This window comes from Cinclus cinclus, chromosome 29, assembly GCF_963662255.1.
Source record: "Cinclus cinclus chromosome 29, bCinCin1.1, whole genome shotgun sequence".
Taxonomy (NCBI): domain Eukaryota; kingdom Metazoa; phylum Chordata; class Aves; order Passeriformes; family Cinclidae; genus Cinclus; species Cinclus cinclus.
Window position 1 is genome coordinate 3,831,943 of NC_085074.1, and position 66,693 is coordinate 3,898,635.

Consider the following 66,693-nt stretch of genomic DNA (forward strand, 5'->3'; position numbering starts at 1 on the left):
GGGTGGATCTGGGCAATGCACTGGGATGTGAACTGGACACTGGGAGAGAAGGAAAGCTGCGACCCCGCTCCTGCAGGAGACACGAGTGGGAAGGAGCAGCAAGGCCGGGGAATTCCAGGGGAAAAATCATTCCCTGGTGACACCCAGAGCTTCCTCTGGGACAGGTTCAGCATGACCAGGGTGGCTCCGGAGACACCTGGGGGCACCGCTGGCTCAGGTTTTGGGAGGCAAACAGGAGAAAGAGCCCGGCTGGAGCATCCCCCGGCCCGGGGTGGTCCCTGCCCCGCTCCAGCTGCCGCAGGACTAATGAGCACATGCAAATCAGCGCCGAGACGGAGAAAAGCCGATTTGCATCTCCTTTCAACGCCCCGCTGGCACAGCACGCGTGTCTGGCTGTTCGTAGGGCAGAGCCAGCCCCAAACCCAGCCCCAGCCCCAGCCCCAACCCCAGCCCCAACCCCAACCCCAGCCCCAACCCCAACCCGAAACCCAGCCCCAACCCCAACCCCAACCCCAGCCCCAGCCCCAACCCCAGCCCCAAACCCTCCTGCGCGGCGCTGGCAAGGACGGAGGATTGAGCGGGGCCACCTCTTGCTCGCAAGGCCGGGTTTGGTGTAAAAAACGCCGCTTTTGATGTGCAAATGGACCCCGGCTGCTCTGCCCACCAGCCTGGTGCTGGCCCTGCCTCGCATCTGCCACCGGCCCCAAAGGCCCGGGGCAGGGAGGGACCCGGCCGGCGCTGTCCCCTCCCCAGACGGGGACAGCTGGCGTGTGCCCGCGGCAGGGACCGGCTGCCAGCCCTTGGCGAGGAGCTGAGCCCCCGGGCGATGCTCGTTACTCATTACGGGATCAACAAAATCTGAATTTAAAAAAGCAGCCGGCCTGGAAAGAGCCGGCGGCGGCAGCTGGGAGAGCAGCACGGCCCTTGGAGCCGGTACCTGCTGTCCCCAAGCGGGACAGAGCCGTGCCAGGAGCTGTCACTGCACCTCCAGGGGACAGACGGACAGCCCCACAGCCTTCGTGCATCCCGCAGCACCGAGCAGCTCGGGAGGAAAATCCTGCGCTGAGAGGGGAACCAAAGCTGGGTTTGGTCAGTCCGGGGTTTGCCCTTTCTGCCTTTGCTCCTTCCTGGGTTTGCTCATTCTGGGTTTTGCTCCTTCCTGGGTTTGGTTTGGTCATTCCTGTGTTTGCTCATTCCTGGTTTTGCCATTCTAAGGTTTTCCGTTTCTGCCTTTGGCCATTCCTGGTTTTGCTCCTTCCTGGGTTTGCTTTGGTCATTCCTGGATTTGCCCATTCTTGGGTTTAGTTTGACATTCCTGGGTTTGTTTGGTTCAATCCCGTGTTTGCTCATTCCCACATTTGGTTTGGTCATTCCTGGTTTTGCCATTCCCGTTTTCCAGAGCCCTGTGCCAGGCTCAGGCTGTCCCCAGCTGGGACAGGCTCTGTCCTAACCCTGGACCCTGCCCAGGGGAGGGGAAGGGCCTGGGGTCACTGACTGACACCCCCCCCCCCCCAGTTCTGATCATATCCAAAATCCCAACCAAACTCATTTTCCAGGAGTTTTAGGTTTCCAGCTGCCCCTGGACAGGGAGGGAGGTGAGCAAAGAGAGATCACATTCCCTGCACATTCCTGCAAAGCCTTTCCTCATGACTGCTCGGGCTGAGGCTGAAGGTCAGACCCTCCTCCTCCTCAGCCACCACAATGTTGGGGTGGCTCCAGTGACCCTTAATCCACACTCAAGTTGCTCCATTCCCATTCCCAGGATCCCTGGGGACAGGAACACCCCAAGTGATTTTTCACCCCCAGAAGCACCAAAGCCCCCCATTCATTCAACACCTTCCATATTTAATTTATTTAGAGATTCTCTACATTATTTTCATGCCTCCCATCCTGACCTCAGCAAAGAGAGACTGGACACAGCTTTGGGTGGAATGCACTGGAATAAAGTTGCTGTTGCAGCCACAGAGAACACGGAACAAACCAGAGAACTGCACAGAGAGACTCGGGGAAAGCTGGAATTAGCACATTCCAGTCATGTTAGCACCTTCCCAGACGGGGCTGAAGGCGTGCAGGGAGGTGCAACATGCTCTGGTGAGCCAGAGCAGAGCTCAGACTACAGGAAAGCCTGGAAAAAGCATGGAATTGTGCCAGCAGCAGCAGGCCCGGAGCCTCGGCTGAACCCGTTGGAAAAGGAACAACACAGAATTGCCCAGCCAAGATTGCAGAGTTTGGGAATGCTGAGCTCAGGGCTGAGGCAAATCTGTGCCTGGAGTGCAAACCACAACAGCTCCAACCATGGCACGGGCCCAGCACACCTCGAGCAGCTTTGAAATATCCTTTCTCACATTAAAAGCTCCTTTTTTATTAACTCCTGTTGCCTGGTGTAGTACAGGTCATGGTTTAAAAGCCGAGCTCAGCTGGGCCAGGTTTTTAGGTTGGTTTTCACCTCTCAGGATCCCCTTCAGCAGCAGCACAGAGCCTTGAATCACCAAGAGCTGTGGTGACACTTCTGAGCTGCTGGCTCCATTTGGCATCTCCACAATTCAACCAAAGAAAGGTGAGAGAGGAAACCTACTCTGCAAGCCTCAGTTTAAAACCTGTAATTCAATATTTAAGCTTGATCCTGTTACTTTCAGGTAGCACCTCACTGGCCTTTGTCTTCTGAAAGGACAAGGACTTTTCCACCTTTGCTGGGAGAGAAGTCCTCAGTGTCACCTCCCCCTGAATTCAGTTCACACAAATATTTCAAAATGTGCAGCTCTGCTTAAAAACCTGCATTTTTCAATGAGGAATGTTGTCCTGCAAGTCACATCTCCTCTCTCATGTTTCCTAACCCGTGGCTTGAAAGTGAAGATTTGCAATTTCTAGTCATACTCGGCCTCGAAAACCCCACAAAAGGCTCCTTTCAAAACCCAAACCTCGTGGTGGCTATTGCACATTTTTAAAGCTGGCCTAAACATCCTCCTGGAGATCCAGGCTTATGGGAGAAGGGATATTTTCCAAACTGTGGGAACACTGCCACAAGTGTCACCTGCTGCTGGTTGGAGCTGGGAGGGCGACAGGGAAACACCAACACATGGAAAAGGAAACCAAACCAGCATCTCACAGAGCAGGACACAGGGAGCTGGGCTAGTGCTTGGCATCCCGAGGGTAGAACTCGGCCAGCGTGCTCTGGGGGATCCTCTTGAGCATCTCCTTGGGGAAGATCCTGAGGAGCTGCCAGCCGATGTCCAAGGTCTCGTACACGGTGCGGTTCTCGTAGGGCCCTGCACGGACAGCCCGGGGGGAACGTGGGGCAGGGATTGCCACAGGCAGCTCTGGGATGAGCCCTGCCCTGCTGGGAACTGTTGGGATCCTTACCCTGAGCAATGAAGTTCTTCTCAAACTTCTGCAGGAACTCCAGGTACAGGAGATCGTCCGAGGTCAGCGCTTCCTCGCCCACCACGGCCTTCATGGCCTGCACGTCCTTGCCGATGGCGTAGCAGGCGTACTGCCAGGGGAACAGGGCTTGCACCAGCTCAGGGACCTTGGAAAGGCTGGCAGAGCCCTCACACCTCATCTCATCCCAGCCCTGCCACGGCAGGGACGCCTCCTGCTGTCCCAGGTTATCCCAACCCAGCCTTGGGCACTGCCAGGGATCCAGGGGCAGCACCGAATTCTCTGGGAATTCCAGCCCAGCCTCCCTTCCAAATCCCATCCATCCCTGCCCTCTGGCAGTGGGAAGCCATTCCCTGTGTCCTGTCCCTCCACCCCTTGTCCCGAGTCCCTCTCCAGGCTCTGAGCTCTCCCTGGACCCCTCTCCTCTCCAGATGAACAGCCCCATCTTGGCTGTTCCCTCCTCTCTAATCACACACAGTTCCTTCTCAAACTCAAAACCTCTCCCTGAACACTCAGTCAAGGCCCTAAAGCAGCCTCAGGAATGTTCTAGATCCCAACTGATGCTGGTCTTTCCAGTGTGTTGGAAAGCAGCTCCTGTTCCCAGAGGGATTTTCACCTACCAGCTGGTTGGACACATCTGCGTGGTCCTTCCTGGTCATCCCCTCACCAATGGCCGACTTCATCAGCCGGGACAGGGAGGGCAGGACATTGATGGGGGGGTAGATCTGGGGGGAAAACACCCAGGAGTTAACAGGAATCCTTAAAAAATCAGAATAACCCTCAGCACCCTGTGAGCAGCGAGGCACACACCTGCCTGTTGTGCAGCTGCCTGTCCACGTAGATCTGTCCCTCAGTGATGTATCCAGTCAAGTCAGGGATGGGATGAGTAATATCTGTGAAAAAAAAAAATGTTTTGAATATTTTCAGCCCTTTTATATCCATTTCAGCACTGAGCTGCAGCTTTTTGTTGCCAGGTGACTTCAGCAATTGTGACTTCAGCAATTATTCCCACCACAAATCCCAAGAGCTCTCGCATCGGGGCTGTGAGCACCGAGCTTGAGGCCCCAAAGGGCAAAGCATTTTTATCAGAAGGCACCCAAAAGCTGAAATACTCAGGGAACCTGAAGACCCCCAGAACTCTGTGCTGCTGTGTGCCCCAAGGGCAGTGTTTTGGAGACCCCCAGGCTGTGACTCACCATCGTTGGGCATGGTGAGGATGGGGATCTGGGTGATGGAGCCGTTCCTGCCCTCCACGCGCCCGGCGCGCTCGTAGATGGTGGCCAGGTCTGTGTACATGTAGCCAGGGAAGCCACGGCGCCCGGGCACCTCCTCCCGAGCTGCTGACACCTGGCACAGCCACAAAAACAGCGCCAAGGGGTCACATCCTGCTCAGGGAGCTGCTCTTTGCCCTGGGCACTTCCAGCAACTCTTCCTGCCAAGTGCAGCCACGCAAACCCCCTGAGGGGTGGTCGGCACAGCCACGTGTGACAAGACAAGGCAGATCCAGAATGAGGTATCAAACTGCTGACTCATGGAATTATGGGGTGGTTTGGGTCGGAAGGAAGTTTAAATATCATCTAGTGCCACCCCTGCCATGGCAGGGACACCTCCCACTGTCCCAGGCTGCTCCAAGCTGGCCTTGGACACTTCCAGGGGTAGAATTGTCACCAGTGAAATAAATCCCAGCCAACCCCAAGGATCAACTAAAACCCTCACTGGCTGTTCCCACCCACTCCAATGAAGATTAATTCCAACAGCTTGAGCAGCAGCTTCGCTCCTCGCTTCACACCAGCCCTTTCTGCCAACACCCAGCCTGTCAATGAACACATTAATTAACACCTTAATGACCACACACCTCTCTGAGAGCCTCGGCGTAGGAGCTCATGTCTGTCAGGATGACCAGCACGTGTTTCTCACACTGGTACGCCAGGAACTCGGCCGTGGTCAGGGCCAGGCGGGGAGTGATGATGCGCTCGATGCTGCAACACAGCCCTGAGTCACACGGGGCTGGCCAGGGGACACCTGGGGCTGGCCAGGAGACACCCGGGAGCCACACGGGGCTGGCCAGGAGACACCCGGGAGCCACACGGGGCTGGCCAGGGGACACCCGGGAGCCACACGGGGCTGGCCAGGGGACACCCGGGAGCCACACGGGGCTGGCCAGGGGACACCTGGGGCTGGCCAGGGGACACCCGGGAGCCACACGGGGCTGGCCAGGGGACACCTGGGGCTGGCCAGGAGACACCCGGGAGCCACACGGGGCTGGCCAGGGGACACCCGGGAGCCACACGGGGCTGGCCAGGGGACACCCGGGAGCCACACGGGGCTGGCCAGGGGACACCTGGGGCTGGCCAGGGGACACCCGGGAGCCACACGGGGCTGGCCAGGGGACACCTGGGGCTGGCCAGGAGACACCCGGGAGCCACACGGGGCTGGCCAGGGGACACCCGGGAGCCACACGGGGCTGGCCAGGGGACACCCGGGAGCCACACGGGGCTGGCCAGGGGACACCCGGGAGCCACACGGGGCTGGCCAGGGGACATCTGCAGCACCCCTGCACCTGGAGCAGCACCAGCATTTCAGCTGCAGCACCAGCATTTCACCTGGAGCAACATTTCACCTAGAGCTACACCAGCACCATGGCACCTGGAACTCTACCACCACCATGGTACCTGGATTCCAGCCACCGTGGCACCCGTAGCTCCAGCACTGTTTTATCTGGAGTTCTACCAGCACCATGGCACCTGGACCCCAGCATTACACCTGCAGCGTTGCTGTCACAAACCCCAGCACAAGAGGCACCTGCAGGACAGCAGCGAGGCTCCATCCCCCACAGCTGGTTTGTCCCTCACCCCAGCAGGCAGTGGCCACTCACGTGGGGTCATTGGCCAGGTTCAGGAACAGGCACACGTTGTCCATGGAGCCGTTCTCCTCAAAGTCGGACTTGAAGAACCGAGCAGTTTCCATGTTCACCTAAAGCACAGGTCTGGGGTTAACCTGGCACATTTCACATCCAATTAAGGGCTGATGAGCTCATTAATAACCCACAGTGAAGATCTCCATACATCAGGTTCCTCTACACTCCCAGAATGAGAAAATTCTGGAATTCCACCAGGCTAGAGATCAGGTCTGAGATACTTTATCCTGATCAGCCACGCCTTGTTAGAATCATGGATGATGCTAACATGGGATCGTGGAATAGTTTGGGGGTGGGAAGGGACCCCAAAAACCCCTCCAGTGTCATGGGCAGGGACACCTCCCACTATCCCAGGGTGCTCCAAGCTTGGACACTTCCAGAGATGAGGCAGCCACAGCTTCTCTGAGCAACCTGCTCCAGAGGCAGATTCCAGCACTTCCACCCTTTGGGATTTTCACTCATTTTTTAATTCTGCACACACACAAAACCTGCTCACACTTCAGCCACTCTCAGAATGTCCCTGATTCCTCCAGCCCCACTCCCCCCAGCACTGTGGGCTCACCCCCATGGCAGCAAAGACGATGGCGAAGTTCTCCTCGCTGTAATCCATCACATCTTTGGATTTCTTCACCAAGCCAGCCTGGCGACAGATCTGAGCTGCAATCTAGGCAAGAAATACCCCAGGGTTTGCATCTGATGCTGTTCTACGGCCCAGAATTAAATTCAGTTTTGACTCGCAGCAGGTTTAGAGCAGCTCTGAGGCCTCACCTCATTGTGGGGCAGCCCAGCAGCTGAGAAAATGGGGATTTTCTGCCCCCTGGCAATACTGTTCATGCCATCTATGGCTGAAATCCCAGTCTGGATCATTTCCTCTGGATAGATCCGACACTGGGGGTTGATTGGCTGGCCTGTGGGATTTTTGGAGAGAACACAGTGTTACTCCCTGGATATGCTGGGAGGTGTCTCAAACACTCCCTGACAAATGGGCACAAACCCCCGTGTGACACCAACAAATCTGCAGCTGCACCTGGTCACACCTGAGCCTTTCAGACCCCAAGACTGGTGTTAAATGTTCATGTCAGTGCTAGGAATGATTTAAAACCCTGCCAGGTTATCAGCATTTCACCTTTAGGTGGTGTAGGATTAAATCTCCAAATAATAAAAAGCAGCTTCCAAACACTGCACAAAATTTTCTGCTCATCTCCCTGCACTTGGGCAAATTCACTGGAATTTGATGCAACATACAAATTCAAAAACGAGACGAAACTCCTCCCAAGTCAGATCTTGTGTTCTAAACCAAACATATAAATTCAGAAAGCTGAAACGCACCAGGTTTGACTTTCCTCCCCCTCAGAAAAGGATTAGGAACAAACCCATGATGTCCAGGAAATCCTCAGCCAAGACAATGGGGCCTCTGTCTATGGGTTTTCCTGATCCATTGAACACTCTGCCTACAGAAAACAACAATAAAAAAGAGGATTATTGTGAAAAGGAGTTGATTAGGGATAAATCTGTTCACTCCTCACACCCACGTGTAAATCCTCACCGAGCATGTCCTCCGAGACCGGGGTTCTCAGGATGTCCCCAGTGAACTCACAGGAGGTTTTCTTGGCATCAATCCCTGAAGTGCCTTCAAATACCTGCAAATACAGCAGAAAAACCAAAAATAAATCACAGGACACAAGTTCTGTGCTTCACAAAAGAACTCCTGAACGCTGCTTCAGCTGCAGCCTCAGGGCACAAAGCAGGAGCTGCTCTGGAAAGGGCTTCAAGGGCTGGTAAAAACACCAGAAACCCTGCTTAAAAAATAAAAAAATATCATGAATTGGACCAGCTGCAACCACCAAACCTGGTGCAATTCCTTTGATCTCAAGTGCTTCCCCCCTGCCAAGTTCTTCAGATAAAAATCATGTGAAGAAGAAACAGCTTTTGAGGAGAAATACCAGCACCCACTTGGCACAGGGCTGAGCTGGAATCCAAGGCTGCAAATTCCAGAGGATTCCTTTAATCCAGCAGCAAAGGAATCCAGTGGGGAGGAAATAAATCCAGAGGGGGTGGAAATAAAAATGTCACTGTGCACTGCCAGAAATCTACAATTATTGATGCCACTTAGAATTAGCAGGTGATTGGCTGTTTTCATTTAACAAGAACCCATCTCCAGACAGGTTTGATTTGATTCAGGGCTCATCCTGATTAAAAAATGATGGATAAAGAGCCTCCTGCTCCTACCTGAACCACAGCTTTGGAGCCACTGACTTCCAGCACCTGCCCACTCCTCCTGGTGCCATCAGGCAGGGTCAGGTGCACGATCTCGGCGTACCTGGGGAACTGAGGGGGGGAAAGGGGAGGAGGGAAGGAATTAAAATCCACCCAGCAAACCAAAATCACCAGCTCCAATGACTTGGTTTTTAACAATAAATCAGTTATCAGAACCAAAGTCCTTCCCAGATTATTGAATTTCCCAGGTTGAAGCCATTTTTAAGGGAATAAACAATATTTGCGTGGTTGGAGCTGCCAGAATCAGTTCTAAAATCTCCGAGTTCCAAATAGTGGCAGAAAGCCCCAGTGCAGAAGAAAAACCTGCAGCAGTTTTGCCTTTAAGAGCAGCCTGAAAAGAAGCCAGGAGTGTCCACAGCTTCCTTTTCCAGAGCACTGGTGTGGAAACAGAAAGGTTGGGAACGAAAGCAAAGAGGTTCATTTCAGCTTTAATTGACCTTAATGGAATTTAATCGACCTCCCAGGTGTTTGGGAAAACTCAAACTCTGTTTCCTTTCCTTCCCCAGCAACTCTCCACCTTGAAGGGAGGAATTTCCATGTTCCCATTTATCCCAGCAGTCAGAAAGGTATCAAAATGGCTCTGGGGGAATTCCCCAGCAGTGTGGATTTTACCTTTCCCAGCTTTTGCTGTCAACTCTCCCTCCAAAAGCTTCATGAGCAGCTGAGAATTTACCTTGACCTGGTCCAGGATAACCAGGGGCCCGTTCACACCTGACACGGTTTTGTAAGCTGGGAAAAAAAAAAAAACCCACAAGGCACGAGTCAGGAATATCCCACATCCCATTTTCCCACTTGATTTCTGTTTATTAGGAACTCCACAAGAAGGGTTAGGGACAGATCTGGGGGTCCCGCATTTTTCCTGCTCCCTGGGGGTGACAATGACACAATCCCTGTGTTTTCCTCTCCACGACAGGAATTCATGGAGCATTTTTCCTGCTCCCTGGAGGTGACTCTGATGTGATCCCTGTGTTTTCTTCTCCACTACAGGAATTCCCTGCCCAGGCTGGAAGGGGCTTGGAATGCCCTGGCACAGCAGAAAATATCCCCATGGCAGGGGTGGCACTGGATGGGCTCCAAGTCCCTTCCAACCCAAACCATCCCATGATTCTGTGATTCCAAGGGAGGATTTTGCTGTCAGCTCAGGGAAAAAGCATCACCTGACCCCCAGATGGAGGAAATCCTGAGTCAGATCTCCCTCAGGGTCACGAGGAGCAGCTGGGGCTGTTCCTCACTGGAACAGGAGGGGAAATGGGACAGTGGGGTGATCCAGAGCCCAACCAGGACCCCAAATTCCTGCAGCAGCACCATGGAATCACCAGGCCTGGCAGCTCCCCAGGTGCTGTCTCCACTGTCAACAGCTCAGTGTTTACCCTGCAATAAAACAGCTGAAACTGTTGCAATACCAGAGCTTTACAGGCAATAATCAAACTGCTCCGGGTCAGGGAGCTGGGCTTAAACTCCATTTCCCAGTTTTATTCCCAAAATCCTTCTCAACACCCTGAGACAGAGCTCTGTCCCTTAATGACTTCTGATCAGCTGCAGCATCTGGGCTGCTCCTGTGTCCTGAGCAGGGAGAGTCCCCCAGGATTATCCAGAGGAGGAATCAGCTCAGAGCCCCGGGGTTTTGGCTCAGCTCAGAGCCTGAGGGTTTGCAGCCCACGAGATCTGGAAAAGCTGACCCCGAATGAGCCATTTCACCCCATGACTGTCTTATGAGCGCTCCTTCCTCATCACCCTCTCCACCAGTTCCATGAGGAACCAAAAGCAGCCCGGAACATTTTCCATCCCCAGCTTGTTGCCAGTTAAGGAAAAGCCAGAACCTACATGGAAAAACTTGGAGTCACCTTGGCTCCAGCCCTGACAGAAGCCTCTGCTCCGGAGTAAAGCTTTGGAATTGCAAAGATGGATTTGGCTTCTCCAAAGGATCCATGACCCAGAAGCTGCTGGGCAGCATCCTGCTGGTCCTGGTGCTATTCAGGTAAAGCCACTTTATGTAATTGGTGGCAGAAAAAAAACACCTTCACACACTCTGATTTCTCCCCACTGCGCTCCCATACAGGAATTTTACCGAAGCCCTGCATTTCCCCTTTTTCAGCCGATTTCTCAATTCAGCGTTCAAGAACAGACTCCATCCCACCGCCACCATTTCCCGTTCCCGGTACAACCCCCGGCTTTGCGGGAAGGACGCGGGACAGCCGTGTCACCAGCGGGCTGGGCCGCCCAAATCCCGCTACCACGGTTAATTACGGTGGTTATTTACAGCCTGCTCTGAGGGGATGAGCGAGCCCGCGGCCTGCTCGGGCCAAGGCCTACAGCGGATCCCCCTTCCCGCAGCCCCCCCGGTTCCCCCCGCACTCACTGAGGCGCGGCTGGGACAGGAAGTCACGGGTCAGAGCCGCCGCCTGCTCGCGGGGCCCGCCGGGCCCGGCGCCGTTCACGGCCCCGCGCAGCGCCCGCACCGCCGCCATGTTGGACCGGCTGTGAGGGGGCGGCCGCGCGTGCGCGGGTATAGCGCGGGGAGGGGCACGCCCGCTGACGCACGGGCCACGTCCACGCACGAACGGGACACGCCCAGTGACGTAAGGGCACGTTCGGTGACGCAAAGGGCCACGCCCACCGGCGTGAGGGGCGGGGACGGAGCTGTCCCAGGTCCTGAAAGGGAAAAAAAGGAAAAGGAAAAGGAAAAGGAAAAGGAAAAGGAAAAGGAAAAGGAAAAGGAAAAGGAAAAGGAAAAGGAAAAGGAAAAAGAGCTACGGAAATAGAAAGAAAAGGAAAAGGAGAAATAAATAAGGGGAAAAGGAAAAGGGGAAAAGGGGAAAAGGGAAAGGAAAATGAAAAAGAAAATGGAAGAGGAAGTGGAAGAGCGAGAGGAAGGAAAGGGGTTAATGGCTAAGAATAAAAAATTGAAAAGTCAAAAGGGGAAAGGGATGAAGAAAAAGGGCAAAAGAAAAGAGGGAGAGGGAAATAAGGAAAAGGAAATGAGACAAAAAGAGAAAAATATTAAAATAATAAGAGATGGAAATATAGAGAAAAAGAAGCATAAAAAACAAAAGGAAGGAAAAGGGAAAGAAAGCGAGAAAGACGGAGCGGTGAGATAGAAGGGATTGGGGGGTTTAAATCAATCCCCTCCCTTCTGCTGGCTCAGAACTGGAAATATTTGGGGAAAACATCTGCAGAGAGATCACGGTGATTCTGGACCAATGATAAAACATCTGCAGAGAGATCGGGGTGATTCTGGGATGATGATAAAACATCTGCAGAGAGAGCTGGGTGATTCTGGGATGATGATAAAACATCTGCAGAGAGATCGGGGTGATTCTGGGATGATGATAAAACATCTGCAGAGAGATCGGGGTGATTCTGGGATGATGATAAAACATCTGCAGAGAGAGCTGGGTGATTCTGGGATGATGATAAAACATCTGCAGAGAGATCGGGGTGATTCTGGGATGATGATAAAACATCTGCAGAGAGATCGGGGTGATTCTGGGATGATGATAAAACATCTGCAGAGAGAGCTGGGTGATTCTGAGGTCATTGGGGGAGCAACGAAGCAGAGCGAAACCAAACCTCCCAAGGAGGGAGCAAACAGCACAGATAATTCCACTGAAAAGATTGAATTAAGAAAAAGACAGGGGGAAAGGGGCAAAAGGGGGAGGTTGGGAGCCGCGGAAGGAGACTTGGGATCTTTTCCCGGCTCCCTCAGCAGATGGTGCTGCTGCCCCGCTCATGCCCCGTCTCGGCTCCAGACCTCGGGAAAGCAATTTCCAGCCGCGGCCGTTCAATTCTCCGCTCCTAAAATCCATTTAAAGGCTTCAACTCCCGCTATGATGCTCGCCCAGGGAATTCCCGGGCATAGAATCTCATCTGCCGTTTTTGGCGATGGTTTTGGGGCCAGGCAGGAGGCAGAGAAATGGCCCCAGGGGCAGATTTATGTGCCAGCGGAGGAAAGGTGAATATGTTTCGGATTTATTCTCTCTCCCTGCACTAAATCTCCGTGTCCTGGATGAAGGATGGCGATGGTTTGGTGTTGAAAAAGGAAATCACGGAGCCAAGTGTCAGAAGTTTAGGAAAGCAGAAACGATGGAAGGAAAGGGAGCCCCCATTGCAAAACCTCACCAGACGTGGGGGGATTTTCCATCCGGCTGTACCTGGGGGGAACCAGCCTGGCTGGGCCAGGGAGTATCCCCTTGTCCCTGCAGGTAGGAGAACAGCACCGGGAAAAGCCATGGAGAGCATCCCATGGGCAGGAGGCAGCGCTGAGGTGAGGAGGGACCACAGCCTGTTGGTCCCAACATCCCCCAGAGCTCCAGGATCCCAGGCCAGGTGCCCTGATCCAGGCAGGAATAATCCTGGTGCTCGGGGAAGGATCAGCCCTGCTGGAAGCTGGGAGTGAGGATAAACATTCCTGCCCCCCTGGCAGCCCTCGGCCCAGCCCTGCTGACGCACGGAGAGCTCCAGGACACCCGTGTGAGGTTCCTGCAGGGACCAGGGACACTCCTTTCTTCTCCTGATAACCGGGAATCGTAAATCCCGGGGGAGCAGAGCTCGGCGAGGCAGCGGCAGCGGCTCCACGCTCCCATGGGTGCCAGGGTAAGAACATTCCCCATGGCAGAGAAAGGGGACAGGGTTTGTGCTGGACAAACGTTTTTATTGCTTCTGCTTTCTCTACTGTAAATTTATTTATATTTATATTTATATTTCTTTGCGTTAACTCTGGTGTTTGGTGCTAACTTGAGAATCCAGCCCTGTTCTCCACCTGGTGTGGCACCTTCCCCGTGATGAAGAAGTATCTGGAGTGTTTGCTTTCTGTAACTAAAACCTGGCAACTCCCATCGCCTGGGATTTCAGGAAAAGCCAGGGTTTTTGGGAACAGGCAGAGTTCGGACTCAGCTCCATCCATTTTATCGCTCAGTCCCCAAGAGCCAAGGGGTTCAGTGGTCCATTGGCTGGTTTAATGCACATTTCAGAGGGATTTTTTGGGAGTGATGTTTCCTTGGAAGCCTCGATCTCAATCTGAATCCCATCCATGAAGCTTTGGAGAGCCGTGCCTGGCCCTGACATTCCAAACAGGAAAGGCACGGGAGGTAAATGAGTTTCCTTTGAGGCTCAATTGAATCTCTGAAGAGCAAACAGGGAATAAAAGATGTCGAGATAAACCTCGGATAAGATGAGGCTCAATCTCTGAGGAGATTTAAACGATGCCTTGAAGCAGGTACAGGATGTCTTGGGAGGGTGGGAATGCTTGGAGAATGCTCCAGCTGGGAATTTCAAAGCAGGATAGTTGAAAACAGTGTTGTGTAGTGGAGCTGGTGGTCCCAGCTCCTGGGGAAAGCTCAAAGATCTTTGGAAAAGCACTCAGCTCTTGGGGACAGCACCTAGATTTTGAGAAGAGCACCCAGACCCTGTGGAACAGCACTCAGCTCCTGGGAATGGTACCCAGACCCTGGGAATGGCACCCAGACCCTGGGAATGGCACCCAGATCCTGGGAATGGCACCCAGATCCTGGGGACACATTGAGTCATCCCAGGCATTGTTTTCCCAAGGGAGAAGCCATGACCTGTGGGAGGTTTAACCTGGAATGTTCTCTGGACAGGTTTTTGGAAGCCCTGAGCCCGGGAGCCTGCAGGACACTGTCTGAGCTCTGGACCCCTCCCCGTGTCCCTGGCCATGTCCCCAGCCAGGTCCCAACCCTGGCTGGCCGCGGGCAGGGCCTCACCCAGGCTGGTTCTGGCCGTGGTGTTCGTGGCTCTGCTGCTGGACAACATCCTGCTCACTGTTGTGGGTACGGGCTGGGCTCTGGGGCACAGCGGGGGCTCGGGGGGACACTGTGGGGTCCTGTGGGGGCACAGAGTGGGGCTCTTTGGGGCTGAATCACGGGTGCAGTTTGGGGTTTTTGGGGCTGTCTCATGGGTGCAGTTTGGGGTTTTTGGGGCTGTCTCATGGGTGCAGTGTGGGGTTTTTTGGGGCTGTCTCATGGGTGCAGTGTGGGTTTTTTTGGGGCTGTCTCATGGGTACAGTGTGGGGTTTTTTGGGGCTGTCACTCTGGGGTTCTTTGGGGACACAGCATGGGGCTGCTCAGGGCTGCCCTGGCTGCTCTGCTCCATCGGTGCCTGGGCGATGCCACCCGGTCCCTGCTCAGGTGACCTTCCAGGACCCCCTACTTGGCCAGCCCCGCTCAGTTCAGCTCCGTACAGCGCCAGGAACTGCAGGAAAATCCTTCCCTAATCCCTTCCCCGGCTTTTTTCCAGTACCCATCGTCCCCACCTTCCTCTACACGACCGAGTACGAAGGTGCCAAGAGCTCCGTGAGCCCAACCCTGCCCAAACCAACTCCCGCAGCCCCCAGAGCTCCTCCTTTCTCCTCCGTGCTCTCTGATTTTGACACCACCACTGTGCCCGTTCGGGGCTTCACCAGCGCTGGGAATGGGACGGGGAGCAGCCCCCCAGGACACCCCACCAGGGGCTGCCTGCAGGGTGGGGAGTTCCTGGCCCAGGAGAACACCCGAGTGGGGCTGCTCTTCGCATCCAAGGCTCTGGTCCAGCTGCTGGTCAACCCCTGGGTGGGTCTGCTGACCAACAGGTAGGTCAGACCCGGGGGTTGCTGCGATTCCATGAGATTCCTCGGCTCCTGCTTGGCGGCTGGAATCACCAGGGGTTGAGGAATCACATGGAATTGCAGGGATTGCCAGGAGGGAAACAGCAAGAGGTGATATCTGTCCGTCCAAATGGCAGGAATGTTACCTTTCCTAACAGCCTGCACATGGCTTGTGAGTTTATGTCTCAGCATAAAGCTCACTAAAGCTCTCCTCAGATGCTGGCAGATGCTGTTTAATACCAGCAACCACGGGATAAACAAACACGGCCTCAGCCCGCTGGGGGTGGATAAAATGTTCTTTTCAGGTTTTCCTTCTCTCCTGCAGACACTGAGCTGTGCTGGGGTGGGGACGTGGGCCGGGAAGCAGAGCTGTGTCCCTGGTGGGGTTTGCAGAGTTATTGGGGGTCCCTCTGAGCAGCACTTGTGTGCACATCACCCCCTCAGGAGCTGCTTCCCAGCCCACAGACGTCTCCCAGGGGGGAACGAGGAGCCCTCCTGAGCTGGGGCCTCCTTTTTTTTCCCATTCCAGGATCGGATACCACATCCCCATGTTCCTGGGTTTCATCATCATGTTCCTGTCCACAGTCAGTGAGTATTGCCCTCCCCACCCTGCACAGCAGAGAACCATCTGAGAAAGGACAGAGCAGAGTCCCTGGGCTCAGGAGAGGGTGACAAGGACGAACTCTGTGCCCTCTCACCCCTTCCAGTGCCAGCTGGGGCCAGCCTTGCCCTGTGCTGAGGTTTCAGCTCTCCCCTCCCTGTGCAGTGTTTGCTTTCTCAGGCACCTACACCCTGCTGTTCATCGCCAGAGCCCTCCAAGGCATCGGCTCCTCCTTCTCCTCGGTGGCAGGTGAAGGTTTTGGCTGCACCTCGGTGCCTGCATCAGCTCCCCTCGGCTGGGTTCTCCTCCTCACTGCACCCAGCCCAGACAAGGAGCAGCTGAACCCCCTTAAAACCCCAAATTCCAGAGAGGAGCCCCCCACGGATGCAGCCAGGCTGAGGTGGGCTCTGTCTGTGCCCCCAGGGCTGGGGCTGCTGGCCAGCGTGTACCCGGACGACTCAGAGAGGGGCAGTGCCATGGGGATCGCCCTGGGGGGCCTGGCCTTGGGCGTGCTGAGTAAGGAGCCCTGTGCCCAACAGGGCATGGCAGGGCAGGGCATCTCCTGTCCCTGCAATCCCAGTGCTCTCCTTCCTCCTCCTGACCCCCCGCCCGCACTGCTGGGTGCTCCTCTTCCTCCTCCTGATCCCTCCATGGGCTGGGTGCTCCTCTTCCTCCTCCTGATCCCTCCATGGGCTGGGTGCTCCTCTTCCTCCTCCTGATCCCTCCATGGGCTGGGTTCTCCTCTTCCTCTTCCTGATTCCTCCCTGGCACTGCTGGGTTCTCCTCTTCCTCCTCCTGATCCCTCCATGGGCTGGGTTCTCCTCTTCCTCCTCCTGATTCCTCCCTGGCACTGCTGGGTGCTCCTCTTCCTCCTCCTGATCCCTCCATGGGCTGGGTTCTCCTCTTCCTCCTCCTGATTCCTCCCTGGCACTGCTGGGTGCTCCTCTTCCTCCCTCTGCCCCCTCCACGGGCTGGGTTCTCCTCTTCCTCCTCCTGACCCCTCCCTGGCACTGTCTGTGGGACTGACAGCTCCCCAGACACCCAGCAGGGACTCAGAGCAGCTCCAGGCTCTGGGGATGCTGGCACAGCCAGGGTGTGACCCAGCCCTTCCCTTGCAGTCGGGGCCCCCTTTGGGAGCATCATGTACGAATTTGTGGGGAAAGCGTCGCCCTTCCTGGTCCTGGCCTTCCTTGCCCTCTTGGATGGAGGTGAGAAACCAAAGGGTTGAACCCTGCAAATACAGAAAATCATTGAAATGTGGATGTTTCGGGGAGAGCCTCCGGGCAGGAAGATGCGGATCACCACAGCTGGGTGATACCACCAGCACTGGGTATTCCATCAGGACTAAATCAGATTTTTGCCATCTCTGGACGTCTGACACAGCAACAGAGCTGGAATTAATCCCTCATTACTTAATAACCCCCCTGATTGCTTCAATGGCTTGAACAGCACATTCAGTAAAGCTCTTTGAACTGTGAATTCTCTGGCAAGACACCCTTGTCTGCAGCCTCTTGGTGCCGTGAAGGGATCAGTCTCTGCCAGCAGAATTGGTGTCTCGTTCTTGCTCCCAGACAGAGGCCACGGGAGCTTTCTGAGTGCCACAACAAAGTTCCAGCCAGCAGGAGCTGCATTTGCAATGGGAAGCATGGAGCTAATTAAATTACAGCTCCAATTACCGTCCTCGTCTGGCTGTAAAGCAAGAGATCCGTAATGAAGCGTGCCAGAGCCGCTGCAAAACGAACCGCGGGCCCTGTGCCTATCAAACTTCCTGCTTTCATCCTTTCCTTTTCCTCATCCCATTCCTGTCACGCTCCCAGCTGACAGCCCCACGGGAGCACTCGCACTTTTGGCGGCTTCAGGGGTTGACAAAGCCCTTCCAAACCTCTCCAGGAAGTTTTTGGTTCTCCAGCCAGGTCCCCAAACAGCTCCTGCATGTTGGGGCTGTGCTGCTGGGATGGGTCGGGCTGAGGGGAAGGACAGAAAGGGGAGGGTGGGAGGAGTGGTGCCTGCAGGAAGGAGCCACCAGCGGTGTTCTGTCCCCAGCTCTGCAGCTGTGCATCCTGCAACCCTCCCGGATCTCCCCCGAGGTGAGCAGGGCGCTGGGCGAGCCAGGTGGGCACTGCCCGGGGCTGGGGGCTGTGCCAGGGGCCAGCTGAGGGCACGCACAGCCCCCAGCCCACGTCACCCCCTTGGCAGAGCACCAAAGCCACCCCGCTGTCCACCCTGCTGCGAGACCCCTACATCCTGGTGGCTGCAGGTAAAGGTGAACCCTTACATTTTGTTAAAGATTCCCTCGCGCCTGCTTGAAACAGCAGCAAAAAGGGCTAAACCTGAGCTTTTCTCCCTTTTCTCCCTTTTCCAGGGGCTCTCTGCTTTTCCAACATGGGTGTGGCCATGCTGGAGCCCACGCTGCCCATCTGGATGCTGCAGACCATGTGCCCCCCGCAGTGGCAGCTCGGTAGGTCCCGTGCTCTGCTGTTCTTCAGAGAGTTTGGAATTCCAGAAAAAACCCTCCCAGACCCAACCTGTGGCTGATCCCAACTCCGTGCCCATCCCAGAGCACTCAGTGCCACGTCCAGGCACTTCTCAGACATTTCCAGGGATCAAAATCTGGGCTCTGCCTGGGCACTGCGGGAGGGATTGAATCATCCTTTATATCCCTCTGAAAATAAAAGAGAAGGAAACAGGATCCCAGGCTGGGCATGGCTCCAATTCCAGCTGGAAATGTGGTGGCAGCTCTGCTCTGTTATTGAAAAAATTGTGTGGAATTTGCTCCCCCAGAAGAGCAATAACAGGGCAGGGAGGCAGCGGGGTGCCCTGGGAACCCATCTTGTGCAGGGCTGGAACTGGGGAGGCCAGATGGGCTCTGCAGAGGCAGCTCCCAGTGAGATGAGGCCGTTCCCAGCACCCCAGGCAGGGCAGGATGGGCTGTGCTGATTGCCAGCTGCCCAGAAAATGGGATGTGGGGAGATAACAGCTCCTGTGTTCGCTGCAAAAATAACCAGGAATGGTGATAAAACCCAACTGGCACAGGAATGACCCAGGGGGTGCCCCGGGCTGCACTTAAATCCCAAATTGGATTGCAGGCTTCGAGCAGGGGGCTGGAATTGCTCCTGATCGAGTTATGCTCAGTAACAGCCAGGCACTAAAAGCTTCCCTGGAGCAAGGAGGGGAGAGGGGAAAGTGGCACGCAGGGATCCTGGACGGCCAAAAGCACTCAGGGCTGCCCTGTCACTGCTGGAGGAGCTCTGAGGTGATTTTTGAGAAAAAAATCCCAAATGTATTCCCTAAGACGTTCAGGTCCCTGAGATTTGAGAGCAGTTTGGATTCAGAGTTCGACACCAACCCACCCCTCTCAAGAGCTGTTCTTTATTTCGTCTCTTTCTCCCATAATTCTGCGGGAAATAACCCAGAAGAGCCTGGGCTAAACCTGCAGGATTAACCCTGTTCTGTAGCTGTTAGAGGAGAGGAAATTAAACCCAAATCAGTGTGTTCCAATAAGGAAGCTGTCCCAGGGAAATGGAGCTGATCACTTTTATTTATTGGCAGCAGGAGAGGATATGAAAAATAAACAACTGGTAAAGCAGCAGGGAGAGCAAATATTTAATTGTGAGCTACACAGTGATCTCCGAGCTTTTAACTTAAGTAGCTTTATTCCTCTTTATTTAGCAGGGGAAAAGGTGGGAAGGAGGAAGAGGGGGAAACTGTGAGAGGAGATGCTCACGTGCCTGGCCTGTCTCATGATATTCTCCAAATGATGTAGTCGGGAGGGATGAAAATTTGTGCAAATCTGTATTTTATTGGGCACAAGACACTTTTTAATCGTTTCTGTCTCCCAGGGATGGCATTCCTGCCTGCCAGCATCTCCTACCTCATTGGCACCAACCTCTTTGGGATTCTGGCTAACAGGATGGGCAGGTAAGTGGGATGTTAAAGATTTTGGCTCAGCCCAGCCCAAATTTCAGCATGTTCTGCTCGAGGCTGAGAACTCCTGCGCTCTGCTCACGTTGCAGGTGGCTGTGCTCCATGATTGGGATGGCTGTGGTGGGAATCAGCCTCCTCTGTGTGAGTAGAACAGGGGAATCTGAGGTGTCCCAGCAGGAGGATCTGCAGGAATTTTCACGGTCCTGGCACGGCAAATGTTCAGGGATTGCACCTCTGGATGGGTTTTGCAGATCTAGAAAAGGTCTCCATATCTTCAGGCTGAGAGATTTGGGATTGTTCAGCCTGGAAAAGGCTGTGGGGTGACCAAATTCTGGCTGTCCAGGAGACTGTAGGGAAGATGGGGAGAGAGGATTTACAAAGGATGGAGGAACAGGAGTAGGAGAAATGGCTTCAAAGTGACAGAGGGCAGTGTTAGATGGGTTATTGAGAAGAAATTCCTCCCTGTGAGGGTGGCGAGGGGCTGGACTGGAATTCCCAGAGGAGCTGTGACTACCCCTGGATTGCTGGAGTGTCCAAGGCCAGGCTGGAGCAACCTGGGACAGTGGGAGGTGTCCCAGCCCATGGCATGGGGTGGGAATGAAAGGGCTTTAAGATCCCTTTTATCCAACCCATTCCACAATTCCTTGCCCCGTGTCCCACCTTCCCACCTCTCCCCTGGCCTCACACTCCTCCCTCTCCTCCCCCAGGTCCCTCTGGCCACCAACATTTACGGGCTGATAGTCCCCAACGCCGGCCTGGGCTTTGCCATAGGTAAGCTGGGGGTGCTGCGGCCGCTCCCGGGCAGCTCCCCGGGGACAGCGGGCACTGAGGAGCCCCCGATGCCCCGGGCAGGAATGGTGGACTCCTCCATGATGCCCATCATGGGCTACCTGGTGGACCTGCGCCACACCTCAGCCTACGGCGCCGCGTACGCCATCGCCGACGTGGCCTTCTGCATGGGCTTCGCCGTGGGTAGGAGAGTTTTACTGGAGGTGTAGCCCCTCAGGGTGTATCTCCCTGGTGTTTTATCCCTTTTTGGATGTGTGAATTCGCAGGTCCATCCACGGGAGGGGCGGTTGTGCGAGCCCTGGGTTTCCCCTGGCTGATGGTCGTTGTTGGGGTGCTGAACGTGGCGTACGCCCCGCTCTGCTGGCTCCTGCGCAGCCCCCCGGCCGCCGAGGAGAAGATGGTCAGTCAGGGATGCTTTCCCGCAGTTTCACACCCCGGGGATTTGAGGGAATTAAGAATAAATTTGGCAGGGGTTGCGTCTTCCCTGTTGGGCTCTATGCCGCCTTCAAAGGTGGAAAAATCAACGGTGGAAGTGGGGAAGTTTAGAGGGTTCTTCCCTGCACCCACAGCTTGTGTTCCCTGGGGAAAAGTCTGCTCTGGCTTTTTCCCCAGTGTGGTAATGCTCCTGCCAAGTGTTCAAATGAATGATTATTGTTACTAAAGCACATTTCTGTTCTGCTTCGCCCAGGCCATCCTGAGCCAGGAGTGCCCCATGCAACCCAAAAGCTACACCCCAAAAGAATCCCAGCGGGAATTCCCCCTCACGGAGGGGAGTGATGGGGAGCCCGAAAATGTGGAATAGCCAGGGCAAGGAATGCGTGTCCTGCTTTGGAATTAGAATTATGGTTCCAGAACGTGGATGTGCGAGGAGACACGGCCAACTCAGCCTGCCCCGGACTCGTCGGAGGCTGAATTTCTTTACCAACCACCAGGATTTGGAAGCTCCATCCATTTATTTGGTGGGACTTGAGCATGGAATCAGCAGGCAGCTGGCAGTAAAGATGTCACTGCAATGTCACCGCTCCTCTGAGGACGCTAAAAAATGTTCATTTGTGTCTTGGTGTAGTCTGATGCATTGTGCTATGTCTGTGCTACTGAGAGCTGCTCGCGTGTCCTTCCCAGCATATATTAAATTAATTTATTCGTTTGAAGAACTCTAAACAAACTGAGGTGGGAATACGGTTTACACTCAGCCAACAAAGCCAGTTAGATCACTGTATTTAACGTGGGTATGTCAGGTGCTGCAGCCGGGGGGGCGTCAATGAGGGAATGGTTTAGGAGAATTTCTGAATTCTCTCTCACGGCTTCAGACCGCACCATCAACCTTCTACAACCACATCGCTCGGCCGCCCTCACCGTCTGTTTGCGTAACGTTTTCCTTGATCTCCCCCCTGAGGGGGCGCGGCACCGCCGCCATGACAGCGCGGCCCGCCCTCCTTCCCGCCCCCCTTCCCGCCCTCAGGGCCGCCGCTCTCGCGAGACTTCGCGCGCCCCGTCCCTTCCGGTAATGGCGGCGCCCTAGACCGCGCGGCCGGGCCCGCCAGCACCGTCGGTCCCCGCTGTCACCGCCGCCACTGCCGTCTCTGTCACCTCTGTCACCTCTGTCACCGCCACCATGCATTCGGACGATGTGAGCCTCACCGTTCTTTGGGACCCGCGTCAAACGGCCCCACGTGGGCGGGGGTCCCCTGTTCCCAACGCGGCTGTGGCCCGAGGGGGGCAGCAGGGCCGGGGGGTGTCAGTGGGGACCCGGCAGCGGTAGATGTGCTGTGCCACACGCTTCTTGGGGCACCGCGCTCTCCCTGCCGCGGGAACACCGAGAAAACCCCGATGTTCGTGGGGTGTCCCCCCCGTCAGAGCCACACCGGAGTTCGGGGGGACAAGGGGAGCCGGGTGAGGGGTGTCACGGAGTGTCACCCGCTGATTGTCCCCGCAGGTTGTCTGGAGCATGCTGGGGAACAGGCAGTTCTGCTCCTACAAGATGACGTGAGTTTTAGGGGACGGGGTGGGCTTTAGGGGGGATCCAGCAGGGAAAGGAACGGGAAGGACATGCACGGGTACCCCCAAACCCCACGGTGTCACCTCTGTGCCACCACGGCCACATGTGACAGTCACGGAGCATGGGGTGAGCAGTGGGGTTTTCCTGCCCTTCCCTCATTAATTCCCTGTCCCCTCTTTTTCCAGCACCAAAACGCAGAACTTCTGCAGGAACGAGTACAACCTGACAGGGCTGTGCAACCGCTCCTCCTGCCCGCTAGCCAACAGCCAGTACGCCACTGTCCGTGAGGAGAAAGGTGACAGCAGGGACAGCGGGGAATCCGTTCCTGGGAAGGGTGGTCAGGCCTTGGACAGAGCTGCCCGGGGGGGGGTTTGGAGTCCCTGTCCCTGGAGGTGTCATGGGAGTGCCTGGATGTGGCACTCAGTGCTTTGGGCTGGGGACAAGGTGGGGGTCCAAGGTTGGGTTTGGTTTTGAAGTCTTTTGAAGTCTTTTCCCAGCCTGGATGGTTCTGGGATGCAGCTGTGGGCAGGGAGGGGTGGATGGCACTGCCTGAGGGAGGGATGCCACAGCTCTGGGGAGGGGCTCAGGGGGTTTGTTCCTGTTGCCAGGTCGCTGTTATCTCTACATGAAGACGATCGAGCGGGCGGCGTTTCCCCGGCGCCTCTGGGAGCGGGTGAGCTCGGGGACACTCAGGGACAGCAGCTCCGTGTCCCCACCCAGGGGAGGGAAGCTGAGCCAGGGGAGGCTCAGCTTGGACAGCAGGAAGAATTTCTCCACAAAAAGGGTTGGAAGTGCCCAGGGAGGTTTGGAATGCCCATCGCTGGAGGTGGCACTGAGTGCTCTGGGAACAAGGGGATTCACCTTGGGGTGCTTTTCCTTGATGATTCCGTGACTCTGGGAACGATGCAGCCCCTCCCAAATGTCCCTTTTTGTGTCCTGCTCTGCCACCCAACCCTTCCCCTGCCCCACAGGTGCTGCTGAGCAAGAACTACGAGAAGGCTCTGGAGGAGATTGATGAGAACCTCATCTACTGGCCCCGCTTCATCCGGCACAAGTGCAAGCAGAGGTTCACCAAGATCACGCAGTACCTGATCCGCATCCGCAAGCTGACCCTCAAGAGACAGTAAGGGACACGGGGAGTGACCGTGGAAGTGACCACTGGTGGCTTCTGGAGCCACTGCCCCTCTGTCACTGCTGGGACACGGAGCCGGTGCCCGTTTTCCTGAGGGTTTTAGATGGATCTGTCATGGATGAGCTGCAGGAATCCAGTGTATCAATGCACTGAGGGAATGTCCTGAGCTGGAAGGGACCCACAGGGATCACTGATCCCAAATCCTAGCTTTGCACAGACAAACCCCAACAGCCCCACCAGTGCACCCCTGGGAGCTGTGTCCATCTTGGGGCTCTGGCAGCCTCGGGGCCATGCCCATTCCCTGGGCAGTGCCCAGCTCCTTCTGGGGGAGCAATCTTCCTCTAAAATCCAACCTGAGCCTGACCTGGGCCAGCTCCAGCCGTTCCCTGTCCTGTCCCTGTCCCAGAGAGCTGAGATCAGAGCTGTCCCTCGGGAGGAGCTGCTCCTCCTGTGGCCCCTCCAGACCCTTCCCCATCCTTTGGATGCTCTCTGACAGCTTCAGATCTTTCTTCTCCTGAGGCACCCAAACCTAATACCTTCCTAATATCTTGCTACATACACTTTTCTACAGCTTAGAGAGTTATTCTAGCCAAGCATTAATACACAGACCATTGTTCTATTTCTCATTGCTTTCTACATCTCACATAACTTTTCTGCTGACGTGCCTTATGCTTTCTGCTTAGCTCTAATTGCACATTGCTGTCTCCGAGGCCTGCTCCTTTGCAGCTTTCCCAAACCCCTCTGATTTTAAGGATTCCCACAGTGGGGAATGCTCCAGCTGCTGGCTCTGGCTGTCAGAGGCTGTGAGATTCCCAGTGCCCTTTCCCTGCAGGAGGAAGCTCGTCCCGCTGCGCAGGAAGATCGAGAGGCGCGAGAACAGGCGAGAGGTAAGGACTGCTCTGTGTCCCCTGCTGCCACTGCTGCTGGCCCTGGGCCTCACACAGCTGCTCTGTGTTCCCTAGGAGAAAGCCCTGATCGCTGCCCAGCTGGACAATGCCATCGAGAAGGAGCTGCTGGAAAGGCTGAAGCAGGACACGGTGAGCGAGGGTCACACAGAGCTCCCTGTGCTGCCCCTGGGGGGCAATGCTGGGTGCCTGGCTCCTTAAAACACAGAGAGCCCTAAAACACAGGGAACCCTAAAACACGAGGGCTCCCCAAAACACAGCCCTAAAACACAAGGGCTCCCCTCCTGCTCCCTGCAGGACTGTGGGGTCTGGGCTGGGCTGATCCACACCTCAATCTGATGCTGCCCCGTGCAGGCTTTCAGTGCTCCCCCAGGCCCAAGTCCATCCTCCTCCTGTGGCTTATGGAAAATCCCCATTTTCCTTTCAGTATGGAGACATTTACAACTTCCCCATCCACGCCTTTGACAAGGCTCTCCAGCAGCAAGAGGCAGAAAGCGAGAGCGAGTCGGATGCAGAGAGGGAAGAAGATGATGATGATGATGAGGTAAAGCTTCCAGCCCTGCCCTGGTGCTGAGCTGGGCTGTCCCTTCCTGCTGGCTCAGAAAAACCTTGTGGTGGCCGTGGTGGCTCTTGCATGGCACTGCTGTGCTCAGTCCCTGCCTCTGTTCCTTGCAGGACGTGGATAAGAGGGAGTTTGTGGAAGCAGAGGACAGCGAGCTCAGTGACTTTGAGGTGGGTGAAGCACCAGGTACAAACTGAGGCTGAGCTGCCTGGGCACCTCCACCCTGGGGTATCTCTGGGGATGGGTAAGAGGCAGCAAAATCAGAGCTGTGGGAGATAATTGTACAGTGGGGTCCCAGCCCAGCTCCTCTGGAGCCAGGGATTGTGGAATGGGATCATACATGAGGGGATTTTGGGGAGAGAGGAAGTTGAGTTATACAGCCTGCTCTGACATCACTCTGCTCACCCGATTCTTCCTCAGGATATGGATAAGTTGGAGACAAGCAGTGAAGAGGAACAGGAAGAGGAGGAAGAAGTAGAGAAGAAAACCTCCAAATGGAAAGGGAAAATGCCACTGAAGGGCCCAGCCAGGAGAAAACGTCCCTACATTGAGATAGAGTACGAGGAGGAAACAGAGCCAAGCACCAAGACAAAAGCAGCCTGAGCCCTGCCTGATCCCGTTTTGTACTGACTGACAGAACTCCAGATGTGTCACCAGAGTGTGAGTGCAGCATCTGCCACCCACCTGCCACCCCTGCTCAGGACCCCCAGGAACTCCTGCTTTTATACTCCACACGTTTTCTGCGAGAGCAGAGGGGTTTCTGTCCTGAGCCCAGTTGCAGTGAGTTTGCACAACTCTAAGGAACTTCCCCCATCTCCTCTGCAACCACAAAAAGCTCAGCCCAGACTCTGCTCCAGGAGGAGCCTGGGGGGTTCTGCTGCTTCCTGTAAGGCTGGAGAAACCTCACATGGCCCTGAGGGCACTTGGGTGTGTCTGGGGGAGGTTGTAGGGCTCACAGGTGGGACAAGAACGACAGAACTCTTCAATAAATACAGCAATTTTATTGTGCAAAGGGGGCTGAGCAGTGTCAGGCACCTCAGGTGCTCTCCTGCACTTTCCTGAGGCACTCCTGCACCCGGTTCTCCTCACAGCTGCTCTGCACCCCCTGCAGCAGCACCTGCAGGGAGAAAAGCAGCATTCCCAGTCCCCAGTCCCACTCCAGCTGTGCACAGCTGCACTCAGCAACCCTCCCTCTGCCCTCAAACAGTGCCATGCACCAGGGATCCCTGCACTGTCCCTTCCTGGAGCTGTATCTGGCATCTGCAGGCTGAGATGCCATCATCTGATGGAGCATAATTTTGGAATTTACTAGGAAAAACAAAGAAACCAAATCGGAGCAAATGCTCATAAGCTCTGCCCGGTTTTGGCCTGGTAAGAACACAAATCCAAAAGGCTGCAGTTTAGTGTGAACAAATGATGAAAAGCCAGTTTTGTCGAGGAGTCCCAGCTGCAGCACAGAAAGTCCAACAATATAATAATAATATACAGCAGTGTTAATAATAATAATAGTAGTGGAGCAGTGTTTGCAGCCAGGCCACAGCGTGTCACACACACACACACATTGATTTCCCCATCAATGAGTCACTTATCAATTCAATTATTGACACTGGGGAGGGGGGAAATCCAAAATCCTGCTGGGCTCAGAGGGAAGAGGCCACCACGGAGCCCGGGCTCACCTTCACCTGGCCTTGGGAGCAGTGATCCAGCAGGATGAGGCACTGGGTGGCCCTGTGGAGCAGGACAGCTCTGACGGGCTCGGGTGTTGGGCCCTGCTCTGTGTGAACGTCCCAGAGCAGCCTCAGCAGGGCCTTGAGGAGCACAGGGAGCCTGCAGGGCATCCTGCAAGGGAAACACCTCATCCCAAACCCCTCCTGAGCCATCACCTCGTGTACAATCCCATTGCACAGCCTGGGGCTGGTGAGGGGCAGGATTGGTGCCAGGACAGCCCTGGACAAGCAAGAAGCTCAGGATGGGGTTGGGAATTGGGAATGCTGGCACTGGGCAGCACAGTGCACAGCACAGAGTTTATTTAGCCCATATTGATTTAATTTGTGCTTTTGGAACAAGAACAAGTGGGATCAAAATGAGGACCCAGCTTAATTTTGGAGCCAGGTTTTTCAATTGTTCCTGGGACAGATTTTCCCTTAGGATTTCAGGGCCTTTTCCTCAAGAAAAAGTAACTTTGGGTCTTAAAGTGGAAATATTCCAGATAGGAATGAAACAATAATGTCAGGACAGCTTTCCTGTGTGTAATCCCCCAGAGAGGTACCTGGGCCAGGCGTGCTCTATGGTGCACTGCAGAGTCTCCAGGATTGCCAGTCTGGCCTCTTCCTTGGGGCCATCAGAGACCTCCAGGTAGCCCAGGATGACTCGCTCCAGCCTCTTCAGGTGCCTCACGATGAGGATACCAAGTCTGGAGGCACAAACACACCCTGAGGAGGGAGGGATAGATACTCCTGGATCCCAAAAACACACCCTGAGGAAGGAGCATATCCTTGGATACCAGGCCCAGGGCCTGACCCTGTGCTCTCACCCTCTCAGGAAGGTGGGCATGGTACCTGGCACAGCTCTCAGCCTCTCAGGAAAGTGGGCACGGCCCCAGGTGCCCCTGTCCCCTGTGTCTCACCTGGTGACAAAGGCAGGCAGGGTCCCTGCGTAGACCCTGCGCAGTGCCAGCCTGTGCTCGGCCTCCATGTGGGTCAGCACCAGCTGCAGCACCTGGTCCCAGGGGGACGTGGCCCTGCCCTGGCCCTGGTGCCGCTGGCATCGCTCCAGGATGGGCAGCAGGTCCAGCAGGCACAGCAGCACCGCCTGGTTTGGGGACAGATGGGGAATGTGAGCTCGTGTTCTCACCAAAAAAAACAACAAATCCCAACCCTGCGGTCACCCACAGCTGAGCTGAGCGCCCCAAAGCTGTTCCCTGCCCACCTGGGATGGGGCAGCAGCCAAGAGCTCTTCCCTCTGGGGAATTTTCCTGGAATCTACCGAGTTCCTTTGTCTCACAGGCTGCCGACAGCCTGGCCAGACTTAAGGCTCAGCCTTAAACTGAGGGGCTGCCACTAGCCCAAGGCACCTTACAGCCAAGTGCAGCCATCTCACCTGGATGAGAGGGGCCTCCCGTGAGTAGAGGTGGTTGTAGAGGGCGTGGAACACCACCTGGGCCCTGTTGAACTGGCACAGATCTGCTCCTGGCTGCAACAACGGAGAGAAGGGGGTTAATCCTGGGGACTGCAAAAACCTAAGGAAAGGTCAGCCTTCCCAAAGCCTGGAACCTGCTGTAAATGCAGGTCCAGGAAGAGAAGCTGGAACCCGACCCACACGAGGGAAAGGCTGGATCTGTGTCAGGGCAGGCTCAGGATGGATTTTAGGGAAAGGTTCTTCTCCCACAGAGTGCTGGGCACTGCCCAGGGAATGGGCAGGGCCCCCAGGCTGGCAGAGCTCCAGGAAACGCTCTTACGGATGAAATTTTGGGGGGGGGGGGTCTGTGCAGAGCCGGGGGTGACACTCCGATCCCGGCGCGTCCCTTCCAGCTCAGGACATTGTGCGCTTGTCCCCCCCTTCACACCACACCCGCACAGGGCCCCTCCCTCACCACGTTGAGCACGATGTGGTGCAGGCAGCGCACGCCCAGCACTTTGTTCTCCTCCTGGAAATCATCGGAGAGGAGCAGCGCGGGCGGCAGGACCTGCTCCAGGTGCGGGCACAGCCAGGGCCGGCTGACGTGGAGCAGAGCCCAGGAGAACACGTCTTTGGAGGCAGGGTTACGCTTCCAGGTGTCTCTGGAGAGACAGACACGGCTCAGGAACAGACAGCGCTCAGCTCCCGTGCACTTGGGGCTCTCGGCTGGCAGCAAACTCTGACAATCACCCCCCAACGCCTTTCACTGCTGGGCATTTGTGATAATCATTCCCCAAGACATTCCACTGCTGGGTATTTGTGAAGCTCCTGTTTTCATATTTATCATCTCTGGAGCCTCAGCTCTGTTTCCCAGTATTTCCTACAGAGACTCTACAAAAATCCCACCCTTGCCTTCCCACTCACTTGGTTAACTCCCGCTTCAGGAGCCCCATCACCGCTCCAAATCTTCCTTCCTCATCCCCCTCCTTTCCCCGCAGGAATTCCTCCACGGACCCGCAGCCCGCAGCCTGGACCAGCCGCTCCAGCAGCTCCCGAGCCACCACCCGGCTCCTCGCCGTGGTCCAGGGCCTCTGGTCCTTGTGTGTGACAGCGAAGACGAACGCGTGTCCCAGCAGCCGGCGCAGGCCGGGTCCCACCGCGGCCACCCCCGGCCGCTGCTGCTCCCCGGCAGCTTCCAGCTTCTGCAGGAGCAGCAGGAACACGGCACCGACACGCTCCGCTCGCTCCGCCACGGCGGCCAGCGCCGCGTCCTGCCCGGGGAGCTCGGCCCCGTCCTGCTCCCGGCGCGGAGGAGCAGCCAAATCGCCCAAGGCCGCGGCCAGCTCGCCCACCGCCGCGGGGCCGGCAGAGCCCAGCAGCCAGCGCGGATCCGAGGCCCGCAGCAGCGCGCTCAGCTCCCGGAGAGCTCCGGGCTCGGCCAGCGCCCGCCGGGCCTGCAGCAGCGCCTGCTCGGCCGAGGGGGCGGCGGGCGGCGGCTGCTCGGGACCCCGCTCCGGGCTCGGGCTGCCGGCAGCCATGGCCTGACACAGCCCGGAGGGGCCTGGAAACCTTACAGAGACATCGGGGGTGGGAGCAGCGCCCTGCGGGGAGCACCCCGGGATCCCCCCAGAGACCGCCGGGATCCCCTCAGAGAACCCCGGGACCCCTCAGAGAACCCCGGGATCCCCTCAGAAAACCCCGGGACCCCTCAGAGACCGCCGGGATCCCGTCAGAAAACCTCGGGACCCCTCAGAGACCGCCGGGATCCCGTCAGAAAACCCCGGGACCCCTCAGAGACCGCCGGGATCCCCTCAGAAAACCCCGAGCAACCCCGGTCCCGTCACCACGGCGCCGCCACCACCCGCTCCACGCGCGCCAACTGTCGCAAAACATCCCCGCTTGCCGTAAAGCCGACAGCGAAGGGGCGTGGTTTTATGTGCATAAATTAGCATTTCTAATTAGCGAGCACAGAGCGGGGAAGAGCGGCAGAGTGGGGCGGAGAAAGGAGAGTAGGAGGATCGAAAGAAGAGTTCAGAGTTTGTAGAGAAGGGACAGGGAGAGCTGCGTGAGGACAGCGCTGTCGCCATGACTGGCAGAGCAGTGGCACGGCAGTAGGAGCGGGTGCGGCCACCCTGGCCGCGATCCTTCCGGTTCATGGAGATGATGAATGGGAGCGGCACGCGCCTGCGTGACATGTGCGCCCTGCGTTACGGCACGGCACAGCCCCATCTGACCGCCGGCAGGGTCCTGGCGTCGCTTCGACGTCACTTCCTGTTCCGTTCGCGCAAAAATAGTTTTCCGCTGTGGAGGAGTTAGGCCCGCTGGCGCTGCTGACGTCATTGCTTGAACGACGTGGTGCCGGATAGTAGGGCGTATGACGTCACTGCCGCGCCATTTCCGTTCTTAAAAAATAATGTACCGCTTGATGTTATGGGGTGTATGACATCACTGCTGACATCACTCCTTTTCCTATGACGCGCCCCATGGTCGGGTCTGTGATGTCACTGCCACGTCATCTCCTTCCCGTGTGATAATCAGGGGAAATGAGCAAATTAGCGGGGGGGGGGGGGAGGTGAGCAGCTCTTGGGCTCTCTGTGATGTCACTGCTGATGTCACTGCTGATGTCACGTTCTCTCGGAAGTGGGGAATGGACAAATCCGGGGGGAGGGACCACCCTGATGTGGGCCCAGCTTTGGAGGGTCAGTGGTGTCACCTCTGACGTCATCTTCTCGTGCGGGTGTGAAAATTTGGGGAGATCGGGGAGATCGGGGGGTGCGGTGATGTGGGGACAGCTCTTGGGGGACTGAGCGCTGGGGGAGTCAGTGATGTCACTGCTGTTGTCATCTTCCCTCGGACGTGTCAAAAGTGAGGAGAAAAAGGGAGATCAGGGGCTTCTACCCCAACCTGGGCGGGGGTCCCGGCCCTGGCGAGGGGCAGCAGTTCGGTGCTATTTTGTCACCACATTAAGGGGTCACGGCCAGCAGTGTCCCCTCCTCGGGCACTTGGGGGGCTCAGCACCCCCTGGGCTTCCCTGGGGTCCCCTGATCTGTCCCTGCAGCGCCCACAGCTCGGACGGGTTAAAAGTCACCCATTTAATTTTATTTTATTTTTTTTTACACAAAACCGTACAACCCCTGTGCCCCACGGGGATCCCGAGGGGTTCAGGTACAAAAATAACTCTGTGCAAACAAGGGGAGGGGGGGGGGGGGTCAGGGGGAGAGGACCCCCCACCCGCACCCTGGCGCTTCCCACAGGGAATTCCACGTCTTGTCTCCATGGGGAGCACAAAACCACATTTCCCAAACCAAACCACGGAGTAAAAATCCCACCAGGGAAAACCCAGGATCCTTCCCGAGGGACCCTGGGCAGGCGGGGTGGGCGACGCCGGGCGGTCCCGCGGTGGATCCCGATGGATCCCGATGGATCCCGATGGATCCCGCAGGACGCGGAGCTCACACCAGCTCGTCCAGGAGGGTCCCGATGCCGGCGCGGGGCTGGCCCGACCCCGCCATGGGTTTATTGCACATGGGGCACACGCAGCGAACCTCCAGCCACTTGAGCAGGCACCTGCGGGCAGGAATGATGCGGGAATGGCGATTCCCGCAGGGAATTCCCGGCTCCCGCCCCGCTCTGCCAGCCCCTCTCACTTTCTGTGGAAGGTGTGCTGGCACGGCAGCACCCCCAGCTCCTCCTTCAGCCCGAAATCCTCCAGGCAGACGGCGCAGGTCTGCTGTGGGAGGTGAGATGGAGGCTGAGGGCGGGTGTGAACCAGCCAAGAAATGCCGGGAAATCCCGGGAAATTCCAGCCGGGAGCTCAGCCCAGGTCCCCAAACACCCGCGGGGAGCGGGATTCCCTCCCGATCCGGGCCCCACATCCATCCCCAGCCTGTCCCTGAGCACCGAGGGTTATCCCAGCCCCATCCCCAACCTGTCCCGAGGGTTATCCCGGGTTAAACCCAGCCCCATCCCCAACCTGTCCCGAGGGTTATCCCGGGTTAATCCCAGCCCCATCCCCAACCTGTCCCGAGGGTTATCCCGGGTTAATCCCAGCTCCATCCCCAGCCAGAGCTGGTCCCGCTCACCCCATTCACGTTCAGCCTGCGGCCATCGCCTTTCAAAACAACCTGAGAGAGAGAAGGAGGGCGAGCATTTCCCACCAGGATTGGCCCAGGAGGAGCTGAAGGGAGCCGGGCAGGGCTGGGGTGAGCCCGGCGGGTTCTGGGGAGGCTCCGGACCGAGCAGGATCAGTCCCTGCTGTGTCCCCGCTGTGTCCCCGCTGTGTCCCCGCTCATCCCAAACCACCCCCGGCTTTACCTCCTTGTAGCCGAAGCGTTCGCTCTGCGCCTGGTGCCGCAGCTTGCTGGGAGAGGAGGAAGACAAAAATCAGCCAAAAATACTCGGGGGGCTCCTGGAACCGAGGGGAACGCGCTCCTCCCACCCGGGTTTTGGGATCGGTGGCTGCGGAGTTCTGTTTGTGTAGGAGTGGTTGGGAACGGGCAGAGGGAGCATCCAGAGGTGTCGGTGGAGATTTGCCCTCGGCAATCAGTCAGTGCAGGAGGAGCTGGATTTTCCAGCGCTCGGCAGCTGCCGGCCCTGCCGTGACCTTGGCCGGGGAAAAGCGCCTGGCACAGAACCACGAGGGTGGCGAGGAGGGCACATCCTCTCCCCAAAAAACGCGCTCCCAAAAATAGCTGAGGGATGCAGGGCAGAGCCGGCCCCGCAGGAGCAGCGGCTGCAGCCTCGGCTTTGGGGTTAAAAAGAGCAGGGGGAGCAAGGAAAGGCTCATCCTCCCTTCCCTGCCCCGCACAGCACGGCCCCCGCACGTTCCCTGGAAATCAGGAGCCCCTTCCTGCGCTTCCTGCCCCGCTCCCGGATTTTTGTCCTGGTTTTCTGGGACAAAACAGGATCTGGGAATGCCCAGGGACCCCGAAGCCCCACCTGATGAAGTAGCAGCAGAAGATGAGGCTGAGCACGAAGATGAAGATGCCAGTGCCGAAAATGACCATGTGGATGTTGAGGGGCAGGTCCTGGAAGGTGATGGGCGGCATCGTGCAGGGTTTACTGGGATAAATCAGCCCTGGGCTGCAGTAACACCCTTAGGGGGAAGAGAAATTCAGAGTTTAGGTGGAAAAATGTGAGAGCGGAGAGAGCCTGGGCTGGCCCCGTCCGCTGTGGAGTTCGCCAAGGGGGTAAAAAGCAGCACTGAGACATCGTCCCGTGTTTGGAGAGTGGAGATCTCCCCTGCAAGGATCCCGGGGCAGCTCAGGCTGGCACCGGTGGCATTTCCAGCCCCTTCTCCAGCAGCACCCCGGGCAGCTGGGGGAGCAGGAGGCGCCGCTTTCATCGCCAGGGGAATCCACGGAGGCTGGAAAGGGACATAGGGAAGGACAGAGCTGCAAGCCAGCTTGAAAAACAGCAGCAGCTGGAGGTTGTCATCGCCCCAGGAGGAGCGAGTGGCTGCTTCGTCCTCGGGGTCAGCCAGCGCCAGCCGAGCCCGTGCCCTGTCCCAGCACAGCCACCCCGGGAGGGTCCCACGGAGCCCCAGCCCCCTGCCGCTGCTCAGAGCTGCAGCAAAGCTGGGCTCTGACACGGACTAAGCCCCGTTTTATGTCTGGGAATGGCTCTGCCTTTGTTTTCTCCTCAGCTCTCACTTGAGAGGAGCCCCCAGCCCCATCTGTGCCCCCCGGCCCCTTCCTTCCACCCTGCACCCTGCTCCTCATCAAACAACTCCTCCAGGAGCACTCCTGGCTTTAATTACAGCCCCTCAGCCCCTCGGGAGAGGCTGGAATTTTGCTCAGCAGGGACAGGAGGAGCGAGCAGCAGAACCTCCTGCAGCAGCAGAGACACCCAGGGCTGTGCGTGGTGTCCTCCCCGCTGGGACAGGGGACAGCAGGGACCCCCGGGCAGGTGGCACCTCTGGGCTGGGACTCCCGAATCCCAGCCGTTCATCCTCAGCTATCTGCTCTGCTGGGCTGGGGGAATTCACGTGTGCCATCCGTGCCACGGCCAAGCCACCGTGGCCAGGAGCCACCTGGCCCTGGGGACACCGGTTTGGAGCTTTGCAGCTGCATCAGAGGAGAGCCTGAGCTGGAGGAAATGTAGGAAATGGGATTTTCCTGCCACTCGCTCCGGGCCTCCTCTAATCACTGGAGACAATCCCTCAGCCACGGGAGGAAAGGGAGGATTTGTTTGTCGGGTCCTGCTGCTCCTGAGACCACCAGGTGCAGGAAGAGACAATAGGAAAGGTTAGTTGTTTTTTGCTGTTTCCTTGCTGGAAATGATTGAGACATGCTCCAAAAAAAAAAAAAAAAACACAAAAACCAAACCAAACAAACAAAAAAAAAAAAAAAAGCCACCACAAACCAAAACAAACCAAAATGAAACATATACAGCTCTCAGAAAAACCCTCTGAGACATGAGGTAATGCTGGAGCACCTGGTGGTGGGGCACGGGTGGGAGAGCCCCACTCTTGTCTAAGGGGCTCCAAACCCCTCATGATCCCAAATCCTACCCCAGCCATCCCCCTCTCCTCTCCTCCTACAGCCCCACATCCCATGGGGCAGAAATGCCATCCCTCACCCCACAAGTGCCCTTTTTGGACTCACCAGCTCCGCCAGGGGCATTCCTGCTGGATGTGCCTTAGCATCCCAGGAAATTCCCTTTGCTGCTCCGGGAGAGGCCCTGGGATGTGAGGAGGAGCTGGGGGTCCCCAGCCCCCTCTCCTTCCCATCCCCTTCCATGGTTTTGATTAAACGCCCTCCCCCCGCCTTCCAGAGGCCTCGGAGTTTTTAGTTCAAGGGGAAAGGATCAAATCCAGGTTTAACCGACGTGAAACGAGGCCCCGATGGGCGCCCAGGTGAAAGAACCCCACCACCAGCTCCAGGCTGCCAATCTGGCCCCAGAACCAGAAACCCTGAGGGCTGCAGCGATTATTTGATTGCAAAATGGGAAAAGAGGGATCTGCAGACACCTGGGTGCCTTTCCGGGCTCCTGCACCAAGGATCCTCACAGGGAACTGCTCCAATTTTGCCAGGAAAAAAAAAATAAATTGTTGTTTTCCATGCAAACTCCCACAGCTCCCGTGGCAGGAGCAGGAGCTCAGGTACAGTTTGGCCCATCAGGGCTGTGATTTGCACCTCCACCTCCTCCTCCTCCTCCTCCCCACACAGATTTAACCCTCTGCGAGCTGTGCTGAGGACACAGAGCCTTGATCTGCCCAGCAGGGTGAGCCCAGCCCTGTCCCCCACACCAAACCCTGACCTCAGCCCCACAACCCCACAGCCAACCCCTCCTCAAACCCCTGGAGCTCCAGCAAAGCTGAGTGTGGCCCCTCACATCCCACATTTTGATTTTTTCTACCCAAATTTCCCCCCACTTCACTTCACAGGGATTTTGCTGAGCAGAGCTTCTCCCTCACCCCAATTCTTGTTCAGTAAAACCCATGGAAAACTCAGCAGGTCATTAAATAAAACCATTCTTTCTCCTCCCACACAAAAGCTGAGCTTTGCACCAGAAAACCCAACACATTTCCATATGGGATTTATTGGGATGCCAGAAAGGGCTCCCTGCAAAGAGCCGCCCTGAATCCAAGACCTGCACCGGGATAGGGAGCAAATTAGGGAGGAAATAAAGTTTATCTGCTCCCCAAATAAAATTCCCTGGGTCTGCAAAGTCCTGATCTCCAGGCGAGCAACAGGAGGGAAAGCAAAGGAGGGGCTGAAATCCGAGGCAGCAGCTCAGCCCGCGGCGGCTGTCAGGATATTCTCAATAAACCCATTCAGCTTCCAGTGGCATTTTCCCACCAGCGCTGTGAAGGCCCTCAACAGCAGCGGGCTCTGAGTTAACAAATATCTGTGAGCCTGGGGCTCGAAGCCGAAGTGCACAAGTCCAGGGCTGGTCCCGTCAGCCTCGGAACAAGGCTGGGCTCTGTCCCTCTGTCCCTCTGTCCCTCTGTCCCTCTGTCCCTCTGTCCCTCTGTCCCTCTGTCCTTCTGTCCCCAAAGCCCCGGAATGCCCAGAGATAGCCGGGGGATGCCTGGGGCTGCCCAAAGATGCCCAGGGAATGCCCGGAGGCACCCAGGGGATACCTGGAGATGCCCAGGGGATACCTGGAGACGCCCAGGGGATGCCTGGAGACGCCCAGGGGATACCTGGAGATGCCCAAGGGATACCTGGAGATACCCAGGGGATGCCTGGAGTTACCCAAGGGATGCCTGGAGTTACCCAGGGGATGCCTGGAGATGCCCAAGGGATGCCTGGAGATGCCCGGGGGAATCCCGGGGTATGCCCGGAGATGCCGAGGCCGGGGCTGCCCCTCTCCCCCCGCAGTCAGCGCCCCCCTTCCCGGGCAGCAGGGAGGGGACACCCCCTGCCCACGCCACCGCCCCCTCCCCGCGCTCACCGTGGCACCACTGGAACGGGGGCATCGGGAGGCTCCGCGGGGCCGCGGCTGCTCCGCCGGGCCATGGCCGTGCCCAAAAACCCCGCCCCGGCCCCGCAGCCCCCCCGGGACCGCCCCCGCCCCGCCGACACCGCCGGTGGCCCCGGGCAGGCGTGTCCTTGCCCAGGCGGGGCTGCGCTCACATCCTCGAGCCTCCTTGTCGCGGCATCACCTGCCTCAGGTGGCACCTGAGCAGCCCTTTGGGGCATCCTCCGGGGGCTCGGTGTCGGGTTTGGGACACCAGAAGTTCGATATTCCCAAAGATTTCGTTGTTGAAAGGGTTTTCCTCTCCCTGTTGCTCTTGAGCTAAAGACAGGAAGGAATTCCTGGCTGGGTCGGTGGGGAGGGGCTGGGATGGAATTTCCAGAGGAGCCCCTGGATCCCTGGGAGTGCCCAAGGCCAGGCCGGAGCCCCCTGGGATGGTGGGAGGCGTGGAACAAGATGAATTTTAAAGTCCCTCCAACTCAAACCAGGCTGGGATTGCTACACCCAGCACAGGCTGGGGGACAGCGGTGACAGATGAGTGCTGGCACAGGTCCTGGTGTGCCCCGAGCCACGGAGCTGTCCCTGCCCGGCCCCCAGCCCCTCTCCCTCCCATTCCATGATCCCAGCTCAGCCCCCAGCCCCTCTCCCTCCCATTCCATGATCCCAGCTCAGCCCCCAGCCCCTCTCCCTCCCATTCCATGATCCCAGCTCAGCCCCCAGCCCCTCTCCCTCCCATTCCATGATCCCAGCTCAGCCCCCAGCCCCTCTCCCTCCCATTCCATGATCCCAGCTCAGCCCCCAGCCCCTCTCCCTCCCATTCCATGATCCCAGCTCAGCCCCCAGCCCCTCTCCCTCCCATTCCATGATCCCAGCTCAGCCCCCAGCCCCTCTCCCTCCCATTCCATGATCCCAGCTCAGCCCCCAGCCCCTCTCCCTCCCATTCCATGATCCCAGCTCAGCCCCCAGCCCCTCTCTCTCCCATTCCATGATCCCAGCTCAGCCCCCAGCCCCTCTCCCTCCCATTCCATGATCCCAGCTCAGCCCGGCGCTGCTCCGGGGGCTCTCCGGAAGCTCAGGAAGAATGGAGCTATAACGGGAACGGGAGGACAATGGGGATGGCAGCCTGCAGGGCCGGGGCCACCCGGGCCACCAGGACACTCCTTCCCGACCTTGGCATCTCCCTGGGCTCAGCCCAGCCAGCCCTGCTGCTCCTGGGGATGTTTGTCACAGCCTGGGTGGCCACTCGGAGCCACCTTGGGGACACTGGGACAGCCACCTTGTGCTGGGCAGTGACCCTGGGGCTGCCAGGACTCCTGGGGACACTGGGGCTGCCATCCTGGCTCTGCTTGTCACCAGGAGCCCCCCGTTGTCCCCACTGCTGGGAAAAAAGAGGGGGCAACCCCAGGACAGGCCCTGAGCAGGAACGCAGGTTTGGGCACTGAGCAGGGCTCAGGTTTGATCCCTAGACTGAGAATTTGGGGGCACTCAGGTCCATCTCTACCCCGAGTTCTCGAGTGCTGCTCTGTCCCCAGCCCTGTGACAGATGCCAGCCTGAGCTGTCCCCAAGCCCACGAGGCGTGCCCAGGCTCTTCCTTAGCACTGCCTTTATTCACAGGGTGACACGAGGCACGGACAACACCCGAACGCCACGACAGGAGCTGGCCTGAGCCCACACACCAGACCTGACATCACCAGAAACACACGGGACACACAACAGGGGACACGCAGCGCTGCAGTGTCCTGGCAGGGAGGGACACAAATGCCGGGGGGGGGGGAACAACAAAGCCTTGAAGGCTCCCTGGAGGCCGCAGGGATGGAGTGACGGGTGACGTGGGGCCGGGTCCCTCCGGAGGCGTCTTGGAGCGAGCAGGCTGGGATGGAAGCCATGGCCAGGACTCCCCTGGGTGGCACAGTGCAGGACCAGGGCCTGGGCTGGACCAGAGGGCACCCCCGGAGCTGGGGGCGGGGGGCTGTGCGTGACCCAGGGGCAGAGCCCGAGCTGGGCAGGGCTCGCCCGGTGCCCTCAGGAGCTCCTCTTGAGCCTCAGGGCGTTGTCCAGGGCCACCAGCTGGCGCAGGAAGCCGCGGTTGGGGATGATCCCGCGGTGGTCCTTGACCGTCTTTATGGCTTCCACCAGGGGCATGTGGTGGCGGATCATGAGGTAGGCGAGGACCAAGGTGGCCGACCTGCTGACCCCGACGGCACAGTGCACGAGGATCCTCCCTGCAGGGGGGGGGACAGGACGCAGCGGCTGCGTCAGCACAGCCCGAAAATTCCACGTGGAAAAGCTGCTGAGCACCCAGCCCGGCCCCGGAGCACCCGGAGCCTGGGCTCAGGTGGGCAGCACCTGGTGGGGGATGAGGGGTGTGAGGCGCTGAGGGGTGTCACAAAGGGTGTCAGTGTGTCCTGGTAACACCAAATGGACAGAACAGGCCCAGAAAAAGCTCAGGACACAGGTGGGGGCTGTGATCTGAGGGGACGGTGCTCTCATCCAGCCTGTTCCCTCTGGGAGGAGGTGATGGCGTGCAGGGGACACAGCTGGGGTCATCCCATGAGGGGACACCACTGGGGACATCCCATGAGGAAAAACCATTGGGGCGATCCCCTGAAGGGACATCACTGAGATGATCCCAGTGGTGGAGGGGACACCAATCCAGGTGATCCCGTGAGGGGACACCACTGGGGTCATCCCATGAGGGGACTCCATGGAGGTGATCCCATGAGGGGATACCATTGGGATGATCCCATGGAGGGGACACCACTGGGCTGATCCCATAAGGAGACTCCATCCCAGCCTCAAAACCCCTTTGTTTCCCAGGATCCTCAACAACAACCACCCCCATCTCCCACCTCCCCGGGGCAGCTCCCCCATCCCTTCTCCCTCTCCTCTCCCCCACCCTTGCCCAGGGACCTTCGTTGAGGGCCTGGTGGATGAAGTCAGCGGCGGGGTAGAAGTAGGGGCTCATGTCGAAGGAGGGCGAGTCGTGGGCCTCGATGCCCAGGTACCGGATGCCCGTGCCCTCGTAGTAGTCGGCGCCGCCGCGCCAGCGGCAGTGGGAGGCGTTCAGCACGTGGGTGATGCGCAGCTGCAGCAGCTCCCGCCGGTTGGACGCGATGTCTCTGCGGACACAGCGGGGAGGGGACACTTCAGACCACCAGAAGTGTCCCCAGCACGGTGGAAAAGCTGTCCCGGGCAAAGGTTTCTGGATGAGAGAGCTGGATGTAAAAATCTGGTGGATTTTTGAGATTCTTGGGGTTTCAGGTGATCTCACAGCTTGTGGACAACCTACCTGTGCCCACCCAGATCTGGGACCTCCCTTCACAGCCCTGTGACCTCCTTCCTCTTTGTCCCAGCTCCATACCCACCACATCCTTCTCTGTCTGACCTTCCCCGCAGAAGGGAATCACAGAATCACAGAATCACACAGTCACACAATCACACAATCACACAATCACACAATCGCACAATCGCACAATTGCACAATCGCACAATCACCAAATCATTGAATCACTGAATCACAGAATCTCAGAATCACAGCATTACAGAAATCACAGAAATCACTGAATCACCGAATCACACGATCACCAGGTTGGAAGAGACCTTTAAGAGACCATGGAGTCCAACCCATGCCCCAGCACCACCTCAACTAAACCACAGCGCCCATTTCCACATCCAATCCTTTTTTAAACACATCCAGGGATGGTGACTCCACCACCTTCCCGGGCAGACCATCCCAGTCCTTTATCACTCTTGCAATAAAAAACCTTTTTCCTAAAATCCAACTTAAATTTCCCTTGATGCAGCTTAAGGCTGTGTCCTCTGGTTCTACCAGCGCTGCCTGGAGAAAGAAACCAACCCCACCTGAGTACAGCCACCTTTCAGGGATCTGTGGAGAGTGACAAGGTCCCCATCTCCCCACCCCAGTCGCCCCCAGTCGCTGTCCCTGGCCACACTTACTGGTCTCCCAGGTAGAGGCCTGGCCACACCTCGTCGGCGTGGTTGCAGGCTGTTTTCCCCGTGTACAGCAGCCGCTCCAGCTCGAACACGCTGAGGATGGGATGGCTCCTGCGCTCATCCCGCGGGGCCCGGCTCGGGGAGCGGCTGCTGTTCCTGTAGAACCTGGACAGGAAAGCCATGGGAGCTGCCCAGAGCCACAAGGCATGCCTGTGGGGGCGGGGAGGCCGGACGGGGGCCTGGGGGTCACTTCTGCTGCTGCTGCCACCCACGGTCCTGTTGGGAAACAGTGGAGAGGTCATAAGGAGAAAGGGCTCCTCATCGAGGGGCTGGGGGTGTCCAAGGGAGGGAATGGGACTGGGGAAGGGGCTGGAGTGGCAGGAGGGGCTGAGGGAGCTGGGAAGGGGCTCAACCTGGAGAAAAGGGGTGCAAGGGGGACCTTGTGGCTCTGCACAACTCCCTGACAGGAGGGGACAGCCAGGGCGGATTTGGGATTTCTCCCAGGGAACAGGGAACGGCCTCAGGCTGGGCCAGAGGAGGCTCAGGGTGGACACAGCAGGAATTTCTCCATGGAAAGGGTGGTCAGGGAGGTTTGGAGTCACCAAGGAATTCCTGGAGGTGGCTGTCAGTGCTTGGGGCTGGGGCAAGGTGGGCACAGCTTGGACTCAATGACCCTGGGGGGCTTTTCCAAGCTCAGGGATTTTGGGGTTCTGCGGTGCTGCCATTTGGGACCTCTCATTCCAACCCTGTTGTGGAAACACCGGCCCAGAGCAGCCGGGTCTCACCCTGCTGGTGTTTGGTCACCCACCGGGAGGAGCCGAGCGTTCCCTACATCCCTTCCCGGAGGGAAAACTGCTGGGGAGAACTTTCTGCTGCCAGGGATGGGGAGGCAGCCAGAACATCCACAGCCCCACAGCTTTGGGCTGAGGCCACCTTGGCAGGAGATGCCCTGCCCAGGACCACCTCCCGTGCCTCTGCTGCCAGGGGACGGTGCCAGCTCGGGGCTGGAGCTGCCAACCTGAGGAAAGGCGGCCAGGTCTGGGCACGGCACCAGAGCCGGGGAGGAAAAACCCCCAGACAGGTGGAGGGTTCCAGATGGCACCAGGCAGCCTGGCCAGGGCCCAGCCTCCTCCAGAGCGGCACAAACCCTGCAGGGAGGGGGGGCAGGATTAACCCTCCCTGGGCACGCTCCCGCAGCTGCTCCGGAGCGTGCAGGGCTGCTCTGGGGTGGGAAGAGTTAACTGCAGGGCATGAGGAAGCTCCTTTTACCCAGCAGCTCCTCCTGCTCCCAAACCCGCTGCTGCCACACATCTGCAAGGACCCTCCCCCCAGCAGTTCCTGCTGTGTCCAGATGTGCTCAGAGAGGCCTTTTTGTGCTCCCTCAGGAGGAGAAATTCTCCTTCTCGCCTCGCTGCTGCTGCCCCGAGCGCCCTGGAGCCTCCCCTTCCCTCTCAGGCTGGGGCCGGCGGAGGAGCAGCGACCTTGGGCTGGCCCGGCCGGGCACAGCCTGTCCCTGCTGGGTGACACTGCCGCGGCTCCGGCCGCCGGAGCAGGAGGAAGGAGCGCCCGGAGCCTCCAGCCATTTCTTGGCAACGCAAAGGAAAACATGGCAAGGGCAGGGGGGAGCTCGCACGGAGACCAGGGAGGACCCAGGGATGTCCCCCTGCCCTTTCCGTGTGCCAGGAGGGGCAGCTCAGACCCTACCTGGCACCCCCGGGGTGCTGCCAGCCCTGCCCGAGTGTCACCCCTGGCCCCCAGCACAGCTCAGCCCAGGGCAGGGTCCCAGCCTGGCACGTCCTCCCTGCTTCGATGGACCCCGGGCTCCTCCAGGCTGGGAATTCGGTTTTGGCAAAGCCCAGCCGGGAAACCTTGAGTGACCTTGGCTGCAGCGCAGCCACGAGTCCTCAGCCCCGGGCAGCGCCGGGATCATGGAGAGGGCTGGAACGGCGAAATTCCAGCCCCTCTTATGGCCACAGCTGGCTGGAAAAACAACGATCCCCGCCCAGGCCGGGCTGCCAGGCGCGCCCGGAGCCCCCCGAGGGCTCAGGGGCTCAGCTCTGCCCCGCAGCCAGAGCTGGGAACGGCCCCGGAGCGCTCCTGGCACTTCCCAGGCTGGGCTGGACCCCTCTGGGCAGCGGGTCCGCGGCTCGCTCGCTGCTGCCCCGGGCCCGAGACCCTGCAGGGAGGGAGGGAAGGGTCCCGTGGGATGAGGGGAGGGTCCCGTGGGATGAGGGGAGGGTCTCGTGGGATGAGGAGAACTGTGCGGGATGCAGGAATGATCCCACGGGAGGCAGGAATGGCCCCATGGGATGCAGGAATGACCCCACAGGATGCAGGAATGATCCCATGGGATGCAGGAATGATCCCAGGGGATGCAGGAATGGCCCCATGGGATGCAGGAATGATCCCAGGGGATGCAGGAATGGCCCCGCGGGATGCAGGAATGATCCCAGAGGATGCAGGAATGACCCCGCGGGATGCAGGAATGATCCCGCGGGATGCAGGAATGACCCCACAGAATGCAGGAATGATCCCAGGGGATGCAGGAATGATCCCAGGGGATGCAGGAATGATCCCAGGGGATGCAGGAATGATGCCGCGGGGTGCCGCAGGGAGCCGTGCCGATGCACCGCGGCTCAGGGACACCCCGGGACCCGCGGGGAGGGTTGGGCCACCCCCGAGCGTACCTTGGCGAGGGCCGGGAGCCGGGGCAGGATCGGAGCGGGATCAGCTCCAGTCGGCCATGTCTCGCTGCTGCCGCCGCCGCTGGAGAGAGGCTGATGTAGGAACAGCTATTTTAAGGCATGACATGGCCAGAGGCAGCGTTGTTTGTGCCAGGCTCTGCGCGGAGGGGACCCAGGGACACCGCGGGCACCACGGAGCGCCCCTGGCCCCGCGCAGCAGCGACAGCGACAACAACAGGGTCCCCAAACCCTCCTCCAGCCCCGCTGTTCCTCCTCTTCCTCCTCCTCCTCCTCCTCCTTCCCGGAGCCACAGGCGCTCAGGAGCTGCCCCAGTGGTGCTGAGGATGTGATTTCCCTCCCCGGGGATCTGCAGCCGGTCCCAGATGGGGTTTTTTTGGGTTTTTTCCCCCCCTTCTTTCCGTTTGTACATCCAGGGCTAGGTGAGGATTTTCTCCATTTGCAAAGGAAATAAACCTTGGGTTGACGTGCGGGTATCAAATAGGAGAATGCTGTGGCTTGGAGAGGACTTTAAAGATCACCTCGTTCCACGGTTCCATGGCTCCAAGTTAAGACAATTTACAAATTCCTGACGAAGCCAGGGAATATATATTTTTTCTTTTCCAGGGGGAAAAAATAAATTAAAAAAAAAGGGGGGGGGGGGGTGGAACTCACTACTGAAGCTTTTGTTGTTGTTGTTGTTGTTGTTTTGACAGCTTCTAAACGCCACCATTCGTTTCACGAGTGCTGCAATGTTTCAGTTAAACATTTTCCAGGCAGAATATGCTCCCTTTCCCTTTGAAGCTCTGCCTTCCCAGCGAAAAGTTTGACTCGGATCAGAAAGTGGGAGCGTGGTGGGTAAAAACCACCCGAGGAAGAACAACGGAGCTGTTCCAGGCTGAGACACACATCCCGAGATCCATGGCGTGCCCTCCCCGCTCCGGCTGGATTGAAACCCAGGAATTTCTCCTGGCTTCTTTTGCAGCTGAACCTGCCGGGATATAATCCCGGGATTATCCCAGGATTGAACAGGCAGGTCCTGGGTGGGTTCTGCTTCTCTGTCCTCGCTGAGCCCGTGGGATTTTGCAGATCTGGGATGCTCCAGTTTGGGGAAAACCCATCCTGAACCCTGGGAAATGGGGTTGATTATCCTTACCTGCAGAAAAAAATGGAGTTTTCACTTTTCCCTGGCCACACTTCTCCAAAAAAACAGGCACGGAGAGGAAATTCCTGAGCTCTACCAGACACTTCAATGTGGCCAGCAGCAGCCCTGTCCCTCCCCTGCCCCAGGGAATCGCATTCCCAGCAGCGTGGAAGAAGTTGCTGAGCAGAAGTGCCTACAAGGCCAGGCACGAAAGGTTAAATCCGAATTTAAAGAACCAAACCAAACTAAAGAAACAAAAAAACCAAAACAAACAACAACAACAACAAAATCTAAAAAAAAAAAAAAAAACCAAACAAAAAAACCCAAAAAAACAAACAAACAAACAAAAAAAAAAAAACAACAAAAAACTACAGGGAAGAAAAGGAGGTGGATAAATGTTTTGGCAGAACGTTGCCTGCAGGGAGCTCGCCGGTCATTTAAGCGTAGGATTAGTGCTTGTTGTGTTTTTGTTCCAATAATAATGCTGGGATTACTTTGGGAAGCAGCCAGGAGTGCCCGACAAAGCCAGGGAGGGCTCCTCGGATAATGAAACTGCAGCTGCACCGAGGAAAAACATCCCGGATTTCTCTGTCCACAGGCACAACCCAGACCTCTCTCCCTGATTCCTGATTTATCTGCTCAGAGAAGCTCCTGGAGCTGCTCTGGAGTCGGGATGGGATTTATGGGATTTATGGGATTTATGGGATTTATGGGATTTATGGGATGGGATGGGATGGGATGGGATCCATGGGATTTATGGGATGGGATCCATGGAATGGGATTTATGGGATGGGATCCATGGAATGGGATTTATGGGATGGGATCCATGGGATGGGATTTATGGGGTGGGATTTGTGGGATGGGATCCATAGGATGGGATCCATGGGATGGAATTTGGGATGGGATGGGATGGGATCTGTGGGATTGATGGGATGGGATCCATGGGATGAGATTTATGGGATGGGATCCATGGGATGGTATTTATGGGGTGGGATCGATGGGATGGGATCGATGGGATGGGATCCATGGGATGGGATTGATGGGATGGGATCCATGGGATGGGATTTATGGGGTGGGATCGATGGGATGGGATCCATGGGATGGGATTTATGGGATGGGATCCATGGGATGGGATTTATGGGGTGGGATCGATGGGATGAGATCCATGGGATGGGATTTATGGGATGGGATCCATGGGATGGGATTGATGGGATGGGATCGATGGGATGGGATCCATGGGATGGGATTTATGGGGTGGGATCGATGGGATGAGATCCATGGGATGGGATTGATGGGATGGGATCCATGGGATGGGATTTATGGGGTGGGATCGATGGGATGGGATCCATGGGATGGGATTGATGGGATGGGATCCATGGGATGTGATTTATGGGGTGGGATCGATGGGATGAGATCCATGGGATGGGATTTATGGGATGGGATCCATGGGATGGGATTGATGGGATGGGATCGATGGGATGGGATCCATGGGATGGGATTTATGGGGTGGGATCGATGGGATGGGATCCATGGGATGGGATTTATGGGATGGAAACGCAGCTGGGAGCATTCGCGGCTGCAGCCACTGGGGGCTGCTCTGGCTGTGCATAAATCAGCTCTGAGCTGGGTCAGACTGAACGCCCAGCCCAAGGAGGGCAAGGGCAGGGGCTGGGGAGCCCCAGAGCCTCCCTTTCCCGGCTCTAAACTCAAAATTAATTTTATTTATCTTTAAAAAAACGTTCCTCACACAGCTGAACACAGCACAGCTCCTCAGGCAGGGCAGGAGTGGCACCAGGCCCTTTGCAGAGGCTGAGTTTTCCAAAGCCAGGCCTAGGATGAGTTTTAATCTCTGTTTCACCTCCCCATCCTCTGCCCCTGCCTCGGACATTTCCTCACAGTGAATTTCCCAGCTAATGCGAGGGATTTATTTCCATTTTCAGTTTTGAGCACAGCAATAACTGAACATACCTCATTTTGGGGGAATGAAAGATTGCCCTTATTTTCAGCTCATTTTTTTTTGGGTGAGTTTTATTCCCTCCCCCCCCCCCCTCTTTTATTGAACTCTGAGCATTAATAATCAACCCTCATTAATTCAGTTAATTCTTCAAATCCTCATATTCTTCATGCCCAGCGCTATAAAGCTGAGGAGGAGACTGATGAAAGCTGATGTGGTTAGAGTTATTAAAAATCAATTTTTTCATTGGGGAAAGCCTGGGGGTGTTCATATTCTCATCTCACACCTTCCCAGTGTCATCTCTCCCACAGGAATTCCTTGTGAGCTCCAAGGCTTTGCAGGAAGCAGAGGGGCCCATCCCAAGTTTTTGGGATCCCTCAATTTTCAGGTGCTGTGGTCACCTGGGAGATGGGAGAGAAGAGTTCTGGAGCATCAAGAATTCCCTGGTGTGGAGGGATTTGGGAATTTTGGCAATTTTGGGATGGACCCCCTGGCTCTGCTGGGTGGAAATTCCTCCTCTCCTGTGAGGATGGAAAATGCAGAAATTTAAACCCAGTGTGAGGCTGACAGAGCTGGACCAGGGGGGTGAAAATGGGGACCAGGGCTGCGATTACTCCAAATTTCAGGAATAAAAATGGTGATTTTTTTTTTTTAATCTATTTTTGGGTTTTGAAGCTGTTCCCTCCTGCCTTGGTGTCCATGCGGCCTCACTTGCCCTCCTTTGCACACCTTTGTTCACCTGGGCCAAAGGCTGAACCTTCCTGGGCCCCTGCCCTGGGTGAGTCCAGGGGAACCTGGAAAATCCTGGATGTTCAAAGGGTGGGAAAAGGGATGGGGAATGTTGGGAATGCCGGGATGGGTGGGGAGCGCTGCCCCGTGGGATCCTGGAAAATCCTGGATGTTCAAAAGGTGGGAAAAGGGATGGGGAATGTTGGGAATGCCGGGATGGGTGGGGAGCGCTGCCCCGTGGGATCCTGGAAAATCCTGGATGTTCAAAAGGTGGGAAAAGGGATGGGGAATGTTGGGAATGCCGGGATGGGTGGGGAGCGCTGCCCCGTGGGATCCTGGAAAATCCTGGATGTTCAAAAGGTGGGAAAAGGGATGGGGAATGTTGGGAATGCCGGGATGGGTGGGGAGCACTGCCCGTGGGATCCTGGAAAATCCTGGATGTTCAAAAGGTGGGAAAAGGGATGGGGAATGTTGGGAATGCCGGGATGGGTGGGGAGCGCTGCCCGTGGGATCCTGGAAAATCCTGGATGTTCAAAAGGTGGGAAAAGGGATGGGGAATGTTGGGAATGCCGGGATGGGTGGGGAGCGCTGCCCCGTGGGATCCTGGAAAATCCTGGATGTTCAAAAGGTGGGAAAAGGGATGGGGAATGTTGGGAATGCCGGGATGGGTGGGGAGCGCTGCCCGTGGGATCCTGGAAAATCCTGGATGTTCAAAAGGTGGGAAAAGGGATGGGGAATGTTGGGAATGCCGGGATGGGTGGGGAGCGCTGCCCGTGGGATCGCAGCTGAGTCTCGGGTGGGTTCCATGGCAACCGCGGCGTTCCCATTCCCTCAGGATGCTCCTTCCTCCCCTTTTTTGTGGAACTGGAGACAAATCCGGCACCAAAACCACAAAACCAGCCCCTTCCTTCCCCTAAGCGGGGATAAACCTGGAAAACTCCATCAGCCCCACTGGTGTGGGATTTACGGCCGTGACCTTCAGCCCTGTCACATTTGGGTGCCTCCCTCTCCCCTCCGGGGACATTTCCATTGTGATGCCGGCCGGGTTCCTGCGGGATTCGCTCTGAAATCTCCTCTTCAAACAGATAATTAGAACGTAATGGTGTTTACATGGCAGACGGAGCCGAGAGAAAAATAATAATAGCAATAATAATCGTAATAAAGACGACTTTGCTGCTCAGGGGATTTTGTCAAATGGCTCCTGGAGAGGCTGGGCTCATTTTAATGAGTTTAAAGACTGGGATTTAGACTCGGCAAACTCATTCAATTGTTCACAGGTGACTGCTGAGGTGAAGCTGCTTTCAGGGGCAGCCAGAGCTGTGACTGCAGCAGGACAGAATAAAATAATAATAATTAAAAAAAGAGGCATTAAAATCCCATAACTTTTACAGCAGCGGATCCGCAGGATGGAATTGCAGCTCTGCAGAGTCTGGAAGCGATTCTGAATTTACGGCTGGGCTTCTCCAGGCCATTCAAATGGGCTCATTTAATTCAAGATTAATTACAGGACCCTGACTCCCCGGTACCTGAGAAAGCTTGGGATAACTCAGGGATAACTCTGGGATAACTCAGGGATAACTCAGGGATAACTCAGGGATAACTCAGGGATAACTCTGGGATAACTCAGGGATAACTCAGGGGTAACTCAGGGATAACTCTGGGATAACTCAGGGATAACTCAGGGGTAACTCAGGGATAACTCAGGGATAACTCAGGGGTAACTCAGGGGTAACTCAGGGATAACTCTGGGATAATTCAGGGATAACTCTGGGATAACTCAGGGATAATTCAGGGATAACTCAGGGGTAACTCAGGGAAGGGCAGCTGGGTCTGGGGGCTGCCAGAGGGGCCGCACCCATCCCCAGCTGAAATAAAAAGTTCCTGAAAAAGCAAAAAGCCCCTAAACCATCCCCATGAGTATTGAGGCTTGTGCTGCACCAACGTCTCCTAAAACCGGGTGCCTGCCTTATTCTGTGGGACCAAAAAAATCTTCATTTGGCTGGAGGTGGCTTCAGGTCTGACCTTAACTCGGCCCCAACCTAACAACGCTGAGAAATCCCAGTGCTGTGAGCCCAAATCCCAATTTCAACAGAGCTGAGAAATCCCAGTGCTGTGAGCCCGAATCCCAATTTCAACAGAGCTGAGAAATCCCAGTGCTGTGAGCCCGAATCCCAATTTCAACAGAGCTGAGAAATCCCAGTGCTGTGAGCCCGAATCCCAATTTCAACAGAGCTGAGAAATCCCAGTGCTGTGAGCCCGAATCCCAATTTCCCGGCGGTGAACTCGGCTCGATCTGCCCAGACAGGAGCTCAGGGCCAGACTCGCATCTCTGCTTTCCTTGGAAAAGCTCGGGAAGGATGGGAAAGATCCAGGACTTGCCTCTGTTCCCCTCCTCCTCTGGGTTTTTGTCACCCACTCGGGCCACTCCATCACTTCTCTCTTTCCTTTTGGAAAGCGCTGACGTGTAATTCTTGCCGTGATTAACGCTCTTGTGCGGCTAATTGTAATTACACCTTCTCATCCCCAGCCTCAATTACTCATCCTTGCCTCAGCCCGATGTTTTCCTTCCTCCGACTTTCTGGAAGTTGTCTGGGCTGGATAAACACTCACAGAAAAACCATCCCAGCATCCCCAACTCTGTTCCCTCCACCGGGATCCATTTCGGGCCGCGATAATCAATAAAAGCCGGAGCAGGGGCTGCTGTAAATCAGAGCAGCCGCGGTGATTTACAGCCCGGGACGTGTCAGGGATTCCACTGAGGAGCCGCTGCCACCCCAGGAAATATTGCTGAGGGAGCTCCCCTCTATCCAGAAATCTGCAGTTTTCCTTTTTCCCCTCTATCCAGAAATCTGCAGTTTTCCTTTCCCCCTCTATCCAGAAATCTGCAGTTTTCCTTTCCCCCTCTATCCAGAAATCTGCAGTTTTCCTTTTCCCCTCTATCCAGAAATCTTCAGTTTTCCTTTTTCCCTTCTATCCAGAAATCTGCAGTTTTCCTTTTTCCCCTCTATCCAGAAATCTGCAGTTTTCCTTTTTTCCCTCTATCCAGAAATCTGCAGTTTTCCTTTTCCCCTCTATCCAGAAATCTGCAGTTTTCCTTTTTCCCCTCTATCCAGAAATCTGCAGTTTTCCTTTTTCCCCTCTATCCAGAAATCTGCAGTTTTCCTTTTCCCCTCTACCCAGAAATCTGCAGTTTTCCTTTTTTCCCTCTATCCAGAAATCTGCAGTTTTCCTTTTTCCCCTCTATCCAGAAATCTGCAGTTTTCCTTTTTTCCCTCTATCCAGAAATCTGCAGTTTTCCTTTTTTCCCTCTATCCAGAAATCTGCAGTTTTCCTTTTCCCCTCTATCCAGAAATCTGCAGTTTTCCTTTTTCCCCTCTATCCAGAAATCTGCAGTTTTCCTTTTCCCCTCTACCCAGAAATCTGCAGTTTTCCTTTTTTCCCTCTATCCAGAAATCTGCAGTTTTCCTTTTTCCCCTCTATCCAGAAATCTGCAGTTTTCCTTTTCCCCTCTACCCAGAAATCTGCAGTTTTCCTTTTTTCCCTCTATCCAGAAATCTGCAGTTTTCCTTTTTTCCCTCTATCCAGAAATCTGCAGTTTTCCTTTTCCCCTCTATCCAGAAATCTGCAGTTTTCCTTTTTCCGCCCCCATCCCTTTATAAATTTGGGAGAGGTGAGGAGGATCAGCGCTGCTGGGGCCGTGCTGGGCTGTGGATGGTGCAGGAGTTTTGGGGGATCCCATCCCAGACACAGGGAACTCCTCTGTCACCTCTCCTGAGGTGTTGCTGTCACCTGCTTTACACCTCAGGGCACTTCAGTTTTACAGGGAGGAGCTTGGAATAAATCCTAATCCAAGTCACTTTAATATTATATAATATATATCATAATAGTACAATATACAATACATAATATACAATATACAACATAAAATATATAATATATAATTAATATACAACATACAATATACAATATATAATATACAATATACAATATATCTCATATCATATATCATATATCATGTATAATACATAATATACAATACATAATATATAATATATAATATATAATAAATATATAATAAATAATAAAATATATAATATATAATATATAATATATAATATATAATATATAATACATAATATATGTTATAATCTATTCTATTCTATTCTATTCTATTCTATTCTATATTATTATATTCTATATTATTCTATATTATTCTATTATATTATATTATATTATATTATATTATATTATATTATATAGAATGTATTATATAGAATATATTCTATATAATATAATGCATATTTGTATATATTACTATATTTTATATTATTACACATTACATATTTATATATATCATTATGTTTAAAATATAACATTTTTAGTTATTATTATATTTAAATATTACTATATTTATATATTATTATGCTTTCTATATTTATGTCCTACATATTATGTTTACCATTTTAATCCTAATCCAAGCCACTGATACCTTTTTTTGGGCATATCTAAAAAAAAGGAGAGGCCAGACAAAATTAAGGGGCTCAAAAGCAGTTTTATTTATTGAAGGGCCTTCAGGTCCTTTTGGGGCAGATGAAGCCCCCCAGGGGCTGCACCCAAAAGTGGAAAAAGGCCCCAAACTCTGCTGTGTGTTTTCCCTGAGCACAGGGAATGAGGAGCAGAACATTTCTGTGTCCAATCTCAGCCTCCAGCACCTCAAACCCGCGCAGCTCGAGCCAAGTTTTCCCTCGGTTTTAAAAAAAGAACGGATTAACCTTTTCCAGTTAATTTCTCCAAACTCCAAACTAATTATCTTCTCATTCTTCTCCCATCCTTTTCCCTGCCAAGGGATGGAAATCAGGACAGCACTCCTGGGCTTTTGAAATCCTGCAGTATTTATCACCTGGAGCCTTGTTCCTGACAGGAATTGGAGCTTTTGTGCTGAGATAAAACCAGTCAGGGACACGGGGACAGCACTGGGAGCATCATCCTGCGGCCAGCCTGGAGGGAAAAGGCCATTCCAGCCAGGAAAATTCAAACCACTCACTGCAAGTCAGATTTCTGTGACGTGGCTGGGCTTTTTTTTTTCTGAGCAAATACCCAGAAGAGGAAGAGAGCAACAGGAAGGAGGTGGGAGAAGAGAAGGAGCAAGGAAAAGTTTGAACAAACAAAAATAAGGAAAGATTCTTTGGGGGAAAAAAAAAAAAAAAAAAAAAAAAGGCTGCACAGAGGGATTGGGATTCCAGCCAGCTCTGTCTGCAGCTTTCCAAAGCACATGATCCATCCAAGGAAAAGGCAGACAGCGCATCCGAGCAAACCTTACAGGTGGCTGAATTAATTAGCTCCGAATCCCAACACCCCCAAACATCAGGCGCTGGGATCACGGGCCCTGAGCTGGTCTGCTGCCGAATCCCAAAACCCAGAGATTATTTGGATTCCAACTGGAAGCGTTGCAGATGGGTTTGTTTAGGGAAGGGGAGAGCTGTCTGTTCCTGTTCTGCCTTCAGCTAAAGCAGAAGGGCCCCTTTCCCTTCCTTTCCTTTCCTTTCCTTTCCTTTCCTTTCCTTTCCTTTCCTTTCTTTTCCTTTCCTTTCCTTTCCTTTCCTTTCCTTTCCTTTCCTTTCCTTTCCTTTCCTTTCCTTTCCTTTCCTTTCCTTTCCTTTCCTTTCCTTTCCTTTCCTTTCCTTTCCTTTCCTTTCCTTTCCTTTCCTTTCCTTTCCTTTCCTTTCCTTTCCTTTCCTTTCCTTTCCTTTCCTTTCCTTTCCTTTCCCTTCCTTTCCCTTCCTTTCCCTTCCTTTCCCCCCTCTTTCCCCCCTCTTTCCCCCCTCTTTCCCCCCTCTTTTCCCCCTCTTTTCCCCCTCTTTTCCCCCTCTTTTCCCCCTCTTTTCCCCCTCTTTTCCCCCTCTTTTCCCCTTCTCCCTTTTTTCCCTTTTCCCTTTTCCCTTTTCCCTTTTCCCTTTTCCCTTTTCCCTTTGGAATTGTGGGCTCAGGGATCAGGGTCCCCAAACCTCCCCTCACCAAACGCCCCCCCAGGAATTGTCCCCGAGGCAGGAGGGGGCTCTCCTGGCAGCTCCAGGAACTTTCCAGAAGAAAAGGAGGAAAGGGAGAAACTCCGAGAGTTCTTTGTTACTTCTCAGCTATTTAAAAATCACCTTCCAGGTGATCACAGACCTCATTCCACGCCAACACTCCCAATCCTTTCCCTGCCGTGTCCAGGGGAGCAAATCCAATCTGCGCAGCTTTTGTCCATCCCTGATTGTCGCTCTCCCTCCTTTGTGCGGCCGCCGGTGCTGCTGCCAGGGCGATAAAACCCATCGTGTTCAGGGCACAGAAAATCCCAAAGTCCTACCTCAGCGCTTCTGCCGGGCCGCGAGAATGGGAGGTGGAAAAAAAAAAAAAAATAAAATCGACATTTCAAAGCATTTCAGACTCTGAGTGCTACGAATGAGAAAAGGCACGGCCGGTCCCCAGGCGGAGGGAGGCAATTACCCGGTGAAAGAAAGGGCGATTTCCATCCCTTTGGCCTCTGATGCTTCCAGGATCCATCAGTTCCTTATTTGTGGCACCTTCTGCCTTTTGGGGCTGCTCCGAGAGCGGGGAAGGAGGAAATTGCTCTGCTTTGGCTTCGTTCTCGCGCTGGTTAAATAAAAGTCTTTGAGAGCTTTGGGAACTGAGTTTCTTCCTCTCCTGCAAAGTTTCCTCCTCCTTCAGGCCTCAGCTGCCAAGGCTTTCCACTGATGGTTTTGTGCAGAACACGGACTTTATTTATATAAAAATATCTATACACACCCCTCAGACCTCGCTTAGTGATTTCACCGTGCAGGAAAACACCGGGAAATAATTCAGAATATTTCCCCCTCTGATCCAGTTGGTTCTGTCAGGATCAGCTTTTCCTCAGCTGCCCTTCCTCCTGCATTTGCAGAATATCCCATGAAATTTCTCCTCCCTTCCCTCCCCTTCCCTTGCTCCATCTGGGACTGGAGCAGCTCTCCACCAGCAGCATCTGTGTTTAATCGACTTTAAACACTTCCACGGGCTATATGGAAGTGAGGGAAACGTTCTGGGCAGGGAATAATCATCCCCTGAATTACACAGGAGAAGCTGGATCTGCTGCCGGGGGTCAGGGAGAGCTGGGGGCACTTCCAGGACGTGGATCTGGATCCCAAAATTCTGTCCCATTCCAGGGGCAGGGACACCTCCCCCCCACCCCAGGGTGCTGGGACACTTCCAGGGATCCATGGAGCAGCCACGGATTCTCTAGGAATTATCCCAGCATCCTCACAGGGAGGAATTCCTTCCTAAAATCCCATCTATCCCTGCCATTTTAAAGCCATTTAAACTTTAATTCCATCTGGAGAAAATGGGAAGGGGGGGGGGGGGGGGGGGGGGCGTTATTTGAGAAAAAAAAAAAAAAGTGAGCAGGAATTAAAAAAACTTGGTTCCCAGCAGGCAGGACCTGCCCAGGGGCACTCTCAGCCCATCCTGATGTGCAGAAAAAAATCTCCCTTTTGCTGGGATTTCGCTCGGCAGCTGGGCCTGGCTGTGGGTTTGGTGTGTGAGAGTGAAAAATGCCTGGTTTGAATTGCAGCAGGTGCTGCCTTCACACCAAGAATGATCAATGGGAGCCTCGCAGATGGGCTGCGCTCCTGGAAAGTTTTTCTATCACTTTCCCATTCCCGAATCGATCTAGATAATCATCGGAATTTTTTTTTTTTTAAGCTTCTCTGAAGCCTCTGATCGAGGGGCTCCATTGTTAAATGCGTTTGTCACCCCCACACCAGCTCAGCACAAAATTCACGGGAGCTTTGTGCTCCAAACTCGGCGTTTTCAGGGTGAGATTCACCTCGCGGGGAGAACAAATTCAAGGTCACCGCCTCACTTGGCTGCGGCTCTAAAACCCCGAGTCAGGCTCTTGGGCTGCGGGATCTGGAAGAGGAAAGGATGCAAAACCGAGCCTGAATGAGCCCCCCCAGAAATCACGGCCGCCTTTAAACACAACAATGTTTAAATTGTTAAATCGTTCAAAGCCCTGAGCATCGCTGAGTCTTGGCTGCTGCCGTGATTTGCTCCTGTCATCGCATAAACACTGAATTTCCAGCTCTGGATTTCAGATGGGGGCTCTGCTCTGCATGGTCATGGATTGGATTCATCATTCTGGGGAAAAAAAAGGTGGAATTAAATTAAACATCCTTCTCCTAAACGGCCTCGGAGTTTGTCCCATCCCTCCCTCTTTGTCCTCTCTGGCTGTAGAATCATCACGGAGCCTTCTGGCTGGACCTTCAGCTCTGCTTTTGGACAGAAAATAAAATAACCGGCCCCAAAAACAATTTCCCCATGATTAAAGATCCGCTGCTGCTAAAAATATTGAGAGCAGGAATCAGGCCGAATAATAGACTTGGCAGCGTGCAGCAGAGCTGACAGAAACTGCTGGCACCGTGCAGAAAACAAACATCAAAAGACAAAATAGCCTCAGACGCTCTGAAGCACTGGAATTTTATTTTTTTTTTCCATCCCCTTTTGCTCACGCCGTTTTGCCAAGGTTGTTTGTGCATCCCTGTGTAATTCCAGCTATTTCTTGAGGTCAGGATATTCCCTGGGATGGCTCCTGCCCTTGTGTGCTTCTTGCTCTGCTCTGAGCCACCCTCATGGTTCTGAGAGGGAGCAGAACTGCCATGAAGATTTTATTCCGCTTCATTTGCTTCCTCTTTTCCTTAAAATGCTTGGGAGAGGTTCTTCCCTGCTTCCCTTCCCTAGGAAGGAGCTCTGGGGGTTTGTCCTGTCCACTCTGTGGTCACTGCTGTCACCCAGCTGCCCTTTATTTATAACCCAGCCAAAAATTGGCTTTAAAGGCTGTGATGAAGGCTCAGGAAAGGCCTGACCCAGAGAAGCACCTGGACACCTCCAGGAGGGCAGGACACAGAATTCCCCAGGGAATCTTCCCCAGGGAACCCAGGTTGTGTCCACGCTGATTTTCCACCGGGATTTATTCAGTGCCCTGAACCTCACCCAAGCCCTTCCCAAGGTGCAGCCACCACTCCAGGGTGGTTTGTCTGGGGCTCAGACCCCTCTGCAGGGCTCCAGGTAGGTCACAGCGGACACCAGGCAGGTTTTTGTGGCATCAGCTCCGTGCTCAGCGTTCCGGGAAGGCGGCGGAGCAGCAGCAGGAGCTGACCCAGCACAAACCCAGCTCCGTCCTTTCCGCCCTGGAGCTGAGCCTGGGGACACCTCGGGACCCCATCACTGCCCCAGAGCTGGGCCAGGGAGGGAAGAGCAGAGTGGAACAGCCCAAATCCCTCCTCACCAACTCCATTCCTGTTCCACAGGCACAGCAAAACACCCCCAGGTGCCACAGCTCGGGAGCCTTTGCAGTGAAGGGGCTTTGGAAGAGCTTGACTGGAAACTGCCACGAGCTGCAGCAGCTCCAGCAGAAGATGAGGAAAAACTTCTGGGGAGCTGAGGAGCAGTGATGAAATCAAGTTAAGAGTCATTCTGGGAAGAAGGAAAGACAAGTGGAGCAGCAATGGAATGGAGTCAGAGCAGCGATGGAATTGTGTCAGAGCCAGTCTGGGAAGAAGGAAGGACAGAGAAGAAGCGATGGAACTGAGTCAGGGCCACTCTGAGAAGAAGGAAGGACTGAGGAGCAATGATGGAATCACTGATGGAGTCAGAGCCACTCTGGGAAGGAGGAAGGATGGAGGACACCGGGGAGGGGAGGCACTGCCCCTGCTCCCTGCTCCCTGCTCCCTGCTCCCTGCTCCCTGCTCCCTGCTCCCTGCTCCCTGCTCCCTGCTCCCTGCTCAGCGCTGGGGACGCTGGAGGATGCTGGGACTGAAGGACTGGAGTGTCCCAGATGTGAAGGGAGCAGCTCCCAGGGCTGGATGTGACCAGGAGGAGTTTTGGGGGCTGCAGATCCCTGCAGCTCCTGTGGGCATCGAGCACCCAGCACAAGGCTGGGGTGGTGTTGATCACACCCAAACACAAACACCCACAGGAGCAGGGCTGGAGCCCAGGGGAGCTTTTCCAGTGGCACTCAGGGGTTGGTGTGGGGCTGGCGACCACCTTGGACACAGCCTGTTCTGTTCTGGGGGAAAAAAAAAATAAAATAGCACAGAGACGTGAGAACCTCTGGAGTCCATGCAGCCGTGCCAGCTGCTCCTCACACCTCCAATGTGCAATTAGAACCCATGGATGGTGGGGAAGGCTTTTCCCAGGGTCAGGGGACAATGACCCCGAAAGTTTCAAGACTTTGAGCCCAGTGGAGCAGCGGCGCTGCCAAATCCTGCTGTCAGTCTGGAGCTTGTTAGCAACGCTGCTGTGCCTGGTCTCGGGTGATTATGGAGCTTCCAGCCCGAGGGAAGGAGCAGGGGCTAACAAGGTTTGGATTCCACCTTCCCCTAATAAAAGCAGCGGCGTTTCCCTTCATTTACTCGGCTTTTTGTTGTGTTTCTTAAGGGGAAAAATTGGTTTGGTCAGGAGTGTCCCTCCCTGAATGCACTGACAGTAATAAATGTTCCCAATTACTTCTGCTGGAGTTTTTAACGCTCACTGGTGTTTGTGCAAACACCCCCACGTACACGGGGAGTTCTGCAGGCATTGGATTCTTAACGCAGCATGAGAACTGTGCAGGAAAAATCCACGTGAGCACAAACCATCCCTGGGAGCGCAGGAACACAGCCTGGGATGGGCTGCAGGGATCTGTGTTCATCCAGCCCCTGGGGCAGAATTCCTGGACACAGGAACACAACCAGCCCAGGATGGGCCCAGGGATCTGTGTTCATCCAGCTCCCAGAGCAGAAATCCCAGACACACGAGAGGGAGCTCAGAGCAGCAGCACAACCCTCACACCTCCCACATTTACCCCCCTCTGATGCAGCCACAGAAAGGTTCAAACTTTCCCTTCCAGAGGTAGAAATATCAGCCTGGCACTCGCAGAGCTCATTTTTCTAATCCTGCCAGACATCCAACAGCAGCAGGAATTCTGGCAAAGAGCAGGATTGGAGGTGGGGCAATCCAAGTGGGTGCTGGCCCAGCTTGGAGCAGGATCCCGCCCTTCCCAGTTTCCCCATTCCCGGGAAATCTTTTTCAATTAAATGAAATTTAAAAAAATTCTTCATCAGCGCCTCCCGCCGCGGCCCGCGGGTGGCGCTGCGCTGTCGCCGCAAACTCCGCCAAATCGGGTTTTTTTGGGAAAGAAAACCTGAAATCCTCTCAGCCGGACATAAAGCCGGGCCTGGCTAAACTCCACCAGCCGCGCTTAAGCCTGGCCCCAGCGTGAGCGCCTTGGCCATAACGCGCTGGGGGTGACATTCCCGGGATTTGGAGTGACGTTCCCAGGATTTGGGGTGACATTCCTGGCTCCTCACCTTGGCCAGGTGTGATCCCAAACCTCACGTGCAGGACAGACCCTGCAGACCCTCCCAAGGTCACAGAGGGGAATCAGAGTTGTGATGTCTGGGTAAAAATAAAGTTTGAAAGGAAAAAAAAGAACATAAAAAATGAGAAAATAACCCCACGCTGTATCTCCTCCTCCAAAACCAAAACTGTTTAAGTTCTGAAATCATCAGCTCGTGCTGTGACGCCCACGAGAAATCGCTGATGGAGCCTTTTGCTCTCATTTATTTCAGGATTTTGGCTGCTGCAGGGATGGAGAGAAGGGTTTGGGAGGGGAGAAGGGACAAGGACAGGAAAGAGGAGCAGGGAAGAGTCACAGGATCAAAGAGGACTCTGCACAGGGAGATGGGGAAGGATTTTCTGTCATTCAGTATTAAAATTAAAAACACAATAATGCACAATTCCACCTGAAGGCACTGCAGCTTTGCCTCTGAGGCGGTGCAGCAGCACCTGAAATTCCTGAATTCCCTGAAATTCCTTGAATTTCCCATTCCAAATAAAAATTCCATGGCCAGCATTTTCCCATTGCACACTTTGAGTAAATCCCACCCCAAATTTAGGGAAACACCTGCAGCAGGGAAGGAATTTATCTGGTAAAGGCTGAGGATTATTGAAGTTTTCCCCAGTGACATTCAGGGATGTTTCTGCTGAAATAGTCCCAGATGATCACAAGGGGGATTTGTTTTGAATTGGTAAAACCTGACACATTACAGAGCTCGTGGCTGGGAAAAGATGGAAACAGAGATGGGATCTGCTTCAGGGCTCGTTTGGTTTAATTACTGCTGTGGAAGAGAAATTTGAAATAGTTGGGAAGGTGATCAGCAGAGGGGTCAGCCCCATTGTGGATCATTCCTGTATAATTTCTTGGCAATCCCATGGGGACAGCTCCTGGAATGCAGATGGGTCCAGCAGGAAAGCTGGAAATTGTGAAACTTCTCTCTCACAGCTCTACCCTCTACCCTTGAAGGGGGAGAACAGCAAAGCCCTGCTGCCCTTTCTCTGCAGATAAATTTATTAATTCATTTATTTCATTTATTATTCATTTATTAACCCCTTCCTCACTTTGGGCTGGAGGCAGAGCCGATCTCCCCTCAAACAGCCCCAAGGAGCCCCAGGAGTGCCTGGGGAGGCTCCTCCTGCCCCACACCCCCCTCAGGAAAGTGGAAATCCCTCTGCAGCCCCTGAGTGGGGATACTGATAAAGATTCTGCTTGCTTTTCTCCCCTAGTCAGACCTTAATGAGCCCAAATTGGTGCCTGGTAATCAGGCGTTGGCCTTTTTGTCTCCGCAGGTTTTGTTTACAAGAAGCTGATTAGAGCAGAGCTCGGTGATGTGCTGATGTGCGGGATGAATCCGGTGCTGCTTAACGACCCGAGCAGGCAGCACAGAGCTCAGAAAATGAACCAGAAACAGTGATTAAAAGATGATTCTTTAGGCAGACAAAGCCTGTCCTTCCCCACTGCTCCTGAATGTGCCAGGAATCCTCTGGGATCCACCCTGAGCTCTGCTGGCACAGGGGTCACGGCACTTCCATACTGGTGGAAATATTTCCATATTGGTTTGGGTGGGAAGGGAACTAAATTCATCCAGTGCCGCCCCCAGGGACGCCTTCCAGGTGCTCCAGGTGCTCCACGCTGGCCTGGGGCACTGCCAGCGATGGCCAGCCCCAGCTTGGAGAGAGTGGTGGGGCTGGGAATTCATGATGAACATCAGGAATTTTCCATTGGCTCCAGGAAGGAGCTGCTTCCAGTTCTCTCTTCATCCCAAGTGCTTGCTGTTCTCAGCTCCCTTTTCTGTCGTCAGTCCGCACCAAAGCTGCTCCTGCAAAGCTGGAACTCCCTGGAAGTGTCCAAAGGGCTGAGAAAGCAGCAGGTCCTGGGAAAAGCCATCCCTGGAAATGTCCAAGGGGCACAGAGAAAGCAGCAAAATGCCTTCTGTGCTCTGATGCTCCAAATCTCAGATTTTATCTAGGTGGGAAATGTTTGGCTTCACTGGGTGGAGCATCTCCCAATGGGATGATGGAATTTAATCAGTCATGCAGGGGGACTCAATGGCCCTTTAACAGGAGATATCTCCTGGAGGACGGATGGGTTGTGGGAAAGATAAAGAACACTGCCCCAGCTGGCTTAACAGCCGCCCCATTAACAGGAGATATCTCCCACAGAGATAAAGAACACCGTTCTTCCTGGTTTTTTAACAGCCGCCCCATTAACAGCAGATATCTCCCCCGGAGATAAGGATCCCTGTCCCACCTGGTTTAACAGATGGGGATAGAATCCACGCTTGTGGTTACATCCTGCTTTGCAAGCCAAGACAATATGTGCACGTAATAACCCATATACACATGGACATGGAATCCTGGAATTGCCTGGGCAGGAAGGGACCTTGAAAACATCTCAGAGAGATGAAGCTGAAGCTGTTCTGACTAAAAAATCCTGAATTTGGGTGCTGCTGATGGCCATGGTCTGTGCCACTTCCTTTGAGGGAGCTTTGCACATCCTCCTCCTCCCTCTCCTGATGGATTTCCTGCATTCCCACATTTCTGCGCCATTCCCAGGGGTTTAGGAAAGCTCCATTGAACATCGGGGGGTGTCCTTATACATCAAAAGGAATCAAATTTGTTTTCCAGGCAGTGGTCAAGGAAAACACCAGGAGCAGCCCTTCTTCCCCTTGGCCATTCCAAGGCCATTCAACTGCTCTTAAAGGACGCAAAGGCAAGCAAAAAAAAAAAATATTATATAGTCAGTCTTGCTAAATTAGTTTACCTAAAATTGTATGTGTGAGTGATTTTAATCAAAATCTAATTTCCCCCCTCTTTTTTAGAGTAACCGAAATGAGATTTTTCTAATTTACTTTTCGCGGTTCAAGTTTCTCATAATTCTTCTGTGGTCGTGACAGCCCCGTGAAAAGCGTCTGCTGCTACAAAGCATTAAAAAAAATTAGATTTTCAAATTGATGTGCTAAATTAAAAATGTTTAATGTTTCTCATCAAAGGCACAGGAGTGTGCACAGGGCCCTTGGTACAGTTAGAGGCACCAGACTTTTTTCATCTGTTTCTTTAATTCACGTTGCAAAGGCAACTCTGCTGTGAAAATTAACGAGCTACAAGCGAAAAGTGTTGTAAAATAGTGTCTTCAGAGGAAATACCTTTTAATTTCTCCCCCTCCCCGTTACTGCTGTGACCTTAAGGATGTCATAATAAAAATAGATGCTGTGTTCTGCTTCTCACCGACTTCAGATGGAGTTCTACCAAATTCTGGCAGGGAATTAATTTATTTATTTATTCTTTAAATTCCCTGGGCTTTGCGCGCTAATTCCCATGGTTTAGGAGATCACGTTATTTCTGTGAATCGACTTAAAATTATGAATGCGGTCAAATCTGGGCTCCTGACTCCAGCAGCTGCTTGGGAGGTGGCTTCGAGCTGGGCTGGGACCTCTGGGGCAGCTGCTGGCCTGGGGGGGTGGTTTAGGAGTTCCAGTTTCTGCTGAATCTGAGTTTTCCTTGCTGATAATAAAACTTTTCTTGGTTTGATTTACAGGAAAGTCCTCGGGAGCTGTAGGATGGGCTGGGCCTGGCAGGACGAGGAGCTGGGAAAGGTGAAGCAGGTTTGGGTTTATTGGGGGGTGGGGTGTTTCTGCTGGGCTTAAAGGGGAAAAAGGGAGAAGATCCTTGAGGAAATGGAGAAAATCCTCAAGAAAATTGAGAAGATCCTCAAGGAAATGGGAAAGATCCTCAAGGAAATTGAGAAAATCCAACACCAGGCTCGCAGTGCTTAGAGGAGCAGAGCAGCTCCACACCCAGCCTGGAAAACCTGAAATCCAGCAAGTTTGGGAAAAGCTGGATCCCTTTTCATGGGCCAGGACAATTCCTGGGATCTCTGACATTCCCTGGGGTGATGGATGCTGTGGGGAGGGTCACGTCCAGGGCTGATAATTTCAGAATAAACATTCAAAACAACACCCGAAGATAATTTGAAAGGTGGAGAGGCAGAAAATGAATCCCTGTAAAATACTGCCTGGCAAATTAAAAGACATCATTGATTCTATTAGCTAATTTTCCAAATTAAGTGTTGCTAATTGCCCGAGATAGTGTTTGTTTGGAACAGCCACTGCACCTGGGCTGGGCTAGGTTTGCATATTGACAAATTTGCTCGGTGTTTGTTTTCCTTCTCCTCCAGGATTTGTTTCCAGGATACCCAAGACAGGCCTCAGGCCACCCCTGAGCTCTCAGCACAGAATTCCATCCCAGAATGATTTATCTGTGCACAGAGACGGCAAAGGCTCCAACGAAACTTCCCAGAACTTCTGGAAAATCCCCCAAGGGGGCGAATCTGGCCCAGAGCTGCAGTGTGAAGGTCCCAAACACAAACTGCTCCTCTGCCTTCAAAACCCCTCCAGGGGCTGCTCTCCAGAGACATTTCGTAAATAAAGCTGGAATCATGTCAACGTGCCATGAATTTCCTGCCATGAATTCATGAAGGAATTCAGTTTTGCTGTGCCTGACCCTGATTTCTTGGTCAAGTTTCCAACACCAGGCCCAAAAATACAAGATAAAACAAATGCTGTGAATGCAGGAGGCATCACTCATCCCCAAAAATAAGGAATTTCTCCATCCATTGTGCCTTTTTTCCAGCATGGGTAACATTTTCCAAGCGCTGGGCTCACTAATGATATCTTGAAGAGGTTTCATTGAGTGTGAGAGGTAAAGGAAGAAAGGGAAACAAATTCCTGGAGCTGGTGGAACAGGATCTGGAAAAGTCTCTGCTGATCCCAGGAGCTCCCAGAGCCCAGAACTCGGCTGTGGACAGTGAGGAGAAATATGGATTAAGTTTAGAGCTGTGCTTAGAGCACCAGGGGATGAATTATCCTAATTGGTGTATTAGTCTCAGTTACACAGAGTAATCACCACAGGCTGCCTCTGTTTTCATTAGAAATTTAATTAAGTTTATCAATGTTTAGCTTCTCCGGCCTTGTTTTCCACCACCTTCCCCAGGCTTTGCTTTGTTTAATCAATATTTTTAGTGAGATGGGAGGGAAATGTTTTTCCAGTGCACTTTGTTTTTCATTTCCCATGTTTTTCCCCTCCTGACACAAATCTGTTGGAAGCACAGGAAGTCAGGCACTCACTGTTTGCCTCGAATAAAGAAGTTTTCTTACTCCAGTAACGCTTCCAGCAGTCACCAAACCCTTCCCCACCACACCCTGGACATCTCTGACCACATTTCTCCAAAGCACTGGGCAACTTCAAGGCCCTGGAGGCCCCAAACAAAACCCAAACCACAAAAATCAGAAACTTCTGGACAATTTTATCCCAGGCAACGATTCCTGGGGTGTTCAGCTCCCCCTGAGTGCTGGACCCTGCTGTTTAATACCAGTTCGGGGTTCAATTTTTTGGGGTTTTGTTGCTATTTTTTGCCTTAAACATTATGGTAATTTAGCAATCTATTGACTTCAGGGTGGGTTTGTTTCCCCTGAAGTCTCTGCTGGCTGCATAATTGAACCTCACACATAAACTGGGAGCTGTTTGCTTCAGCACCAGCTGTAATTCCAGCCTAACCTCTGCACAAAGCCATTCTCCCTGCTGTTATAAATAAGTGTATAATTGTTGCACTGGCTTTCACAAATTATTATGAATCACAACGATTTTGATATAATACTATTTGCAACCGCTTTCAACTGCTGTAATCTGTCAGCTTTTGTACGCACTGTGTAATTTATATATAGCTTAGGCTTTCACAAAATATTTAAACAGAGACTACGTGTTAATGTTAAATGCCTTTATTTGTGTAATTAACTATTAATAGCGATGTTGATTCAATGCACTTGTAGAGTGTCTTATCTGAGTGATAACAGTGAAAAGACCAAGAGAAAAATACAAAGAACTTCCTGTCCCATTCCCATTCCCATTCCCCATTCCCATTCCCATTCCCAGTCCTGTCCCAGCCCTGTTCTATTCCTGTTCCTGTTCCCATTCCTGTCCCATTCCCATTCCCATTCCCATTCCATTTCCATTCCCAGTCCTGTCCCAGCCCCATTCCCATTTCTCATTTCCCATTCCCATTCCCATTCCCATTTCCATTTCTCATTTCCCATTCCCATTCCCATTCCCATTTCCATTTCTCATTTCCCATTCCCATTCCCATTCCCATTCCCATTCCCATTTCCATTCCCCATTCCCCATTCCCCATTCCCCATTCCCCATTCCCCATTCCCTGTCCCCATTCCCCATTCCCCATTCCCATTCCCAATGCAGCAGAGGGGCCAAAAGGACAAGAGAATGACACTTCTTTAAAAGCCTGAGGGTTTGTTGTTTGGGTTTTTGTTTGTTTGTTTGTTTGTTTTTCTGCCCTGGTTTCTGTCCCTCGGGGCTCTGCAGGGAAAGCAGCGAGCACAGCCCAAAGTGAACCAAACCTGGGAACTTTCTGCTCCTCACCCAGGTGTCCTGGGAGCCTCATCAGGAGCAGCTGAGGGCAATTAAAAATCACAAAATAACAAATAACGAAATAACAAATTAACAAAATAACAAAATAAAATAACAAAATAACAACAAAAAATTAAAATAACAAAATAACAAAACACCTCTCCCTGGGCAGCGGATATTTGGAGGAGCAAAGGTGGAGGGAACATGCAGAGGGGACATCCCAAAACAGCAGGGAAAGGTAAAAGCCCCTCCGAGGGGGGTTTGTAGTGGGGTGGGTGGTGGAGGGACCTTGGTGGTTTGCAGAGGCACCACACCAGTGGTGAAGGAGATTTTGGGTGGGGAGAAGAGGTCAGAGGGGTTTGGTGATGGGAAAAATGGTGAATGGTGATGGAAAGAATGGGGTTAAAAACTGGGTCCTGCCTGGAAGCTCCAATACCTGGGTGTTTGGAGGGAAAATGAAACTCGAAGGAGATTTTTGGGTGGGGAGAAGAGGTCAGAGGGGTTTGGTGAGTGGAGAAATGGTAAATAGGGATGAAAAGAATGGGTTGAAATGGGTCCTGTCTGGATGCACCAACACCTGGATGTTTGGGGGGAAATGAGGAATGAGCTCTGCGTGGCTCCAGGGTTTGTTCAGCCCTGCAGCTCCCAGGGACGGCTGTGGCTCCAAACCCTCGTTTTCCTCCTGGCAAGGGAAGGAATAATCAGATATTCCACCGCTTCTCCTTCTCCCCCTTCACTCTCAAATCCTGTTTGGAAGGTGCAAAACTTATTTCTGGGCTAAACAGACAAATGGGAGGATAGAATTCAGCATCACCAAGCCACCCCAGGACACGCTCCCTGCCCCAGCTGCAGAGCTCTGCCGTCTCAATTTCCAGCCCTTTCAGCAGTGCAGCTTCGCAGGAGGCGTGAATGAAATAACTAAAAATTTTAAAAAGTAAAAATTAAATAAATAAAATAAAGAAAGGGGGAATAAAATCCCTCTAACCCAGCCTGGCAGCACCAAAGTTGTGTTTTTCAGAGGCTGGAGCTCAGGGCTCCGAGCTGAAATCTCTCCTTTCCCTGAGTCCTGGGAACAGCAAATTGTGTGAGCTCATTTCTCTGCCTGCTATTTCTTGACCTTTGGAGCCTCCTCTGTAGGAACAGCAAAGATCAAGCTGGAGCTGTGGCAGAGCTCTCAGATGAGCAGCTTTTCCAGGCTGCAAATCCTGTCACATCTCAACTTTATCTCCTGCTTTAATACAGCCCCAACCTTGGCTCTGCCACTTTGATTTTTACCTGCCTTTTTCTTACTTGTTTTGCTCGTCCTAATTGACCCAGAGCCCGTGGCAGCTCTTGAAAGGAGGAAAAAGGGGTTTGATAATTTGAGTTTTGCCACTTCAGCCTGTGAGAAGGTGATTTACGGCAAAGAAAGCTGCAGCAGAGTTTGCTGGGGAAGGATTTTTATCACTGCTGCTCCGATGGGAGGGGAACTCTGCAGCCAGAACCCAAAGGAAGGGAAGGTCTCGCTGCAGGGCTCTGCTCTGCCCCAGCCACACGAGCTGCTCACTCCTGCTTCGTTCTCCAGGGAGCTCTGGGATGACACAGCCACAACTGCTCGGTCCCCAAACTCTGGTCCTCATCACTCCCAAAAGCTCTGACAGATCCAAAATGCTCCTGCTTCAACGCTCGAGCGAAGTTTGTAATGGTAATTTCTTTTTATTTTAAAAGCCTTTTGTGTGTTAAAGAGGAATAAAACCACTTCAGGTCTCCTTTTTCTGTTTGTTTTGGGGGTTTTTTTTCCCCCTCCAAAAAGACCTTTT

At 54.4% G+C, this 66,693-nt stretch overlaps 6 protein-coding genes and 1 non-coding gene across 7 annotated transcripts; 3 read left to right on the top strand and 4 right to left on the bottom strand.

Moving 5' to 3' along the window:
- Positions 1-1,824: 1,824 nt before the first annotated feature.
- Positions 1,825-11,321, bottom strand: ATP6V1B2 (ATPase H+ transporting V1 subunit B2). The gene is made up of 14 exons (XM_062510435.1): positions 10,932-11,321; positions 9,246-9,301; positions 8,525-8,623; positions 7,842-7,935; positions 7,669-7,746; positions 7,064-7,203; positions 6,858-6,959; positions 6,254-6,351; positions 5,234-5,357; positions 4,575-4,725; positions 4,189-4,271; positions 3,999-4,103; positions 3,361-3,490; positions 1,825-3,266 (listed from the first exon to the last, which is right to left on the bottom strand). The coding sequence occupies exons 1-14, from the start codon at positions 11,038-11,040 to the stop codon at positions 3,130-3,132; spliced, it is 1,506 nt and encodes a 501-aa protein (XP_062366419.1). The 5' UTR covers positions 11,041-11,321; the 3' UTR covers positions 1,825-3,129.
- Positions 11,322-14,243: 2,922 nt separating this feature from the next.
- Positions 14,244-21,630, top strand: SLC18A1 (solute carrier family 18 member A1). Its single transcript, XM_062510551.1, has 15 exons — positions 14,244-14,358; positions 14,825-15,155; positions 15,700-15,758; positions 15,937-16,020; positions 16,195-16,287; positions 16,890-16,979; positions 17,815-17,858; positions 17,968-18,028; positions 18,134-18,229; positions 19,611-19,689; positions 19,785-19,836; positions 20,403-20,466; positions 20,548-20,667; positions 20,751-20,884; positions 21,173-21,630. Exons 1-15 carry the CDS (start codon positions 14,244-14,246, stop codon positions 21,284-21,286), a joined length of 1,536 nt encoding a protein of 511 aa, XP_062366535.1. The 3' UTR covers positions 21,287-21,630.
- Positions 21,631-21,992: 362 nt separating this feature from the next.
- MAK16 (MAK16 homolog) lies at positions 21,993-26,068 on the top strand. Its single transcript, XM_062510623.1, has 10 exons — positions 21,993-22,114; positions 22,421-22,470; positions 22,669-22,778; positions 23,092-23,156; positions 23,455-23,606; positions 24,448-24,502; positions 24,578-24,652; positions 24,948-25,064; positions 25,196-25,252; positions 25,503-26,068. Exons 1-10 carry the CDS (start codon positions 22,100-22,102, stop codon positions 25,683-25,685), a joined length of 879 nt encoding a protein of 292 aa, XP_062366607.1. The 5' UTR covers positions 21,993-22,099; the 3' UTR covers positions 25,686-26,068.
- TTI2 (TELO2 interacting protein 2) lies at positions 26,064-30,047 on the bottom strand. The gene is made up of 7 exons (XM_062510622.1): positions 29,124-30,047; positions 28,675-28,861; positions 28,182-28,274; positions 27,709-27,893; positions 27,352-27,495; positions 26,759-26,921; positions 26,064-26,199 (listed from the first exon to the last, which is right to left on the bottom strand). The coding sequence occupies exons 1-7, from the start codon at positions 29,735-29,737 to the stop codon at positions 26,119-26,121; spliced, it is 1,467 nt and encodes a 488-aa protein (XP_062366606.1). The 5' UTR covers positions 29,738-30,047; the 3' UTR covers positions 26,064-26,118.
- A 293-nt stretch (positions 30,048-30,340) lies between these two features.
- Positions 30,341-30,434, top strand: LOC134054810 (small nucleolar RNA U13). The gene has a single exon (XR_009934065.1). It is a non-coding gene; the product is annotated as a small nucleolar RNA U13 (small nucleolar RNA).
- A 1,217-nt stretch (positions 30,435-31,651) lies between these two features.
- Positions 31,652-36,624, bottom strand: RNF122 (ring finger protein 122). Its single transcript, XM_062510765.1, has 6 exons — positions 36,600-36,624; positions 33,138-33,294; positions 32,514-32,559; positions 32,282-32,323; positions 31,847-31,929; positions 31,652-31,766 (listed from the first exon to the last, which is right to left on the bottom strand). The coding sequence occupies exons 1-6, from the start codon at positions 36,622-36,624 to the stop codon at positions 31,652-31,654; spliced, it is 468 nt and encodes a 155-aa protein (XP_062366749.1).
- Positions 36,625-38,646: 2,022 nt separating this feature from the next.
- On the bottom strand, positions 38,647-40,760 carry DUSP26 (dual specificity phosphatase 26). The gene is made up of 3 exons (XM_062510654.1): positions 40,582-40,760; positions 39,535-39,743; positions 38,647-38,846 (listed from the first exon to the last, which is right to left on the bottom strand). Exons 1-3 carry the CDS (start codon positions 40,758-40,760, stop codon positions 38,647-38,649), a joined length of 588 nt encoding a protein of 195 aa, XP_062366638.1.
- Positions 40,761-66,693: the final 25,933 nt, after the last annotated feature.

What these genes read in the sequence shown, in the direction of transcription:
- MAK16 (XM_062510623.1), top strand. An exon ending in TTCTGCTCCTACAAGATGAC is followed by an intron (nt 22,471 to 22,668) that starts GTGAGTTTTAGG and finishes CTCTTTTTCCAG; the next exon opens with CACCAAAACGCAGAACTTCT. An exon ending in GGCGCGAGAACAGGCGAGAG is followed by an intron (nt 24,503 to 24,577) that starts GTAAGGACTGCT and finishes TGTGTTCCCTAG; the next exon opens with GAGAAAGCCCTGATCGCTGC.
- DUSP26 (XM_062510654.1), bottom strand. Translation starts at nt 40,760, where the DNA reads ATGGCTTTCCTGTCCAGGTTCTACAGGAACAGCAGCCGCTCCCCGAGC. An exon ending in GGCCTCTACCTGGGAGACCA is followed by an intron (nt 39,744 to 40,581) that starts GTAAGTGTGGCC and finishes CTGTGTCCGCAG; the next exon opens with AGACATCGCGTCCAACCGGC. An exon ending in CCACCAGGCCCTCAACGAAG is followed by an intron (nt 38,847 to 39,534) that starts GTCCCTGGGCAA and finishes CCCCCCCTGCAG; the next exon opens with GGAGGATCCTCGTGCACTGT.
- TTI2 (XM_062510622.1), bottom strand. Translation starts at nt 29,737, where the DNA reads ATGGCTGCCGGCAGCCCGAGCCCGGAGCGGGGTCCCGAGCAGCCGCCG. An exon ending in CTGAAGCGGGAGTTAACCAA is followed by an intron (nt 28,862 to 29,123) that starts GTGAGTGGGAAG and finishes CTGTCTCTCCAG; the next exon opens with AGACACCTGGAAGCGTAACC. An exon ending in ACCACATCGTGCTCAACGTG is followed by an intron (nt 28,275 to 28,674) that starts GTGAGGGAGGGG and finishes CCGTTGTTGCAG; the next exon opens with CCAGGAGCAGATCTGTGCCA.
- SLC18A1 (XM_062510551.1), top strand. Translation starts at nt 14,244, where the DNA reads ATGTCCCCAGCCAGGTCCCAACCCTGGCTGGCCGCGGGCAGGGCCTCA. An exon ending in CTCCTTCTCCTCGGTGGCAG is followed by an intron (nt 16,021 to 16,194) that starts GTGAAGGTTTTG and finishes CTGTGCCCCCAG; the next exon opens with GGCTGGGGCTGCTGGCCAGC. An exon ending in CCTCCCGGATCTCCCCCGAG is followed by an intron (nt 17,859 to 17,967) that starts GTGAGCAGGGCG and finishes CCCCCTTGGCAG; the next exon opens with AGCACCAAAGCCACCCCGCT.
- ATP6V1B2 (XM_062510435.1), bottom strand. Translation starts at nt 11,040, where the DNA reads ATGGCGGCGGTGCGGGCGCTGCGCGGGGCCGTGAACGGCGCCGGGCCC. An exon ending in GGTCTCGGAGGACATGCTCG is followed by an intron (nt 7,747 to 7,841) that starts GTGAGGATTTAC and finishes TGTTTTCTGTAG; the next exon opens with GCAGAGTGTTCAATGGATCA. An exon ending in ACGCCGAGGCTCTCAGAGAG is followed by an intron (nt 4,726 to 5,233) that starts GTGTGTGGTCAT and finishes TGGCTGTGCCAG; the next exon opens with GTGTCAGCAGCTCGGGAGGA.
- RNF122 (XM_062510765.1), bottom strand. Translation starts at nt 36,624, where the DNA reads ATGCCCCCGTTCCAGTGGTGCCACG. An exon ending in TTCTGCTGCTACTTCATCAG is followed by an intron (nt 32,560 to 33,137) that starts GTGGGGCTTCGG and finishes CTCCTCTCCCAG; the next exon opens with CAAGCTGCGGCACCAGGCGC. An exon ending in CAGCACACCTTCCACAGAAA is followed by an intron (nt 31,767 to 31,846) that starts GTGAGAGGGGCT and finishes TCCTGCCCGCAG; the next exon opens with GTGCCTGCTCAAGTGGCTGG.